This window comes from Cibotium barometz, chromosome 11 (assembly GCF_041138505.1).
Source record: "Cibotium barometz isolate CiBa-2024 chromosome 11, ASM4113850v1, whole genome shotgun sequence".
NCBI lineage: Eukaryota > Viridiplantae > Streptophyta > Polypodiopsida > Cyatheales > Cibotiaceae > Cibotium > Cibotium barometz.
Genome location: NC_141056.1, coordinates 51,111,304 through 51,183,392, shown reverse-complemented (window position 1 = coordinate 51,183,392; position 72,089 = coordinate 51,111,304). Strand labels below are relative to the sequence as shown.

Below are 72,089 nucleotides of genomic sequence, written 5' to 3'. Positions count from 1 at the left end.
CAGAGAACCCAGCGCATATCTTTGGCAGCAGCCAAGTGCAAGGGAGCTGCTAGATCAAGACAGAGATAGCGGTGGAAGAGCAGCACAACAGCGAGAAAAGGCTATAGGGAGGAGAAATAGCAACAATGCCGCCGTAGCGTCAGAGTGGCTACCAGGCAGGATCTCTCTCTCTCTCTCTCTTTTTGTCTCTCTCTCTCTCCTCTCTCTCTCTCTCTTTGTCTCTTGCCTCCTCACACCCATTTCTCTCTCTCTCTCTCTCTCACACACACACACTATTCTCTCCACACCCCTCTCTCTCTCTCTCTCTCTCTCACACACACACACACAAAAAAATCTCTCTCTCTCTCTCTCTCTAATTACACTAATTAGTTTAAAATCTAATTAGTGTTTAGATTTTGATTTGTTTCTAATTACTATTTATAACCTAATTAGTGTTGATTATTTTAATTTAATTTGTGCTTAATTAGTCTAGTTTAGAGCGATGGACTCGTACATACATACATAAAAAACCAAACTACAAGAAAGTGCACCTTTGATTATAGCTTCACTATTGTTGATTGCGCAAACACACTCATCTTTACATGCCCAAAATTATGAAAATATCGGGAGAGAATTTTTTGGGATATTAGATAGGCAATGCTCGAATTTCAAAGGGAAATTTTGAAACTAGGGTTTTGGAATCCAAGAGGGGAAATTCAAAATTCAATGGATAAAAATTGGTGCCATACTCATATCTAAAACAAGGAGGGAGATTGAGGATAGTAGGGGTTAAAATTCAAATTCAAAATCACATTCAAAATTGGTGCCATACTCATATTCGAAAATGGGGGAGAATGGCACTACTACCATTCTCCATAATGCCATGGGGGAGAGTGGCAGTGGTGCCATTCTCCCCATGAAGGTGATGAGAGGCCTTGAGAATGGCACCACAGCCATTCTTCCTGTAAGGGAGAATGGCAGTGGTGCTGTTCTCCCCTTCAAGGTGATGGGAGGCCTTGAGAATGGCACCACTGCCATTCTTCCTTGAGAATGGTAGCAGTGGCATTCTTTCCTTCAAGGTGATGGGAGTTCTTAAGATTGGCACCACTACCATTATTCCTTGAATGTAAGGGAGAATGGCAGTGGTGCCATTCTCCCCTTCAAGGTGGCTACACCTTGAATGTAAGGGAGAATGGCAGTGGTGCCATTCTCCCCTTCAAGGTGGCTACACCTCTCTCTCTCTCTCTCTCTCTCTCTCTCTCTCTCTCACACACACACACACACACACACGCGCGCGAATAATTCTCTCTCTCTCACTCTCTCTAATTAGTTTAAAATCCAATTAGTGTTTAGATTATAGTTTGTATTTAATTAGTATTTACAATCTAATTATTATTTGATTAGTTTAGCTTAATTATTCTAGATTAAAGTTATCTAGTTTAAAATTAGTATATGGATACCAATTAATCCTAATCTTATCGAACTTTATTTATGTTTATGTGTATGTACATACATACATACATTTAAAACATAATCCACAAGAAAGTGCACATGTGAGTGGGAATTGCATATGCACACTCAACTTTACAGGCCCAAAATGATAAAAATACTAAGTGGAAATTGTTTGGGATATTGGATAGGCAATGTTTGAATCTGGGAGGGAAATTTTGAAACTAGGGTTTTTGAATCCAAGGAGGGAAATTCAAAATTTAGTGCTCGTGCCATACTCATATTCAAAACAAGGAGGGAGAGTGAGGATAATGGGGATGAGAATTCAAATTCAAAGTCACAGTCAAAAATTGTGAATCTAAAATGGGGGATTCCCCCCCTTCAAGGTGATGGGATGCCTTGAGAATGGCACTAGTGCCATTCTTTCTTGAATGAAAGGGGAGAATGGCAGTGCTGCCATTATTCCCTTCAAGGTAATGCGGGAGCCTTGAGAATGGCACCTCTGCCATTCTTCCATGAATGTAAAGGAGAATGGTAGTGGTAACATTCTACCTTTTTAAGATGACATCAAGGTGATGGAAGGCCTTGAGAATGGCAATGGTGCCATTCTCCCCTTTAATCAAGGTGATGGGGACCTTGACAAACGACATCATTGCTATTCTTCCTTGAATGCAAGGGAGAATGACAGTGGTGCCATTCCCCCACTGCCATTAAAGGGGGAATGGCAGTGGTGCCATTCTACCCCCCTCAAGAGGATGGGATGTGAGGCCTTAAAAATGGCAGTGGTGCCATTCTCCCCTTTCAGGTGATGGAAGACCCAGAGAATGGCACTAGTGCCATTCCCCCCTTCAATAATGTTGATGGGAGGCTTTGAGAATGACAACACTCCCATTCTTCCTTGAATGTAAGGGGGAATGGGCCATCTAGCCTTGAATGTAAGGGGAACGGTAGTGGTGCATTCTCCCCTTCAAGGTGACGAGAGACCTTGAGAATGGCATTACTGCCATTCTTCCTTTAATGTAAGGCTGAATGGCAGTGGTGCCATTCTCCCCTTCAAGGTGATGGGATGGGAGGCCTTGAGAATGGTACCACTTCCATTCCTTGAATGTAAGGGATAATGGCAGTGGTGCCATTCTCCCCATGAAGTGATGGGAGGCCTTGATAATGGCACCACTGTCATTCTTCCTAGAATTCAAGTGGGAATGGCAATGGTGCCATTCTCCCCATGAAGTGATGGGAGGCCTTAATAATGGCACCACTACCATTCTTCCTAGAATGTAAGGGAGAATGGCACCACTACCATTCTTCCTTGAGTGTAAGGGAGAATGGAAGTGGTGCCATTCTCCGCTTCAAGGTCATGGCCCATGGGAGGCCTTGAGAATGGCACCACTGCCATTCCTTGAATGTAAGGGAGAATGGCTGCGGTGCCATTCTCCCCATGAAGTGATGGGAGGCCTTGAGAATGGCACCACTACTATTCTTCTTAGAATGTAATGGAGAATGACATCACTGCCATTCTTCCTTGAATGTATTTTCCCTTCAAGGTGATGGGAGGACTTGAGAATGGCAGCCACTGCCATTCTTCCCTGAAAGAAAGGGGAATGGCAGTGGTACCATTAGACCCCTCAAGATGATGGGATGTGAGGCCTTGAGAATGGCAGTGGTGTCATTCTCCCCTTTTAGGTGATGGAAGGCCCAGAGAATGGCACTGGTACCATTTGTTGAGAAATGTGGTGCCAAAGAGCACAAGGAAAATATGGAGTAAGTGTGAGAAGCCACATCACCAAGTGAGAATTATCCCACATGCAAGAGAAAGGCCAAGTTGTACTCTCCTCATATAAAAGGAGGACATTTCAAGCATTGGAATATAAGCACAACATCTCAAGTCTTTTTATGAGTACAAGTTTCCATCTTATAACTTAACTGAACTTAAGTCTAAACTCAATTAGCACACACTCATCACAATGAGTCTCTTTCATTTTTATCCACCTTAGATTAGTAATGTCATTAGAGCAAATTGGTGTTGTGATTAGTGTAGGATTAGTTTATCACTAGGTTGATATCTTGTCATTAGGAGAGCTCGATCCATACTTTCAACATGGTATCAAAGCTTAGGTCTAACTCTCTTAGCTTAGTTCTTTAGTATTAGCAAGTAAGTAGTGTAAGTAGTGTGTGATTAGAATATAATTAGGGCATAGTTTCCTTCTTCTTCTTGTTTTGTTAAGGTTTATCATTATCCATCTCCTTTATTTCTATTTTTATTATTCATCTAGCTTCTTCATTTCCTTGGTGTAATCTTTCTCTATCTGTCTAGTTATTAAGGCAATCTCTTGTGGATGAGTGGCCAAAACCCTCCTTGCAAAGAACTAGTGGCCAAAGCACTGCCACACAAACAACAGCATAACAACTAAGAGAGCAATTAAGGTGCCAAGTACGAAAACTAGCATCAAACAAGAGCTTGTTCCACTATAAAGAACCTACAGCAGCAGGAGTAGCCCACAAAGAGCAAGCCTGAGTCCACAAGAAGTAAATCTCATGTTGGGAATAAAGGGCCACCGTGCCACCTAGTGTCTGGGCACCCTTCGGGGTTGTACCATTATTCATATACCTATCTAAAAAACCTTAGTGGTACATCATCATTGTACCCACATAATACTCTCTCTCTCTCTCTCTCTCTCTCTCTCTCTCTCTCTCTCTCTCTCTCTCTCTCTACCTCTCTCTCTCTCTCTCTCTCTCTCTCTCTCTCTCTCTCTCTACCTGCATTGCTGCATCCATTGAAGCTCCGCACTCCATGGTCAGTGCACTTCAAACTAGTATCAGAGCATGGATTCTTGAGATCTTGAGCAAGGTCAGGCACTCCTTCAGCATCCCTTCGAATCCCTACACCATTGGTTCACTCTCTTGGCAGCCACCATAGCCGAGCTACTCGAGCTCCGATCGGTCTCCGTCTTCTCAAGCGTCCTCCGAGCCTACTTGGGCACCTTCAGGGCCATCACTCAGAGGTATTTGAAGTCTTTTTTCATGTATTCAGTGAGCACACAGGGTATACACAGCAGGGACAGCCATAGCTTCAACCTATTAGAGCTTGTTTATACTTTATCGTGCTTGGAGCCTCTATAGGCTTGATTGGGCTTGTGATAGGCCTTCATTGGCACTTTATATAGCCCCTCCCCACCCTGGTTCCAGCTAGCAAGGCCTGCTACTACTGCCCCCATGCTAGTTGCGCATGTTTCCCCCAGCAGGCCTGGGCAGCACCATTCTAGCCCTCTATTGACATTGCCTATCTACCTTGGCACTCTTGAGCACTTGGCACTCATGTATGAAGGCTATAGATGCTTGCTACTTGGCTTGAGGCATTGGACTGAGCTTCCCTTTGCTGCAATATGCAGCAGACTTGCCGCTATAGGTCTGAGACAGAGTTTTATAGGTACATTAAAGCTCATCTACACACTCATTGCCTATGTATGCATGTCAAATGTTTGGGGGATGTATGCCTATTGGCTGGCAATCACTTGGAGCTGATCTAGTGGCCTGAAGTACTCAGTCTTACACAGTAAATCACTGCTATACACTTCAAGGCTGAAGTGGTTTTGTCAAAGGTTTCATATGCCTAATGCATTCCCGTCTTATGGATGCTACACATGATGTATTGTACATGCATATCAATCATCTGGAGATGACTTTGGGGATGTTTTGAGCCTAATTTGGAGCTCGGGAAAATTGTCTTGGCTGTTGGAAAATTGCAGGCAGCAGGGTCATACCTGCAGGGGACTTTGGATGCAGTTGTATGCTTCTTAGTGAAACTTCCAAGCAAGTTTTGGTACTGACATAAGGTGCTATACCTGAGCAGTGGATTGACAACAAGTGTCATGCCTCATTTATGAGCTGAAAACAGGTCATTTTCTGTAGTAGACATTCATTGTTGTACACAGTAAACAGCAGGGTTCTCTAGCAGGCAGGCAGATTGATACCTACTCTCATCTTCTGATGCTATTTGGGGATGTCTGTAAGCATGTTTATGATCTGAAATGTCACTATCATGCTGAAAATGCTCAGTAACTAGAACTGGACATCTGAAAATACACTGCAAGTTTTGGTTTCTTGCAATTCTCTTGGTCAATTATTTTGACAGATTTGGCTTGTTTTTTTTTGTCACTTAAGCTCTAATCTCATGGTTGGTAGTAGTGATAGCAGCAATCTACTGCACATCAAGAAGCTTGAAGGGGCACATAACTTTGCAATTTGGCAAAAGCAGTGCTACAATGTCTTGGTGCAGAAGAAACGGGTGAAGCCTATCAAGATGAAGGGAGTACGACCGACATAGCACAAGACGATTGGGATGATCTGGATGAGCTTGCACGCTCTACCATATTGAACTGTCAGTTTTGCAGACTCTTTGTTGTTTAACATAGAGGGATTGGACACTGGTTATGCTATGTGGACGAGACTGGAAGATTTGTATGCTCAGAAGAGTGCTGCAAGTAAAGTCTATTAGCTCAAGAAACTCATGGATTTACGCATGAAAGAGGGCACTGCCATGTCTACTCACCTCAGTGAGTTTAATTCTATTTTCAGCCAGCTGGCTGCCTTGAAGTTCAATATCGATGATGAGTTCAAGGCTACCTTTCTATTATGCACTCTACCTGAAAGCTGGGATACTTTCAAGATAGCTATATGAGCAACTCGAATGCTATGCTGGCTGCCTTGAAGTTCAATATCAATGATGAGTTCAAGGCTACCTTTCTATTATCCACTCTACCTGAAAGCTGGGATACTTTCAGGATAGCTATATGAGCAACTCGAATGCTATGCTATTGTACTCTGATGTAGAGAGTTCTCTGCTCATGGAAGAAATGAATCGGCAGAACAATGCATCTAGTAAGTCTTCCAGTGCTTTGCATACTAGAGGCAGATCACAGTAGAAAGGGAAATCTGATAGCAAGGGACGCAGTAAATCTCGTGGTAAGGATGTTGAATGCCATCACTGTGGCAAGAAGGGTCACCTCAAACGTGACTACTATAGATTGAAGAAAGAGAAAGGAAAGGGCAAGAAGACGGATGACAGCAAAGGAAGAGAAGAAAGAGAGTCAGCCTGCTAAGAAGAGCAGTGTAAAGATCGAAGAAGTGAATGCAGTCAGCCATGAGAGCGACAGTGGGAATGATGTACTCTTTGTCTCTTCTTGCTTCAGTGCACATGCCTTGATTGCAGATACGGATGATGACATGCACACTTGGATTTTAGATTCAGGTGCCTCTTTTCACATTACCCCTTATCGCGAGTGGTTTTCAGACTTGGTGTTGTCCATTTTGGGGACAATTATGCATGTGACATTGCAGGCATTGGCAGTGTGCAGCTGCAGTTTCAGCATGGATCTGTCTTCACTCTTCAGCATGTAAGGCATGTACCACAGCTCAAGAAGAGCTTGATTAGTACTGGGCAGCTAAATGATGATGGTTTTCATACCACCTTTGGCGATGGGAAATGGAAAATCTATAAGGGATCTAGGGTTATTGCCAGAGGTTGCAAGAGTGATACCTTGTATCCACTTATCTAGTGTGCGTGACCATGTTGTTGTCATGATCGAGCAGCCAAGTGTTTCCTTGCGGCATGGCCGGTTGGGACACATGAGTCAGACAGGAATGAAAGTCTCTTTCTCATTTGGGTTACTTGCCTTGTCTTCGTTATGCGGATTTTGAGCATGTACAGACGTCTCATAAAAAGTCTCTTCATTGAAATCTTTGCCTCTAGAGTTAGTACATTCAGATGTATGTCAGATGCCAGGGTTATCTCTAGGGGAAAAGAAATACTTTGTCACCTTTGTCAATGATGCTACATGAAAGGTATGGGTTTACCCTATTCATAGCAAGATTGAAGTGCTTGACAAGTTTCAAAAATTGCTGGCATTGATGAGACTGATAAGACACTTAAGTGTCTTTGCTCTGACAATGGTGGGGAGTATGTGTCCAAAGCCTTTCAGGCATTTTGTGACAGTAAGGGGATAACGAGGGAGCTCACTGCCCCTCATAATCCACCCCAAAACGGAGTTGCAGAGAGCGCATGAATCGGACCATACAGGATAAGGTCCATACGATGTTGTCTCATGCTGCATTACCCCATTGATTTTGGGCAGAGGCTATTATGAGGACAGCCGTTCATCTGATCAATAGGTCACCAAACAGGTCTTTGGGGGGGAGAGTCCCTCACGAAGAGTGGTCGGGCAAGCCACCTTCTTATGCTCATTTGAGAGTTTTTGGCTACGAGGCTTTTGTGCTTTTGTGCACATACGGAAAGAAGAACACAGCAAACTGGAACCAAAGTCTTGTAAATGCATATTCCTAGGATACGGTGACGAGGGTGAGATGGGGTACAGACTATGGGATCCCAAGAAAAGAAAGATAGTACTACGTAGCAATGATGTCATCTTCCGTGAAGATCGCATGCATAAGCAGCCCGAGAAGACTGAGGAGGTCAGAAGGGTTGTTTTTAGGGAGGATGTACCTGTTAGACAGCAGTTAGTACCTAGCAGTCAGTGTAAATGACCCTGAAAATGCAGGGAATGGTGTTGGAAATGACCAGTAAGGTATTTCCCATGATGCTCCATAGTTGCAGCAAGAAAATATGTAGTTAGGACAGGTCTAGCAAGGGCTGGACAGCATGCTAAAATTTCAGGACAGCAAGCTGAAAATGCAGGATTGCAAGTTCCACAGCCTGCAAATGCTGATATTGAGCATTCGCTCCATAGGTCGACCTGGCCATCAAGGCCACCTAACAGGTTTGTTCCTGGTGCGCAGTATGCTGCTGTGATTATGTCATGGTTACTAACTGTGGTGAGCCGTCATGCTTCCAGGAAGCAATGACTAGACCGGACAGCAAGAAGTGGTTTAAAGCCATGCTGTGATTTCAAGGATGAAATCATTGTAGGAGGGGATGGTTTGTAATGTATGAAATTATGTGCTTTATTGTACTACACGTGCACATGTGGGATGAGGGTCTAAGCACATGATATAGGGCATAGGACTTGGGTTTATGGGTAGCCCATGTGTGAAAGGTCTTAGGAGTAAGTGACTATATAAAACACTTATGGGATAGTTTATACATCTTTGATATCTTTTGATGTATGAACATTTGGTTATCTCCTTGCCTAGAGCAAGCTTTCATGATGACCTAGACCCTTTTTGTCTACTCCAAGTATTTAGTGGGCCTCAATCTTGTAGTCAGCTTGCACTCCTCTTTGGTATGGCCTTTGTTGGAGCACTTGGCACACTAGACACTAGGACAAAACTGGATCCAGTCCCTCCTACACTTCCTCTGGTGAACTTTGCCAATACTGCCAATAGTCATTCTTCGAATTTCTTATCCAGCTTCTAGCTCCGTGTCTTTTGTTCTGGTACTTTGAGTCTGAATCCGAATCCACATCCGAAGTGTCCTCCACTTCCTAGTCCAAATCTAAGGAATATGAATCTTGCTTATGCTTTTCCTTTTGAGAAGTTTGACTTGTCAACAACAAGCTACGCTTAGCACACGGGTGGCTTCCACCAATGCATCAAAGCCCCAAACAATGGTTAAAATTTAAGGGACAAAGAAAAGTGAGCCATTCATAACTAGAATAAACTTGATTGCTTTATATCAAATGACCTTGTACATAGTTCTTATATAGCCATGAGAGGTACAATCAATATGACTAGATACATTGCTTCCGGCATCACTACTTATGGCATTTAGTGGTGGATTACATCTTAAATGATCTTAGGCTAAAAGATATCCTATGTAACATAATAAATAAAAAGGCTAAGGACTACAAGTTGGGCTTATTGCTAATAAACCCCCCCTTAAGCCAAACTTGAGAAAGACACTACAATACATAGACTTAGCCTACAATTATCCTTCTTGAAACAATGAGACGGAGGCCCCCCTTTTTATAACAATAGGGTGTGTACTCTTCTCTTACAATAATCAAGGGAATGGATAAAAACAAAGGCTTATAATCCAAAAAGGGAGTGTACAAAAGAGTTAAAATGCATAAGAATCTTCAAAGTCTTCAAAGTGGCTTTCCTCTGCCTCGACTATGTGAGCCTTCTCCTTTTTCTTCTCTTGCTTTTCCTTGAGGTAACAGTTGCTAGATGAGTGGTTGTTTTTCTCACAAATGAGAGCATGGATTGTTGATGAAGCAGTCTTTGGATGAGTGATTGGCCTTTCCGCAATGAGCACATTTCTTCTTGTTGGAATAGGACACAGCATATGCGCCTTCTATAATGGGTGAAGCCTTCTGCTCTTCTTCCTACAAAGAGTTAATAATACTTTATAAATAAGGGATGGATTCCTTCTTCTTTAGAACGGTCACAATTTGAGCAAAAGTGGGAGACATGCTTTTGAGTTTTTGTGGGCTTTGGTTTAGAATAATTATCTTACAAGCCTACTGAAGAAGATAAAGCCCCAATTTTCAAGAATGCAAGGGTTGTAATTTAATGATTTTCACTAAATTTCAGAAAAGTTCAAAATCTTTGATGTTGTGGGAGCTTCAATTACTCAATTTTGACCAAAATTTTAAAAGACCATCAAATTTCTGAAGAGCTTTAATTGAAGGCTTTTACCATTAATTTGGAGAAGCTCCAAATCTATTTTTTTAAAGAGGTAAGTCGAGCTGCTGATTGTGTGGAGTGGAGATCCTCAGTGGGGAATAGGTAGCTCGAATCGATGGCTAGGGGTATATTACACAACCATGGCTAGCGGTGGAAAATAGCAAGGCACGACTCAAGGCATCGTGGCCTTGACACGGACAGCTCAAGGCATAGCGCGGACAGTGAAGAAATGTGCGCTTTTGCAAAAATCGCCCAAGAACATCCAACAAGATGCAGCAATGTGGGTAGTGCGGTAGCTAGAAAGCTTCCAAATAGAAGTATTAAGGTGGAAATCGGTTGACGGTAGCTAGAAAGCTTCAAAATAGAAGTCTAAAGGTTTAAATAAAGATCTATTCTCTTGATACCATCCTAAAATTTAAGGGGGAAAGAAATATGAGCAATTCATAATTCATAATGAGAATTGTGATTCCTCCCCCCCATCTTTTGAGATGTAAAGGTGTAAGAACCGCCCCTTCAGTCTCTTGTAATCACCCCCCCCTCAGAAATAGAAAAAGATCTTGTTTTACCCTGTTATGGCTTTGAGAGAGAAAACGTCTAGAGAGAGGTAATTTAAAATTGAGATATTTTTGGATGCAAAAATTCTCCTAATGTCTAAGATGAATTTCCCTGAAACAGAAGTTCAAAATGAACTTTCCAATGTGCATTAGGAATTAATTGAATATGTGTATAAGAGACCTTAGCCTAAGGGTCCACATTTTCAAAAAAATTTGAATTAAGGTCCAAATAAGGTTCCAAGGGGCCAATATGATTAATCCAAATGTTGGGATGAGATAAATACAATGAATGAAAGAAAATAGCCCAAAAATGAGTAAATGCTCACATAAGATGAAGAGTTGACTGAGTACAAGGTTTATTAGTTAAAAACTAAGATATATTAGTAAAAAAATGAGATATTTAGGTGAAATGATACATTTTTGACACGTCAGTAAGGTAAGAAATCCACTTGAGCTAGGCGCCTTCATCATCATCATTGCTTGGGTTTTTTAATTCAAAAAAATGTGATATTCTTATCTCTCCTCTCTCTTGGATCAAATTGGATCAAAACTGGATCAAACTGGATCAAAAAAGGAGCCAAACAGATCCAAATCTTGTCCAAATTGGGTCAAACTGAAGCTGGAAGACTCAGAACCCAGTTGGACTTGGTTAGTGGCCTCCCTCACCTATAAATAGACCCTCATTCCTTTGTATTTTCATATTGGACCATTACCATGCTAGTATTATCCTCAAAATTAGTATATTTCTATTATCCCTTTATTTTGCCTCTTCTCTTGGGAGCTTTGGAGCTCCTCTCTCCTCTAACCTCTCTTGGAGATTGCTCTCTCTCTCTCTTGGTGGCCAAGGACTTACTTGGAGGCTTCACTTCTAGCCAAAGAATCAAGCCTAATTCAAAGGTAATTCTATTTTAATGGTTTTTTTCAATTATCTCAATGATTTTCTTCTTCTCAACCCCTCTCCAACTTGAGAAGCTTTTAACGTAATGGTTCTTTCTTTAAATCAAGCTTTCCAAAGATTCATAACTAATTAGAATTATGTTAATCTTTATGCTTAATTGTAATATTTTCTTTAAGAAATTTCTCTTTTGAAAAGAGTAATCATCTTTATGGCTAGATCCTTCGTAAAAAGATGATTTTCAATGATAATCTCTTGTTTCAATCTAAACTCTAGGCTTGATGAGCTAGAGAATGAGAATTGATATTTTCATGATTTTAATTTAGTAAAAATGATGGTTAAGTCTTTTTAGCTTGATTATGAGTAGGAAAAATCACATTAACTCATTCTCAATTGAAAAAGGATTATACTAATAATTTTAGAAATGAGGAATGGTTATTTTAGTTTAAGTAAGAGAAATAATCATAATTATGCTTATATATATGACTATAATTATGCTAAGTATGCATAATTCAATATTAAGTCTAAAAGAGGAGTTTCTATCATATTTTCATTACAAGTTTTTAATTCAAATAGAAAATTGAATATTATCAATAATTGCTTCGAAGCTATGGTAAAATTTTCCAGAAAAAAAAGATAAATCTTAAATTTATGCATATTTTGATTAAAGCAAAAAGGGGAATTCCTATCATATTCTAGGTTTAGATATTTTATGCAAAAAGAATCATTTTTATCATATTCATGGAAAAATACTTTTTAGTATTTATGCATAATTATTTAATTAAGAGAAAAGAGAAATTTTTTATAAATTTATTTTTAAGTATAAGAATTTTGATGTAAAAAGAGGAATTCCCATGATATTTGAGATCCAAACAATTAAATTTTAAAAGAAGAATTTTTGGCATAATTTAAAATATGAGTATTTATCAAAAGTGGAATTCTGAGTATTTTCATTTTTATTAAGAAATATGGGTAGAATTGATTTTGTAAATCCCATGAATCTTTTATTCAAAAAGAAGAATATTGAATATATCTTATTTTGAGAAATTTGAGAAAGAATGTGAAAATTATCTATCGAGAAAACTTGGATAATTCTTAATCAAAAAAGAGAATCTGGAATCCTGAGAGAATGAAGGATCCAATAAGTAAACGGAAGTTTAGATTTAGTCCTCTCATTAATGAAGCTTAAGGAATGAAAACACAATATGTAAATGCTCTTTCTGAGTTTTTACTATAAATTTATGATAAAGTTTATTTTTTATTTTTAAACCTTCAACAACACTCTGATACTTAGATTTAATGGGATCAAGAAAAAGTTGCCTTTAACTAAGCCAAGCAATTGGTAGAAACTTAAAAAAGTTCTATCACAGTATATCGAAAGTAGAGTAATCGTACTAAATGGATGTGATGTGGATCTGAATAGATGTAAATGGATGTGATAAGATGTGATGTGGATGGATATGAATGGATGTGATGAGATATGGATGGATATGAATGGATGTGATGTGATAGGGATGGATATGATGAGATGTGGATGGATGTGAATGGATGTGATGTGATATGGATGGATATGAATGGATGTGAATGGATGTGATGTGATATGGATGGATATGATGAGATGTGGATGGATGTGATGAGATGTGGATGGATGTGAATGGATGTGATGTGGATCTGAATAGATGTAAATGGATGTGATGTGATGTGGATCTGGATAGATGTAAATGGATGTGATGTGATGTGATGTGGATGGATGTGAATGGAAGTGATGTGATGTGGATGGGTGTGAATGGATGTGATGAGATGTGGATGGATCTCAATGGATGTGAATAGATGTAATGTGAGATGAATGGATCTGAATGGATGTCATGAATGGATCTGAATGGATGTCATGTTGAGAGTAGATGTAGATGTATGAGAATGGAGGTGTAGATGTATGAGAATAGATGTAGGATGATGGGAATGGATATGAATGGATGTGGAATGTGCGATGTGAATTAATGTAGAAGAATGTAGAATAATGAGAAATGACGTGGACAGATGGGAGTTGTTAGAAACTGTAATTGTATATGGGACGTGTTTTTAAAAGACTGTTTTATGTCAAGAATGCTGGGAAGCATTTTGACTATCTTGTAGATTAAGGTCATGAGTGATGACCTAAGTGATAACGTTGCAACCAGCTGACGAAGACTCAATAAAGGATGTCTCGTGTGGTAAGGTCGGTCGAGGTCTTGACTAGCCTCAGTTTGATTAAAATGGTGAGCTTTCGGTATGGTGGATGAGGGACCAAGGAAGCAGCCTATGAGTGAAGCGCTAGGTGACATGCGAAGGACCCTAGAGGGTGCTGACCATATGGTGCTCGGGCTCTGGGTCGCCGAACATACCCACGCATGCGTCGGGGAAGATAAATGAGTTGGAGTTGTTTTCTGATCACGGGCATGGATCTGGTTGATTGACCTTGCTGGTCTTCAACGGATGAGTTCATGACCCTTTTATATGGATCTTGTTGATTGATCTAGCTGATCTTCAACAGAGAGCCCATCTGGATTTTTATATGATTATATTCCCAGGTACTATGAGCTAGGAACTATTGAAAAGGCTACTGAGTGAGCAGGTGGTGAGCGTTCTGGTTGCCAATGATGCCATAGGTACACCGATGAAGGAATGATTGGAAATTGGAATTCAAGCTAGATATTTTGAAGGATTATGATCAGTGATACTATGGTTTCATTAAAAGATTATTTTAAAGCTGAATCTGTGATGAAAAGGGCAATTTCATATTGGGTGTGTAAATGGTGTGACTATCTTGAATTTTGCTTGAAGCGCCGGGTAGGGGGCTGGGAACTCTTTTTCCTAGTACCCAGGGCAAAACATAACCAAATTTCTAAATGGATCCCATTAATACAGTGGTTGGGCGGTTGGCTAACCCATAGGATTGGATGGGGTTGGGCTAGATTGATGGATCCCTAAAATAAGATTCAATTCTGTTAAGTTACGATAGTTGAAGTAAATCACGAATAAACCTTGTTCTATGGAAAAGAATCAATGGCTGTGCCTCTTAACGGGGAAAAAAGCATTGGTCTCTATGATCCAAGTGCAAGTTCCTCCCTTGACCCGACCATGTGACTTGCGGGTTCGGTTGGAATGAAAAAGGGTAATTTAAGGCTCTTGACTACGTTAGAATAATTTTTCTTGGAGGAATCGCCTATGCTTTCTGGGCGAGGGAAGTTTTTTCGGGTTCGGTTTTGGAAGAATCGAGAGATTAGTCTCTTGTCTAGATATTCGTGGTTGAGGCTCCGAGTTGGAGACTCTGTCCTATGCAAGAAGTGCTACTTTTGCTCTGCTAGCATCCCTGAATTTGTTGCACGGAGGGGGCAGGGATCTTTTAAGAATAGACTTGATTGCATTATATTAAATGACCTTGTACATAGTGCTTATATAGCCATGAGAGGTACACTCAATATGATTGGATACATTACTTCTATGACATCACTGCTTATGGCATTTGGTGGTGGGTGGATTACATCTTTGATCTTAGCCTAAAAGATATCCTATGCAACACAATAAATAAAAAGGCCAGGGACTATAAGTTGGGCTTATTGCCAACAACAGTGAGATCCACTGAAGTAACAACTAGTTTCAGTTTCTTGCACAATCCATGAACAAACCACTCCCCCATGAAGGCTTCAGTTGGCCGATCTGCAAGATCCACCTGACTCCAAAGAGTTTGGAAACGTGATGTATAATCCTCCTGTATAATCCTCCACTGGCAAGTTCTTCTATTCCCAAAACTGACGGAGCTTGTCTAGCACTTGGGAAGAGGTCTTGTCTTTCTTCCAAAAATGGTAAAGGGAAGCATCCCACAGGATCTCATGGCTCAAGTTTCTTCTATATTTCCGATGTTTAAAAACCTTTCCGAGCTTGACAGAGCTAATTACCCTATATATCAAAGTCTTGTTTTGACTTTTTACTTTCTACATTCCCCTATGTGCTGTGAGCAACTTTGGCTCCCTTAATGCTACTTTGGCTCTAGGTGAGATGAATTTCTAGCTTGGATACATCATTGGTCACAGAGGCTAGATACAAGCACTTTTTGTAGGAAGTAGGATTTTCTTACAAGAAATTTTTTGTTTTAAAAAATGGGTAGTGGTCTTTGTTTCTTCGTTGACGCTTGAACATGTTTACTTTGATGTAAATGCACTCTTGCTTTGTTTATCCACACATGCACTCACATACTCATTTGGTTGTGCAAGATTTTTACAAGAAATTTGCTCTTCATTTTCAAACTCACTCTCGCGTGCTCATATTGGCCGCTTTTACAATGGTTTACACAATTTTTGATGAACATTAATGATGATGATGATTATTATCTTGCGGAAATCCATTTTGGTAATAAATGCATGAGATGATGTAGACGTGCATGGTGGTGATTTTTGAGAAACCCATGAGGTTAGGCCAATTATACTTGCTTGAAAAACACCTTTAGTGTGAACACACCCTTAAGAGATGGCTATTTTCAAAAAAAAATATTATTTTAAATTCACCTTATCTCTTCTACGTGGCCACCTGTGTATGTCAGCTGCTCTCACCGCCTTCCACTGCTGGGTGCATTTCTCTCTTTCTATGCTTTGCTTAGCTGCGCCTTTTTCCCTGGTACTGCTGAGCTGACAACTTTTTCTATTGCTGCAAATGGTGGGGCCTTTCTCTTCTGTGCAATGCTACTGAGATGTGTAGTGAGGGCCTTTCTTATGCTCCCTTCAGTGCCTTGTTTTCCCACTGGCATGCATCCATGTGAAACTTCTTGTAGGTGGAGACGAAGGGGGCGTCTTGCCAGTTGATCTTGTCCAGTCCTCCCTGGTTACTCACCCGCCTCTTTTACTTTTCGAATCTCCACACGAGCAGCAAAGTGAGGATGGCTTTCTACTGCTGAGATGAAGTGCACTGACCACGGAGTGCGGAGCTTCAATGGATGCAGCAATGCAAGTAGAGAGAGAGAGAGAGAGAGAGAGACAAAGACACAGTATGTGGGTACAATGATGATGTACCACTAAGGTTTTTCAGATATGTATATGAATAATGGTACAACCCCGAAGGGTGCCCAGACACTAGGCGGGCACGATGGTCCTTTATTCCCAACAACCTAAAGGCAACGTGCCTAAAGGTAGAGGGAAAGAATCAGCTAAGTCTAAGTATGTATAGAGCTGAAAATCTATACCTATCCAACTCCCATCATCTGTCGGCAATGGGCAAACCGCTCTGCTAGAAGACCCTTCGTGAGAAGGTCTGCAGGGTTATCCATCAGTATGTACCTTGACTAGCTCAATGCTCTTGCTGTTGTCAAGTACTTCCCTGATGAAATGATACTTCACCTGTATGTGTTTTATCTTTGCATGAAAGACAGGGTTCCGTGCTAACATGATAGCTTTCTAACTATCACAGTGGAGGACAGGAACCTCAGTGTGATACCAAGCTCAGCAACCAAACGTGACAACCATAAGGCCTCTTTGCATGCCTCAGTGGTGGCAACCACATACTCTGCCTCTGTAGTAGACAGTGCAGCACACTTTTGTAGCCTAGATATCCAAGAGACAAATCCCCCTGTGAAGGTAAACACATACCCTGAAGTGGACTTCTTGCAGTCTGCATGTCCAACATAGTCTGCATCCGTAAAGCCAACGACAAATGCCTTCTGCTTACCAAAGCAGATGCACAAATCCCTTGTGCCCTTGAGGTATCTCATAATACCTTTCACTACTTCCTAATGCTTCTTGCCAGGGCACAAATCCCTTGTGCCCTTGAGGTATCTCATAATACCTTTCACTACTTCCCAATGCTTCTTGCCAGGGTTTGCCATGTACCTGCTAACCACTCCCACTGCAAAGGCAATATCAGGACGTGTAGCAACCATGGCATACATCAAACTACCAAACAGCTGAAGCATATAGAATCTTGGCCATTTTAGCCTTCTCATCATCAGATGTAGGGATGTCCTCTCTGCACTGAGTTTCACATATGGAGGCAATGGAACTCCGATTGCTTTCCCCCCCTCCATATTGAAACGCTGCAAAATCTTGGATACATACTCTTGCTGAGATAAATAGAGTAACCCCTTCAACAACCTATCTCTAAGTATCCGCATTCCAAGAATGTGATTTGCATCACCAAGATCCTTCATGTCAAAGCTGCCATGTAGATTCTGTTTCAATGAATCCAAGGCATGAGTATCCCTGCCAGCAATCAGCATGTCATCAACATACAAAAGCAAGATAATCAGGCTACCATCTGCTGCCTTCTTGGTGTACAAGCAGTGATCAACTTGACTCCTCTGATAGCCCTGAGACTGCATGAAAGTATCAAACTTATGATACCATTCCCGCAGTGCTTGTTTCAGCCCATACAAACTCTGTTTGAGTTTACAGACCATCTTCTCTTTGCCTTTAGCAATAAAACCCTCAGGCTGCTGCATATATATGTCCTCATGCAGATCACCATGTAAGAATGCAGTCTTTACATCCATCTGTATAAGCTCCATATCTTCAGATGCAACCAAGCCCAAAATGGTTCTTAGAGTAGTCATCTTGACTACAGGAGAGAAGATCTCATCAAAGTCAACTCCATGTTCCTGCTTGTACCCCTTTGCAACCAATCGTGCTTTGTACTTTGGAAAGGAACCATAAGTGACCTTCATCTTGTAAACCCACTTGCATGGAAGGGTTTTTTGCCCTTTAGGCAGCTGCACCAAGACAAGCTTTAGTGGGGCATGGGTTAGGGCTAACCTTAAGGGTTGAGGTTAGGGTCAGGCATCCAAGGGTCACACATGAGAATTGGAGAGTCAAGAGTCATTTGAGGACCCTCCTATATAATAGGGGCATGGGGCATACTCAAGGGATGTTGTCTTGAGTAGAGCATGGTATCTACTCTCTTGCCAATTCACACTAGAGCTATGTGCTGCTAGAATGATATCATATCTCTTGGTGGTATGGGACACCAAGGTAAGGTATGTGGTACTTCATTGTATTTATGCATGACAATTATATAGAGAGATCTTTGGGTTTTAACATTCTCATAGAGCTCACAATCATAAACTTTCTAATATAAACTCAAAAAAGCATCATAAGTTGGGTTCACAAATATAGTCCATGGACCACCTATCAATGCATGACCAACACTATCCCATAGGCGAATCCAAGGCATGACTGTCCACACCAAACAATGCATGAGTAATAGTAGTCAATGCATGAGCATCACATATTTCCACACCATGAGCATCACACACAGTAGATGCACAACTATCCAATCTCTCGTGAGGCATCCATCTCTTCCACAAAGTCATTATACCCATGGATACATGCATCAATAGAAGGTGTAGTGACCAAAGAAAAATCATCCACCTTCCATAACACACATGGACTCCATCATCTCATGCACATCAATATCTCTTGAAGACGACTCCAAGTCAATCTCAAGAAAAAATGAGTCATTCCAAGAAACTCGGCACCCATCCACATGTGCTTGTTGCCCACAACAATTGTCAATCAATGCATCATAAAGCCAAGTATGAAGAGTCCGTGAGAAAGGTGAAGGAAGCTCATCCACACAACTATCAATGTGCTGAAATTTTCCAGCCATCATAAAGTTCATCTCACTGGCTCACAATGGGCCGCTACATCAACACATATGGATGTTTCCAACATAGGAAAAAGATCTATGGCATGCTGGAACACAATTAGCACTGGAGATAGTGTCCAAAACTTCTTGCACTTGAGTGTATGGCTTCACAATCACTTGCTTTTTAGAAATTTCAGCAAGTGTATTATCTCTAAGGATACCTCAACGAACTCACAAAGGTAAATATAATCATATTCCATGCAATGAAAAAAATGTTGAGTGAGTGGGTAGCCTCTTTTATCCCTTTTAATATCCAAATATTTCAACATGAGTTAAAGCATTCCATCCTCTCTCAAGCATGACGTGTAACCAAGAATTGGTACCACCAACTCATTCATTTCAATCTTGCTTGTCTCAACAAACTTGCCCTTGTGATTAACCCCTTGGGTATGCATGAGGACAAGTCCCACCAACACCAAGATCTCATCAAGACTAATGTCCTCATCAATTTGCACAAAACCCTTTATATTTTTCTTCTCTTTGATGTTGGGGACGAAAAAGGAAAGGTACCAATATCTCTCCATATAACTAGATAGAGAGTCTTCATGTGAGAATACCATGCATCAATCTCTAAAGCACTTTTGCTCTTGGGTGGTCACAAATTGTTGCACAACATCATATGCTAAATTCAGCCAATCGCAATCATACATGTGCATCTTCTTCAACCACCAAGATCTAGCTCTTCCCTTGAAATCAGAAGTCACTTTCTTCACTTTGTCAAGCTGGGCATCGCAAGGAAAGGAATGAAAATAGGCATTCCAATTAAGAATCCAATCCTTGAGTCCTTCACCATCAAATGCAAGATCTAGCTTTTCCCTTGAAATGAGAAGTCACTTTCTTCACTTTGTCAAGCTCATACCACAAGGAAAGGCATGAAAACATGCATTATTCCAATTACGAATGCAATCCTTGCATCCCAACAATAAAGTGTTTCCTTCACCACATCAAATGCAAACAATCTTTGTGCAAATGGCTCTCCTTTTTTCAACCATAGACTACCCACTTAAGTAGACACCATATAAAGCTTGCACTTTCATTAGTTTCACAACAACCTTGTATGCATAAGTCCATACATCATGGAAAAATCCATGAGTCGAGATTCAACTCCACTTTCTTGGTTCCAATCACCATTGCTATAAGTGACCTCAGAGGAAGAATCATAGCCACCTTGATTGAGTTGAGATTAACTTGACTTTCATGGATCCAATCACCATTGCTTTTCCTATGAATGACCTCATAGGAAGAATCATAGCCAACTTGACTCTCGTAGTAGTCATAAGTATCTTCCATGCCTTCTGAATGCCCTTGAAGATCATACTCATAGTCTTCATCACATTGATCATTATCCATGCATGTTGAATCTTCACACGATTGTCATTATTCCCATCAGAATTATAATCTTTAATGCAATCTTCCTCATCTGTGGTATAACTTCCACTATAATTACTATCATCGGTATTATAATCATCTTCATTCCCATAATAGCTTTCATCATTCTCACTATCATAGTCACCCAATGACTCCCGAATAGTGTATTGAATCCAAACTGCTCAACTATGCCCCCGGTACAAAGTTTGATCCAACTAGTAACTCCGAAATCCAATTGACAAAAATGAAAGCTTGTGTGAAGCTTATGAGATGAGGATTGAAGCCCAATGATTGTTTTCGAAACAGCCCTAGACCCTCTTGACATTTAGCACTCTGCTCTATGCCAGTAAAAAACTGGCAAAACTTCAAAGAGGCCGTATTTTGCCCAAACAACGGACTCCAAATTTGATGAGATTTAGTTTGCCACATTTTCAATGGAGAGAAGAATGCATATATTACCTTGGATCCCACTTTGGATGTGTGCTCTACCTCTCTATTTTGAGATTTGTAACACACGTCTGTTTTCTACTATACCACTCAAATGAACCCTGACTCTTGCATGATCTTCGGGTCATTGAAATGTTCTTGATGAATAGATTAAGGATGTGTAAAAATAGATTTGAAAAATGAACTGCCCCTGTTGATCAAAGTTGACCAATAGAAAAGTCAACCGCTTTGAGTTCACCGGTCAAACGGTCTCCGAACTGGGCATGCTTAGGCTTGATGAAAAGCTCTTGATATTTAATTTCTTACTATATGATCACTTTCCCATCAGCTCGAGGCATTTATGTGACTGGGCCAAGGTTTTGTACAATCTGCCCGAAAAATAATGCGGTGGAAAATACTAAATTTCACCACCTTTGCAAATTCGGATTCAGGTGTTCTAATGCTTTCTTGAAAGCTATTTAGTAGTGCTATCTAGCACTCTAAACCCCTTTAAAATATCCTATATTATTTGTGTCTGAATTATGCTTTTCTACACCTGTGCATAGCCAAAATTGTCCCACTAGTCTCCAACGCATCAAGCTTGACCACAAATGATCTTACCAATGTCAAATAGCATGTATTGACTCAAGATAAACATTTGGCATTGAATTTTTTAGAATTTTTGGCATGACCTTTGGGTAATTGCTATTGGATCTCAATCCGAAATTGACCACAATTAATGCCCAAGCACGAGCAATATGCCTATAAAGATCGTATTAGGTAATTTGGAAAAATTTTAATTCCTAGAATGGTAATGTTTAGGGATTTTATGATCAATTTTCCTCAAAACATAGGTTTTATGGCATAAATAACTACATGTTTGGACATTAAAGCATGCAAATTAGTTAATTTGTGATGTAAAACCTAATCAAATTCTCCCAATATTAAGAAAGAAAGCTACATGCACACACATTACAGTACTCCTCCCATGGGGAATGAAAATATTATACTTGTCATATTGAGATTTATAGTCCCAAAATGACACCATTGGCATTTATCAAGGGAATTAAAAAAATAAAATGGTTTTTTACAACAACTGTTTTTTGAATTAAGGAGAATGGTAGTTGTGCCATTCTTCCTTAAAATTGGTAAAGGACTTAGAAAATACAAAATGGTTTCTAGAAACTATTCTTGAACCTATGTACAATCCTTATTAGAAAATTGGTTTAGGTACACAAACTATGAAATGCAATTTTGGCAGCATGAGCCGTCATCATCTCAAGAGTCTTTGTGGTGTTCATAAAACACCATCAAAATATTAGATCTAAGAAGTGTTGTTCTACAATTATCATTTAAATAGTTTAATAAATGTTCATGGTCTCATTGGATGACCTTATTGTTAAGGGTTATATAACATTATATAAAACATACAAATTTAAAATGTATAGACTGGTCTGTCCACTATCATACTAGGGAAGACTGGTAGGGTGGTGTTGTTCTCCCATCCTTAACTTGATTTTGAGAGAGATTGTCATTATTCACTTTTCCCCACTAGAATGGAAGGGTTTAGGACCCTCTATCATTGACATGGTGCTATTCTCCAATCTGCTTGGAAAAATTGATTTTAGTGGTCGATAATGGATTTAGTACCATTCTCACCTCATTATTGAGAGAGATGATTGAGAGAGATGGTAGCCCCATTATTTAGGGAAAAATGGCTGCATTCTCTCCTTGAAAATTTTGGTTTGAGATGAGAAAATTAAAGGGAGAATGGTAGTGTTGCCATTATCCCCTCCTCCCTAATCTAATCCAAATTTTATGGGAGAATTGCACCACTACGATTCTCCCTCTTCTATAAAATGGAGGAAGAATGGCAATGGTGCCATCCTCGTTTAATAATTAAACTTTCCAAGGGAGAATGACAGTTCTGCCATTCTCCCTACTCTGATTACAATGAAATCATGGTTTTGTTTGGTTTGGTGCATTATCATTTTGGCAAGAATAGTAGTGTTAACATTCTACCCCCAATCACAATGTCATCTTAGCTAGACTTTTCCAAACTCATTCCTCATTAAAGGATCCGTTCCCCATTGAATATTTGGTTTGAGATGAGAAAGTAGTGGTGCCATTCTCCCTCTTATTAGATTTGGCTTGGTTTGGTGCATTATCATTGGGGAGAATGGTAGTGGTGCCATTCTCCCCCGAAACAAAATGCCAAACCACCACCATCCCCTTCTTGGAAAATTAGATGTAGAAGATGGTAATGGAGGAGGAAAGAGTGGTACTATTTAAGAATAAAAATGGGGAGGAATGATTCACTATCACATTCATATAGATTTTCTTGTCCATTGGTAAAACGTTGGTAAAATAATCATGTCTTTCGCGATACACAACTAAAAAGGACACAAAGTAGAAACAAACTAGATATTTCTTACTTACATATCTCAATTTTAAAAAGACATTTATGAATGGAGTCTTATTACTTCACTGTCTCAAATTAAGCATAACAGAGATTCACATGTCTTCAATCATAACATTAGAAGACATCAAAGGATTTATACATAGATATGAATGTGCAAAATTCAAAGTTCTATTAACAAAAAATATAATTTATAACTTCTAAATTACAACTTTAAGGATAAAAAATGAACTATTCATCATGAGCACCTTCAATGTTTGCAATGAACAAAGTATTCCTCACACAATTAAACATTTTGTTGAAAAGACACAAAAGCATTTATATTTAAAGTGTAAGATTGCATTGGCACACAACACACAAAAAATGACATCTGCTAGTGAATGAAAAGTATTCATAGTGTTATGTAATTAATCAAACTCGTAGTCTGCGAATAGCTCCTCACCTATACAAATAACATCTATGGTTTCAACACAAATATAACCATATTTTGAAATGTCTACATTATCCATAAAGATGGACCAAGGTGATAACTCAGGAGAAAATACATAACATACATTGGGATTGATACTTGAACTTCTACTACTGTTGATATACCCTGCCACATTGCCATTTCTAACATCACCAAAAATGTACACCATCTCCTTCTTCGATGAGACTTTAGGGTCTTTTAAGATGGAATACTTCTTTATCCTTGGATTGACTTTACACATCTTTTTCCAATATTTATATGAGTATTTGTCCTCTCCATAATGAAGGATGATTGTCCCTCTCTTGATAAAACTATGTGAAAAAAAACCAAGTCCTATTATGGTTGACTCTCGGACCTCAAAATTGATGCTCCGGCGGATTTGAATCACTTGCACGACTAGAATAGGAAATGTTGTTATTCGAAGTGAATCACGTGCCAGTATGTATCTAATCAAACACGTAGATCTCCACCCCTTTTACATATGTATCATCCCAAAAGTAGCGCCAAGAATAAGATCTCATAAACATCATCAAATAAACATATGATATGCAAATAGATAAAAGAATACAATATGAGATGCAAATAGATAAAAGAATACAATATTTATACCATGAGAAACCATGTGCAATCCTTAAGGACTTTATGTAATCCTTAGCAGTGTGTGGCTTGATGAATTTTCCTTTGAATCCTAGTTGCTAAGCCAAATGAATACCTTGAATATCTTTCATCTTGGATATTGGAGGTGAATCCCTTAAAAGTCTTAGCTGTGATGAATTGAGTGGAGGACCAAATGTTGCACAACCTAAATCTCTCCTATTGGTTAGAGGCTTTCTTAGTTGGGATGTAATAGGAATGTTTTTTGTTCTACACTCTGATGTTGACCATTGATGATTATTCTCAACACATTCCCCAACATTTTCTTTGACACTATCCCAATCAACATGGCTTTCAGACACAGGTAATTGTCCATACCAGTTAGTCTCTATCAAATTGCACACATCACTAGCTTCATTAAGATGTAGCAAGTAAGGTAGCAACTCCCCTAGAAGTAGGGTATCATCCCTATAGTGAACATTAAAAATACGGGGAAATATGCAATTTGATTGGTGGATAGAGACAAGCCTTTTAAGGAGAGTCATGAATAAGTATGGTCCTTCTAGCATCACATCCAAATACTTTTGAGATTTTTGCCAAGGGTTTGAGCTGTGCCTCAACACCAGGCTTATCAGGTTGGATGATTCTCTTCTTACTGTACGTGTAGCAACCTTCTTGACTCCATATCACAAAGAATGGGAGGCTCTCCTTTGCATATAGTTTCAAGTTTTCTATCATCTCAAGAACATTGTTCTCTTCTGTTGTTGACCAAATACCGACATTAAATCTTTCAAGAAATGCTTTTAGAAATTCAATGCATCCAAGTCGAAGAACCATACATCTTTTGTTGCGACACATTATGGAGGGGTGTATATGTGACTTAAACCAACAACGTGTCAATAGTAAGCCATTTAGTTCCAATATTACAGACATCCTTATTGTATCAGAATGCAATGGAATTGGAGGTGGATCTTGATTGTCGTCAAAATTGCTATCTCTCGACTCCTCTAAAGATCTTTCTTCATCTATCCTTATAGTGGTAGTACTCTCCAAATTACATGCATCATGTAAGCCCCTTGCTCTACTACATCATCTCTTATACTTGTAGCTCCCATTTCATCTCCGTTGTTTATTGTATCAATAGCATTCCTCGCGCCCTTCATTTCTGTGAAGTCGAATATTAAAAATAGTTAGTTAAATACACTTATAAAAATACTCACCAACTTTCTATTATCATAACTATCTACACTAAATTTTGGTTTAATGGAAGTATAGCACCACTTCATTATCTACCTTGATTTTCATCGGTTTGGTCCATTATCATAGGAGAGAATGGCATGGTGTTGTTCTCCCATCCTTAACTTGGTTTTGGGAGAGATCGTCATTCTCAACTTTTTCCCACTAGAATGGAAGGGTTTAGGATCCTCTATCATTGTGGAGAATGAAACTGGTGCTATTCTCCAATCCTCTTGGGAAATTTGATTTTAGGGGTCAATGATGGATTTGGTACAATTCTCATCTCATTAAGGGAGATGGTAGCCCAATTACTTCGGGAAAAATGGCATTGTGTCATGTTAATCCCATTTTGGATTAACAAGTATGGTCCTCCAATTGAGGACATTAATAAGTGTCATGAAAAGGCACTATAAAAGTTGTACATTATGAGATATTGGCCACCCAAGGCCTCAGTTAAGTAAGTTTTGGTCGCCCAAGTGTGAATAAGGGCCAATTGAATATAAGGCATTTTCTCATAATGAAAAGACACAATCTCTCTTTGTGCTATTGAGAGCTCTTCTTTGTGTCTTGAGAGAGATTGAGAGAGAGCATTCTAGCATTTGTGCCTCTTCTATGCTTGTATGATTCGTGCTTGTGTGGGAGAGTGAGATAGAGTGATTGCCTTATGCAACGGTGTGAGCGACTCTATGGTGACAGCGTGGAGGTGGAGCTTGGAGGTTTGGAGCTTGACAAGTGAGCTTGGAGGCCTCAAGGGACTCAAGTTTGAAGCATTGGTAAGTGCCCCATGACAGTTGTGATCTATTGCTCTTCCCTTAGGTGAATGCATTGAGTTCCCTCTTGGAGGTGTGGTAACCCATAACATTTTTGGCGCCGCTGGAAGAAACACCTTTGTTTCTTCCTTCCTTTTAAAAAAATGATACAATTGTAAAAAGAATCTATTTTCTAAACGTATAGCTTATGGCATAGTTAAGCCTCCTCATAATCATTGCTACACCATCACTAGTTGATGTTCTTGATATTTAAATAATTAGCATTTTATTGAACCCTTCTGCACTTTCAATTTTGGGGCTTTTTATGATTTTGACAAAATAGAGCTTCTCTCCTTGTAAAAATTGGGGGTTTTGCACCCATATCAATTAATAGGTGAATTTGGCAATTAAATCGTGCTTCTATGAGCTTATCGTTCATCTCAACACACTCAATGTGCATTCAAAACACATGCTTAACATTGAGGGTTAGCTTTCCTTGTGGTACTTTGGCATGAGCAATGAACATTATTCAGCAGTCTTGCTTCATGCATTCAGCCTACTTGTCTTGGCCATTTACTTCAATCTCCTATCAGAGGCAATGGGAAGAATATGGTCTAGTCTTGTTGGTTTGATTATTGTTTATGGTTTCAACTAGTAGCCTCTACTAGTTAGTGGCTCTTGTTCCCTTGCTGCTCCTATACACTTGTCTCGTGCAACTCAACTAAAGATCACTCACATTAATTTTGAGTTGTACATCAAGGTACATCGAAAAAGTCTTGTTCTATTCAAATCCTTGCATGATTGGCATTTTGACATCTAGTTCTCCAGTGTTAGGCGTACACCCTATCTCGGTCATCTCGCGCATCTCATATATTTCAAAGAAGAGTAGATCACACTCCAATTTCCCAAAGCATCCACTTCATCCTCTCCATCCCTCACCACTCTTCTATGAAGTTCCGGTTTTGGGGGGGTTATGTTCATAGTCTCATTCTCACCTATGGCACATTCAAAGGCTAGTGCAGAGGTGCTAAAGACTATTCATGTGACTTGACATCTTGAAGGCTTCTCATCATCCCTTGGAGCATGAGTTTGTGGGCTCTTACTAGCCATCTCGGATTATCATCGAATCTTTTGGTTAGCTCATGCCTCCTCTCCATTGGGGGAGGGTTTGTTGTGGAAATCAATGTAAAAAGGAGTCATTTATGTGTGCATGGTAACTATCTCTAAGTGATATTAATAATCCAACACTTATTATAGGCATAAATAAAGAGGTTCCAATGCTTGTATGGACAACCACTAGAGTGTAAGTCCTATATGTGTGCATGGGTACTATCCCTAAGTGGAAATAATAATCTAGCACTTAGAATAAGCATAAATAAAGCAGTTCCAATGTATGAACAATCACTGGACTATAAGTTCTTTTGTGTGGGAACAACCTCTTAATGATATATAAAGGTGATACCTATTAGGGACACTTGGCATCGTGTATTGACATGTGTCATGTGTGGTGGCATGAACCTTGTAAAGAAGGGTCTTTCCTATAAAAGGAACTTGTACTAATGTTTATATATAACTTAAGAAAGATGTAGCCCCCCAAACCATCTCATGTTATTAGTGTAGGTGTGTGCTAATCCCATTTTAATCATGTCTTGATCTTGTTGTTAAATCTCCTCTCTCTTTACCTGCACCACGAATCTCCTCCTTCATGCTAACATGCACGCATGCACACACATAAATAGAGGTGGAGTAGGAAGCAACATTGGAGTGGTTGAAAACAAAATAGGTTGTATACCATTTGCCACATGGGCCAACTAGTGTAGCTAAAAACCAAACAAACTCAACAAACTTTCATAGGCCCATTTTTATGTAAATGTTATGTCTTGATTATAAGATATATATGATTTCATAATGATAAAAGTCTTATTCTATCTATCACTCTTATATATTCTCTCTCATGGATTACGGATTTCCACCTACAGATTTCTTCATGAAGATTTGAGGTTTGAAAGTTTTGTAGACCTTCAAGATTTTTCTATGGATTGTGATGATATTTTTCAACTTTTCATTATGTATACTTTATCTAGTTTTACAAATGTCAATCCAAACCATAACCCTTTTATGTTTTTTTTAAAATAGGATAGAGAGTGTTACCACTACCATGCCCAAGAATAACAGTGTCCCTTATTAAGCCTAAAATTAATTAATAAGTTGGATTACTATTTTTAAAATCCATTAATAAGTTAAATTATGATTTTTAAAGAGGTTCAGTCTATAATCAGTGAGATAAATCCCATAGGTAAGCCTTGAATAATCATGTTCATGTCCTTCCACATGAACATGATTATTCAAGGCTTACCTATGGGATTTATCTCACTGATTATAGACTGAACCTCTTTAAAAATCATAATTTAACTTATTAATGGATTTTAAATGTTTGTGCGTGCAACCATAAAAGTGACTTTTATAGAGTAGTATAATTGTTTTGTATGATACTAGTAAAGAATTAAAAGGTCATCGATTTTGGATGTGAATGTTCATGCATGTAACCATCAAAGTGACTTTTATAGACTAATAAAATTATTTCATATAATACTAGTAACGTATGGAAACTCAATGCCAATGAAACCTTTTTAATAGAATATGTGGTAGTAGGTTGAAGTTTTTCATCCCATATTTCTATGGAGCACATGAGACAATGAGGACCCTATGTACTTTGTTGTTTGCAAAATTCCCCTCATGATTTTAATTATAGGCATATTGACATGATAACATCCATGGAAAAATGAGATATCCATGTTATCCAAGATGTATGTTTCCCATTTTCACATCATAAACTTTAGAGTGTGCCCAAGAAAAGTGACATAGTTGATAATGTGTATAATTACTTGATAAAACAACAAAATATATGTGTTGGGGACACCTCTTTCAAAACTATAATTATGATATAATATACTATGATCTACATGAGGTTGAATGACATAAACTAAAATGAGACTTTAAAATGGATAGAATCTCACAAGCTAAATGTCATAACAAATCTACATATCACAGTACCCCTTTATATCACCAATGTTTTTTTTCTATTATCCATCTTATGCCATGGCCTCAAATTTTCATTGTGAAAATCCCTTGGATGTATGACTTGGATCTTATCTACATAGATTTATATGCAACAAAGACTGAAAATGTGGATAAAGGAGGTTATATTTATGTTTTGAGGTTGTAGCTATGATATTCATGTCTAGAGTGCCTAGTTTTCATGATTGTAACTAAAAAAGAAGACTCAAAAAGCTACAAGGAACCAACCATATCTAGATAAATTTATTATGTTAAGGCAATCTACCAATGAGGGAGAGATTATGTGTGAGATAACCTCGATCATTAATCTCAATACAATACAAAATAGTTCATAATCCATAATACACTTTAAAGATATGACCTTGATTATCTTAGGAAACTATTCAAGGTATTAAATCATATAGCCTCTCAAAAAAATCTCTTACCCTAATGAAAAACATAGGGTATACTATGATTATACAACTTCTCTACTATGATATTGTTAGGATTCATAAAGGTTAGTGCTTTTTTGAATTTACTTGCATATATATAAAAACCTTAATAGCAATAGTTCTTTCCACCTAATAGTACACATCACTCACAACCATGTTACCATGTCTAATTCATGCCTGACACATGGTGCCTTATGAACCCAAGATTCAATGTGGACACAAAGAGAGACCATGCATTGTCACATGGATTTTGTTTTTCCTTAGTAGTATTAGATATTCTTATAATCATTACACTATTATCTAAACTACTTTTAGCTTTTAGGATCTATCGTGGAGTAGAGTCTTTTTTTTCTCTTGTTTAATGTAAGACATTGCATTACTTAGGGGGATTGGGTTAGTTAAACTTTATTTATCAAATGTGCCAACCGTCAAGGGCTTATATTGGATGAGTTTTGTTTAAATAAACATATTTTTATATTTTCTTGATGTCACATTTAATATTGCATGTGCTTTGTTAATGATGGCTTTATGCAGATGCCACCACGAGTGAAGAAAAGTTATATTTTTATTACATAATCAAAACCTCTCTCTCTCTCTCTCTCTCTCTCTCTCTCTCTCTCTCTATGTGTTGCCACAATATAATCTTCTTGTTGAGAATCCTTATATTTCATCAACATTGGTGGAAAAATACCGTTTTCAAATTAGTGATAATTCCTAACATTTGTTCGTAACTTGTCTGTGATAATACAATTTTATAAAATAACTTTAAATTGTGTCTATTTGATTCTAGTTTCGCTGGCCCACCTTTGTCACAATAGAAGATAGAGGTTTCTACAAACTGTGCTACATTTACTTGTTGCCCACCTTATAGGCACACATCAACAAGACTCTCTCTCTCTCTCTCTCTCTCTCTCTCTCTCTCTCTCTCTCTCTCTCTCTCTCTCTCTCTCTCTCTCTCTCTCTCTCTCTCTCTCTCAAATGCATACACACACGCACTCAAAACATTGTACATATTTGAACCAATATCTAGGTCCTTTAACGTTTGGCAAGTTTGGATGAGATATGGCCAGGTTGTCATACTACTCATCATTGATTATCTTGTGTAACACCACCTTGGGTTCTCTATATTTAGATTCTAAATGCTTTATTAAACTTGGTGTTACTCTCTTAAGAAATCATTATCTTCACTCTTGCATTTGGAAATATGATACAAAAAATTGGGTTGTACATTTACACCTTTACAAAGATATGCCCCTCTCATTTTGAGGGCATCATTTTTATCTTGGGTTGTACATTTACACCTTTACATAGATATTCCCCTTTCATTTTGAGGGCAACATTTACACCTTGGGTTGTACATTTACACCTTTACATAGATATGTCCCTCTGATTTTGAGGGCAACATCTCGGCTACATTTACCTTTAATCCATTATGATGTACTACACACTACTTGCCTAGTCCTTCATGATTTTATATTAATTCTTAACCCTTTCAAGTTAAGACAATTATATGTATTTTACATACACCATCTTATCACAACTATTATGATATTGAGAAAATCTTAGTGAGGACTTTTGGACTATCAAGGCTATGCTACGCATTGTTGTGTATCATTGATAATATTCAAAAACCAAATTACATCTTTACAAAGAATCAAATTCATCGTACTGATGTAAGATTTTCTTTGCTATAGGACCATTTATCATAATGAGAATATTGTGAACATGATATGAAAATAAGATAACTGCAATAAACATTAAAGTTCTTTTATCAGCTAAAATCAAGTGAGTCACTTCTACCATCCAAGTATGAGAGTTCACAATATTCTCATTTACCATATTGATAATATTGTGAACATGATATGACAGTAAGATAACTACAATAAACAACAAAGTTCTTTTATCAACGAAAATCAAGTGAATCACTTTTAGCATTTAAGTATGAGAATTCTTTCACCTCAAGAGCTCTTCACAAAAATGAGATGCTAAGTTGATTTAGATCTAAATGTGTATATAATCCTAATATGGGACCCATTTTCCTTATATGCCATGTCAAGGGCCTGCAATGATCAGGTTTGTAGTATGCCTTATACGATGAAAGGCCTCAATTAGTGTAAGGGTCAAAAGTCTTTAATTAAAATGGGTTTAGTAGCCTAAGTGGAGATCACCTAAAAAATCATTCCCATCCTATTAGGATTTGGCACATGTCCAATATAAAAACATTAACCTCATATGAAGTAGGCCTTTACTTATGTTTTTGTTGAAGGTAGATATACAACTCTACTAATGCCCTCAGTTGTAGCATTTTACCACAATCTACATTGGTAGCAATCAAGGGGGTGGAGAATAGCACAAGAAGTTTATTTAAAACATGCAGAAAAAAAAACTCATGTTGTTGATTATTTATAATTTATTTAAATATCTTTATGAAACTAAGGAGCTTATGGTTGTGGTAAAACAATTTTATTGTATTATGTTTTTTCAGAATTTCGATTCTCATCCAACCTTAAGTTATAAAAGATGCACACATAGATTTTACTCTTAACCAACTGACATTCAAACCTTCATAAACTACAACATCAAAATAGTGTTATTTGTGATGATGTGATCTCTTTTTAGTCAGAATGATTGATTTTTGGTAGGGATTTGTAAATTTCAATCCATATCAACCAATGCAAAAATATATATCTACTAAGACCATGGAGCTACCTAAGTGCGAAAAACTAAGAGGGTGTTCTCATAAGGGGCTTCATTTAACAAAGTCCCCAATGCATTAAATGCCTTAGGTAGTAATGAACCCTAGGTATCTCAACTCTGCCAAAATTGGAAGAGTTATTTTTCTCAATTCAAAACGATGGCAACTTGATTGTTTGATTTGATTTCTTCAAGGTGAGTATAACATAAAGATAAAAGTACATACTATACGAGAAAGTACTCTACTACTAAAACATACAAGGTCCAAAGTGTGAGCCTGACTATATGAGATGGCACTATAACTATGTCATAGCTTTAGTAAACCAAAATGGTTGTCATATAGCCTATAAAACCATGGGTAGCATATCAATCATAATCTCATCAACCATGCTAGTGACGTAAGTGCAAATATATCATCCATATTCATGCTAGTTGAGCTCAATATCTCAACATACTTGTACACCTTCCTAGGCCAAAATTAATAATTTGCAACCAATAATAACTGATGCAAAAATCATTACCTTGTTCATTTTCCACATAAGTATATGGTAGTTCTTTTTTTTGTTTTTGTTTTACTATCCCACGATACTATACTTGCCTATAATGCTATTACCCTTTCACTCTCACCTTAAGAAGACTTTTTGCATGTTATTAATTTTTGTTGTGTTTTTTTTTTTGTACTAGGCCATGTCACTATATTTTTCCATCATGCTATCACCCTTTCACTCTCACCTTAAGAAGCCGTTTTTATATGTTCTTAATTTCCTCTTGAGGTTACCATTGTGTGCCCTGTGCCTTGTTTATTCCCTTTGGAATTCCTTCATGAGATAGTTACATTATATTAGCTAGTATTACCTATTAAGAATCATTTAGATAGCTCAAATTATCTTTAGCTAGTATTACACTAGCTAATATTCCCTATTAAGAATCATTTAGATAGCTCAAATCATCTTTAGTTGGTATACACATCCAAGTCATAAGACACCATTTTTAATGCCACTACAAATCAAATCAACAAGTCAAATTAACACTTGAGAATGAGTTCTCTTAATGGTGGAATATAAATTGATATTTCCTATAACCATGAAATCCAATGAAAATTTGCAGCATAAGGGATCGTCATTTTCTATCCCAGCCTATCATGGGAGGACTATTGAGAGTGAATAAGGCACACACATTAGCAAAGCTTTAAGCAAAAATACCTAGTGTATTTCTAGGCCATCTATGTGAGAAAAAGGTGGGGAATCGTTGCCCAAATACAAATTTTAGGTGTCCAATTATGGGAACTCGAGAGACATCAAATTTATCATTGTAGTTTTATGGATCAATGGATCGCATTGCTCTATTCCTATTTAACACACATGTGTGCGCATGCACACACACGCACACACACACACACACACATAGGTATTGCAAAATGAAGGGACCTAGGGGTTGCACATGTTAGCATGGAGTACACACATATCCCACTCATCATCACCTAGGCATGGAAAGACTGCCATGGTATAACCATGAAAGCTTGGGCATAAGCTCAAAGAAATGACATAACAGTCAAAAGTCTTAATGGTCATAAAAAGGTATCAAAAGGTGTTATAGCCTAAACCAAGGTCACTTATATAGTGCTTGGCCATTTCACACTGGCTAACAATATGCCCATGCCCCAAATCTATGCCTAAGGGACCCAAGGTCCATGTGCTTAGGCCCAAACCTATACATGACATGTGCATATAAAATTGCTTCAAATTAGAAACCATCCCCTCCTACAATGATTTTGTTCTCTAAATTGAAGAGTGGTCATGCACAGAAGACACATTCAAAGGCTATATACAAAAGCTAAAAATCACATCCAAAACTGAATATCAATGTCGTGGAAGATCAACACATGAGTTGTATGAGCCTCGAGGTCAAATGGAAAGGATAAGAGACTCTCATCAATGATAAAGCTAATGATATAGGCGCCTACGTCAAATGGAATTCTAAGACATGTGAAATCCAAGATAACGGCTCTCCAACTGCCTGGGTCAAATGGAAAATATAGAGAACCAATGTCGATGGTGGTGAAGCTAGCTATGCCCTCACCTAGATCTCAAAAGGGAATCGGAAGCATGTAAACTCCAAGATAATGGTTGTGTGGCAATCTTGATCAAATAGAAAAGATAAGGAACCACCATTGAGAGATGACAAAGCTAGCTGTGTATCCTCCATGATCAAATGGATGTGCATGGTACACACCTAGGGCCTCCAAAGTCCATGTAAAAGTAGCTCCTAGGTCAAAAGGAAAGCTCAAATATGAGGGGAAGCTATCAAGCCCATCCCCATAATTAGAGTGTGAATCTGGCACACTGAAAAGATCCCCACAATTGGAGTGTGAATCTTTCACGGAAGAGATCCACTAAATGAGCTCGAAACTCTTGGTCGAAATGTCAAATAGCCATTGTACAAAAGAATCATCATGCAAACCGAGACTATAATGTGTCGTAGGTGCATCTGAATGTCAAACCACATAATCATCCACCATACCTCTCAAGTGGCATAGAATGCACCCAAAGAGAAATGTCATGGCCCCAAAGAACATGAGATCATGTCAACACCCATGGAGGCCAAATGAACACAACTCGAGGTCGGCATCATGCAAGATCAAAGGTGAACCAATACCCTCGTCCCATTTAGTGTCACACTCGAATAATCGATGGCATGATCCACTACATCGCGATCTGTGTATGAACATGATCCAAACTATGCAACATACCCTCTACTAGGTCAATCTCTCTAATAACTGGATCTAGAAAAAACATGAGTCAAATGAAAAACTCTCTAGATCCGTATGCATCAATCTACCTCTCCTACGAGACACGTTTAGGAAAAAACATGAGTCAAATGAAAAAACCTAAGTCAAATGAAAAAACTTGAGTCAAATGAAAAACTCTCTAATAACTGGATCTAGAAAAAACATGAGTCAAATGAAAAACTCTCTAGATCCGTATGCATCAATCTACCTCTCCTACGAGACAGGTTTAGGAAAAAACGTGAGTCAAATGAAAAAACCTAAGTCAAATGAAAAAACTTGAGTCAAATGAAAAACTCTCTAGGAAAAAACTAGATCTAGAAAAAAACCTGAGTCAAATGAAAAACTCTCTAGGGCAACAAAACCCGAGTCAAATGAAAAAATCTAAGTCAAATGAAAAACTCTCTAGATCCATATGCATCAACTTGCCTCTCCTACGAGGCCTCACCTCAATAAAGTCCACACTACTCTCATACACAATGCCTGACTACTCTAATATATATCCTACATCCACGTTGAATGTCCCCACATGTGAAAATCCTAGAAGAATAGCCTATCCTATCTAACACAAGGAACTCAGGCCTATGCCCATAAGTATCCTGAGAACCCACATATGAAGTATCACTAAACTCATGTGCTATAATGGATGTATCACTAATCGAATACACACTATCCTCTAGAATCCCCCATGAGCAACTAATGTATCTACATAATCCGTAGAGGAAGGAAGATAAGCATAGAAGTATCAATGCTCGGTGGCACTGCCACCCAAATCGATCGATCTGTGCTACACATGAACGTTCACTAGCAAAATACCCTTGGCTTCAACATTGTCAGAGGGACCACACTGAGTCTCTGAGTGTCCCATCACAAACCAACCAATCACCCAAGCTACATCTTCTAGCATGCCACTTGCAATCTTTAATATTGTAGCATAGATCATTGGATTGAATATTGCCCAATAAAAGTGGTAGTTGCAAATCAGCAGAATGGTCTTGCCATCCCTCTGAACACGATTGAAGTAGGTGGTCAAACTCCCATCCACAAAAGATTGACAATAACCTCTACAGTATTTCTCTTAAACTTCTCAACCTCAATCCCCTCACAAGAGATGCTAATCCGACTTGCTTGAACATGATTTTTATACGGTTAGTGGTATTGAGGAAGGGAAGCGTGCCTACTCCAACGGTGAACCACTATCATTGAGAGCCTTGAACCAACAAGGCCATGAAGTGCTGCAGTGTGATGTGTTCACTGAGCCTTCATAACTGGAAATATCAAACCATCAACATAACTTTGGTGTGCATAAGAGCGAGTTATAGTCTCCACTAAGGCTTGCTTATCAACACCGAGTTATAGTCTCCACTAAGGCTTGCCTATCAACACCAAGCTCATTTAGAGCAACTATATCACTGAGATGGACTCCATCCATGTGTTGCAAAACAAGGACCTTTTCTGTAGACTAGATGGCTTCAAGGAGACCAAAACATCAACTCAGCTTATTGGCCCCTACTGTAGGTGACCTTTGCATTTTGTGCCCACTTGCCCCTAATTGTAGCAACACTTTGCATGGATCAGCCAAGAACCATCGCCATAGGACTTGAGATTTGTGACATACTGTAGCAACACTTTGCATGGATCACCCACAAACCATTGCCATAGGACTTGAGATTTGTGACATGTTGCCACTCTGCTATAGTTATGTAGCAACCTTTACATTTTGACGTGTGTAGGTTGCTGTGATGTGCCCGCTTGCCCCTAACTGTAGCAACACTTTGCATGGATTACCCACGAACAATTGCCATAGGATTTGAGATTTGTGACATGTTGCCACTCTACTACTACAGTTACATAGAGGAGCTCCTCTCTTTTTTGTGCTTTGCTTTAGCTCAAGCCCTGTTTATAAATGTTGCCCTGAACTTCATACTGCATGAGGGTAGCTCTCTCATAAATGTTTATAACCATAAAATTACAAGTTTTATAGCCTCAGGAGGTGCACTACTGAGAAACCCTATATATCACGTGCGTTTGAGGGGTATTTAAAAAACCCCTTACCAGTGAAGTATTCATGAATAAAATGACCCCTTTTTCTTTATTAAGTTACGGGTTTTTTTTCAAAATCGATTAAAAAACCCCTTTTGTAAATGTATTTTTGTAAATTTACCTTAAATTGTTGAATTTAAAAATCCCTTCATTTAAACTCACGTGGTATACTTACATATTTTTAGGTGAACCCCCTGAGTTTGCAGCACACTGCTTTTGGTTATGAGGAGTGATGTTGCAATGTACCGACTTAAAACATTAGCTACTGCTAGTATTTCAATCTTGCTCTTCTTGTATTATTTAATGGTACCATAGGGATGCTTGCTAACTTGCACTGTTGCTTGCTGAGAGCATTCGCAAAGCTCAGGGATGCTTCAGAAGGACAAATCAATTCTTGTGAGAGACCTTCCCACTCAAGACGTCTTATATGCAGCTTCGAAGACCCTATGGTATATGGAGCACACTGCCTTACACTAGTGGACTAGGTTCAACTCCCAGCAGGGTTGTACACTAAAAATGGTTGCTAAAAGCTTTGTAAACAGTTTGTATTTTATTATCCCTTCAATCTTTTATAACTTTTCATTGAGGCTTTTCAATATTTATCCTTAATCGCATTCTAGATTAATAAACTGTCCAAACTACTTTTGATTTGTTAAGTTCCACCAAGATTAGTACTAATCTTTATTTTTAATCATGTTCTTAATCTAAAAATTATCTCAATGGCACTTAATCAACAAAATGTTAAGTACTAATCTTTATTGTTAGTCATATTCTTAATCTAAAAATTATCTCAATGGCACTTAATCAACAAATTGTTAGCATAAACTTGCACTACTATCATTAAGATTCAATAAATTTGCTTTCTTGCATAAACTTTCAACAATATCCACTATTTTCTTGAAGTTTGTAACAATTTTCTCTTAAAGGAACCAAAATCTTACAAGAAATAACCAATATTAATGAAAGGTTGAATCAAGAATCACTCACTATCACCAAGGTTTGATTCTGCATAATAATTTTCCAAACTTAAAAAATTTATACCAAGATACTTGAAATTTGGTTCTGCACACTAAGCTTTGTATAAAACTACAACCGAACTACCAACAGCATAGTAATCTGTATAAAATCATCAATATTATTACAATCTACACAGTGGCTACTCAAATCTACTACAAAATTGTAAACTACACTGAAATTTGCATAGAATCTTCAATCTACACACTTCTTTAATGAAAACCGCACCAATATTCGCAAACCTTTAGTATTCTCCAAACTGCCAAGATCCCCAAGAAAATAGGCAAATATAGAAGGAAACTAAGGTTTATGAATAGATTTGATGAAATGGAACACTAATCAAGAGGATTTAGCAAGAAAGTTACAAGAAAATCACTTTAAAAATGACTATAAACCGTAATCCAAAAATCAAGAAAATCAAGATTCTCTCAAATCTGTGCAAGAATAAGGGCTTCTAAAATCTATGATTAGCATATACCTAAATAGAGTACCATTAATCCCATTGCTAATCCACTCAAAACAAGATCAAAACAAAATCTATAAACTGTGTAAAAGTACTAATTTAAAAATTAATTAAGCACTAATCATCTCCTAATCCAAGCATCAAGATCTAAGGCAAGAGCTCTGATACCAATGCAATGAAGGGACCTAGAGATTGCATGGAGTACACATGTCTCCCACTCATCATAGGGAGCAGCACCTAGGCATGGAAAGACTACCATAAATCAATCCCAGGAAAGATTGGGCATAAGCTCCAAGAAATGACGTAATAGTCAAAAGTCATAATGGTCATAAAAGAGTGTCAAAAGGTGAAATAGCCTAAGCCAAGGTCACTTATATAGTGCATGGCCATTTCACACTAGCTAACAATATGCCCATGCCCCAAATCTATGCCCAAGGGACCCAAGGTCCATGTGCCTAGGCTCAAACCTATACATGTGCATGTGTATATAAAATTGCTTCATTATGCCCCAGGGACCCAAGGTCCATGTGCCTAGGCTCAAACCTATACATGTGCATGTGTATATAAAATTGCTTCATTACACACGCACACACACACACACACACACACACACATAAAGAGAGAGAGAGAGAGAGAGCGAGAGAGAGAGAGAGAGAGAGAGAGTTCATCTCTAAAATTAATCTCTCTTGAGTTGTCATCATTTGGACACCTAAAATTTACATTTGGGTAATTGTTCCCTGTTTACTAAGTATTTTCATTGAGCCTTTTGCTTGCATCAGGCAGATGGCTTAAAAATACACTAGGTATTTTTACTTAAATCTTTGCTAGTGTGTATGCCTTGTTCACTCTCAATAGTCCCTCCCAGGCTTGACTAAAAAGTTACGATCCTCTATGTTGTTGTAGATTTGCATTGGATTCCATGGTTGTAGGAAATATCACTCCATACTCCACCATTAAGAGAGGGAGTATAGGATAGTATTTGTTCAAACTCCATGGCTCATTATCAAGTGTTAATTTTACTTAGTGTTGATTTGATTTGTAGTGGCATTAAAGATGGAGTCTTTTGAGTTAGCCTTGTGTATTGTATGATTTACCAACTAAAGATGATTTAAACTAGATAATACTAGCTAGTGTAATTTAACTATCTGATGAAGGAATTTTTTAGGGAATAAACAAGGCACTAGGCACATAATGGTAAACCTCAAGAGGAAATTAAGAATAGGCAAAAAGGCTTCTTAAGGTGAGAGTGAAAGGGTGATAGCATGAAAGGCAAATGTAGTAATGTGGGCTAGTATAACAAAAAAAAAAAAGCACAACAAAATTTAAGAACATGCAAAAAAGGCTTCTTAAGGTGAGAGTGAAAGGGTGATAGCATTATAGGCAAATATAGTTGTGTGGGCTAGTTTTTAAAATAATCACTACCATTAGGTGGAAAATCCACAAGGTGATGATTTTTACATTGATTATTACTGGTTGCAAATCATATTTTTAATACTCATCATTAATTTCGGCCTAGGAAGGTATGTTGAGATATCGAGCTCAACTAGTGTGAATATGGAGGACACCTCCACACTTATTCCACTAGCATGGTTGGTGAGATTGTGATTGATATGCTACTTGTGGTTTATATGTTGTATGATAGCCACTTTAGTTTACTAGAATTATGACAAAGTTATAGCACCAGCTCATATAATCAGGCTCACACTCTAGACCTTGTATGTTTTAATAGTAGAGTACTTTCCCTTACAGTATGTACCTTTATCTTTATGTTATGGTTGTATAAAAGTCAGAAGAAAGAAGGAAATTCAGCCATCCACCATCTCCCTTGTATGCTTTTCTCTCTCTCTCTCTCTCTCTCTCTCTCTCTCTCTCTCTCTCGTGTGTGTGTGTGTGTGTGTGTGTGTAGAAGTTTGTTTTAACAAGGAGCTCAATCTCACCCTCTGCCCTACATTCTTCTCAAGCTGTGATTAGGGGAAGGGGAAGCCCTATACACAAGATATTAAATATAGAGTACTCACTTGAAGAAACCAAATCAAGCAATCAATTTTCCACCGTTTTGAACTAGAAAAAACAACTCCACCAATTTTGGCATAGTTAAAATACCCAATGTTCATTAGCTGAGGCATTTAATGTAGAGGGGATTTGTTAAATGAAGCCCCTTGTGATGAGAACTCCCTCTTAGTTCTCCACACTTAGGTAGCTCCATGGTCCCAGGAATATATTTTTGCATTGGCTAATATAGCTTAAAATTTGCAAATCGATGCCAAAAATCAATCATTCTAGCTTAAAAAAGAGGTGTACGTTGTCTAGAGCCAATAACACTATTTTAAATTTGCAATTAATGAAGGCTCAAATATTTAAACTTTGCAATTGGTTAGGAGTAAAATCTACATGTGCATCTTTTCTAACTTGAGGTTGGACGAGAATTAAAATTCTGGAGAAACATGATACAATTAAATAGTTTAACCACATAAACTATAAATAATTCACAGCATGAGTTTTCAAATACAAGAAATTCTTGTGCTAATCTACACCCCCTTGATTACTACCCATGTATAATGTAGCAAGATGCTACAACTGAGGGCATTAGTATAATTAGCATAGTTGCATAATTGCCTTCAAAAATATGAGTAAAGACGTACTTTACTTGAGATTATTGCTTTATATTTCACATGTGCCAAATCCTCATAGGATGGGAACAACTTAATGTTAAGGGGTCTGTTTTTTGTCCATTTAGGCTACTAAACCCATTTTAATCAAAGACTTTTGACCCTTATGCCAATTGATTCCTTCTATCATACAAGGCATATTACAAGGTTGGTCATTGTGCAAGCCAAAGCCCTTGACATGGATATATCTTCCATTAGGCCTATTTCACATGAGGTTAATGATTTATATTTAAGAGTGCCAAGTCCTCATAGAATGGGAACGATTTAACGTTAGGGGTCTATTTTTTATCCAGCTAGACTACTAAACCCATTTTATCAGAGACTTTTAAACCTTATAAAACCATATTAGGGAGAGGGAAAATCTCCATACTTTCAGAATCCCAAATGGTGGCACTTTTGAATCTACTTATTAGAGTATCTTGAGCATAACAACTCTAAATTTGTTGGAGCTTGTATGTTTAGAGCCTACACATCAAGGGCTTTCCAATGATATGTCACATGAGGGGGTGTTGACATAAAAGATTAACAGGGCTCATTGTGCTTCCCATTTGTGAATCTTTACAATTTGGAATTTCCCAAACTCCCTAATATTGTCTTTTATGCCAACACATCAAGGGCTTTCCAATGATATGTCACATGAGGGGGTTTTGACATAAAAGATTAACAGGGCTCACTGTGCTTCCCACTTGTGAATCTTTACAATTGGGAATTTCCCAAACTCCCTAATATTGTCTTTTATGCCAATTGAGTTGTTCCATCACACAAGGCATAGTACATGCTTAGTCATTGCAAGACAAATCCCAATATCTTCCATTAGGGGAATCTAAGGAAAATGGGTCCATATTAGGAGTATATGCATGAGTGAAGATAACAATTTCATGAGAGAGCAACAACAAGTTTAATATAGCATTTGGAATTTGAATATAAAGACCCCAAGGTGGTATTGTGCACAACATAATCAATGAGTAGTATAATACCTTGGCCACATCTCATCTAAAGTTTTCAAACATTAAAGGACCTAAATGTTGGCTCAAATGTGTGCAATGTTTTGTGTGTGTGTGTGTGTGTGTGGGTGTGTGTGTGTGTGTGTGTGTGTGTGTGTGTGTGCACGCACATTTGGAAGAGAGAGAGATTTTTGTTGATGTGTGGCAATAAGGTGGGCAACAAATGAAAGTAGCACCATTTGTAGAAACCTCTATCTTCTAGTGTGACAAAGGTGGGTCAACAACTAGCATCAAATAAACACATTTTAATTGCACTATCACAAACAAGTTATGAATAATCATTAATTTGCAAATGGTGTTCTTCCGCCAATGTTGACGAAAATAACGATTCTCAACAATATGGTTATATTATGGCAACATCAATAGAGAGAGAGAGAGAGAGAGAGAGAGAGAGAGAGAGAGAGAGAGAGAGAGAGAGAGAGAGAGAGAGAGAGAGAGAGACTTTAATCATTTAATGAAACCATAACTCTTCTACACTCATGGCAACTGCATAAAGCCATCATTAACAAAGCACATGCAATCTTTAAAATGACATCAAGAAAATATAAAAATATGTTTATTTAAACAAAAAACATCCAATCTTAGCCCTTGATGGCTAGCACATTTGACAAATCAAGTTTAACTAACCCAATCACCCCAAGCACTACATTGTCTTGCATTAAGCAATATTTTTATTAATACTACTAAGGAAAAACAAAATACATGTGATAATGCATGGCCTCTCTTTGTGTCCACATTGATTCTTAAATTCATAAGGTACCATGTGTTAGGCATGAATTAGATATGGTAACATGGCTGTGAGTGGTGTAATATTAGGTGGAAATAACTATTTCTATTAATGTTTTTTTACATATACAAGTAAAGTTCAAAATAACACTAACCCAGTTCTTCTTATAAATCCTAACAATATCATAGTAGAGAATTCGTATAATCGTAATATACCCTATGCTTTCCATTAGGGTAAAAGATTTTTTTGAGAGGTTGTATGATTTAATACCTTGAATAGTTTCCTAAGGTAATCAAGGTCATAGCTTTAAAGTGTATTGTTAATGTAGGGTTATGAATTAATTTGTAGTGTACTGAGATTAATGGTTGAGATCATCTCACTCATAATCTCTCTTGTATTGGTGGATTTCATTAACATAATCCATTTATCTAGATATGGTTGGTGCTCGTAGCTTCTTTTTAGTTACAATCATGAAAACTAGGCACTTCAGACACAATGCTATAAATATCATAGATACACTCTCAAATACCATAGTTACACTCTCAAAACATAAATACAATCTTTGTTGCATATAAACCTATGTAGATAAGATCCAATCCATAGATTTAAAGGCTTTTCACAATGAGAGTTTGAGGCCTTGGCATATGATGAATAATAATAAAAAAATTATTGGTGATATAAGGTTTACTCGAATATGTAAACTTGTTATGACATTTAGCTTGTGATATTCTATCCATTTTGAAGTCTCATTATAGTATATATCATTCAACCTCATGTGGATCATAATATAGAGGCGACTTTTGTGTTGTATCAAGTAATTATACACATTATCAACTATGTCACTCTTCTTGGGCACACTCTAGAATTTAGGATGTGAAAATGGGCCACATACATCTTGGATAACATGCATATATCATTTTTCCATGGATATTATCATGTCAATATGGCTATAATTAAAATCATGAGGAGACTTTCCCAAACAACAAACTACACGGGGTCCTCATTGTCTCATGTGCTCCATAGAAATATGTAATGGAAAACTTCAACCTACTACGAGGTATTCTAGTAAAAGGGTTTCATCAGCATTGAGTTTCTATACCATATGAAATAATTTTATTAGTCTATAAAAGTCACTTTGATGGTTACATGCACGAACATTCACATCCAAAGTTGATGATCTTTCAATGCTTTACTAGTATCATATGAAACAATTATACTACTCTATGAAAGTCACTTTTATGGTTGCACGCACAAACATTGAAATAAAAAATTGATGTCCTTTCACATGAACATGATTATTCAAAGGCTTACATATGGGATTTATCATTGATTGTAAGTTGAGCCTCTTTAAAGTTCATAATTCAAGTTATTATTAGATTTTAAAAATAGTCATCCAACTTATTAATTGCTTTTTGCCTTAATAGTCACGCTTATTCTTGGGCATGATAGTGGTAAAGCTTTGTCTTATAAACAAAATACTTAAAAGGGTTATGGTTTGTAAAACTTGAAAAAAATATACATAATGAAAAGTTTAAAAATATCATCATAATCCATTGACATAACAAAATATCTTGAAATTTATCACAACTTTCAAGCCTCAAATCTTCACAACATAGAAATCTATAGGAGGAAATCCATAACCCATGAGAGAGAATATATGAGTGATATATAGAATGAAACTTTTATCATTGTGAAAGCTTATCTACCTTATGATCAAGACATAACATTTACATAAAAATGAGCCCATAAAAGACTTTTTTTTAGCTACACTAGTTGGCCCATGGTGGCATATGGTATATAACCCATTTTGTTTTCAACCACTCCAATGTTGCTTCCCTCTCCATCTCTATGTGTGTGTGTGTGTGTGTGTGTGCATGCACGTGTGCATACGGGTGTGCATGCGTACACATATATGTGTGTATATATGTACACATAAGAGAGAGAGAGAGAGAGAGTATATTTAGAGAGTATGAGTATAAATATATATAAATACACATAGAGAGAGTATATTTATACTCTGTGTGTGTGTGAGTGTGTGTGTGTGTGTGTGTGTGTGTGTGTGTGTGTGTGTGTAAATACACACACGCACACGAGAGGAAGAGAGAGAGATAGAGTGTATGTATGCACACACACACACACACACACAAACACATAGAGTAAATATATGTAAATAAGCACACACAAGAGGAAGAGAGCGAGAGAGAGAGAGAGAGAGAGAGAGAGAGAGAGTGTGTGTATATACATATATATATGTATATGTATGTATGTATGTATATAGAGAGAGAGAAGCTTTTTTTAACGCCATAGGAACAATCCCAAGAGACCAACTATGATCTATCCGCCACCGACAAGAGTGAGATTTGAACATGGGACGCGTTGAATAACAACTCCATGAGCTAACCAATCTACCACAATTGGGGGAGAGAGAGAGAGAGAGAGAGAGAGAGAGAGAGAGAGAGAGAGAGAGAGGGAGGGAGGGAGGGAGGGAGGGAAGTTTTAACATAACGTATTACAATACATTTGTAGTTAAAAAGAGTTTTTTTAAAAGGAAGTTTAATAAGCATATATGCAGTTTTCCACTTGGTGAGAAGGAATATAGGTGGATAGCTAGAGTTGAGAATAGTCATACATTTCAAGGAAGCCAAGAAATATGAGAAACAAAGAATGAAGGAGTAAAATTTTCATGAAGTGATCTTCAAAGTAACAAAATATGTATAATGGCAATCATTGTCATAAATGTGACATATACATACACACACACACACACACACACACACACACACACACATATATGTATGTATATATGTGTATATATACATACAAGCTTATACATGTGTTCAAGTCAAGAGCTTATATTAGCCTTGCCGAATCCTGTGTTGTTGGTCCTTATCTTTGAGCCACAAAGAGGTAGAAAGGGATGGGCAATGGTTCTCTCTCACAAGAGTGTTCAAATATCAAGCTCAACTACTACTACACGGACACACCAGCCTGCGTGATAGCTTCTGCACTTATGCCATTAGCTAGATTGGTGAGATTATGGGTGGTATAGTGTATTATACTAGGAGGCTAGGAGGTTCTCTCTCACAAGAATGTTCAAATATCAAGCTCAACTACTACTACACGGACACACCAGCCTGCGTGATAGCTTCTACACTTATGCCATTAGCTAGATTGGTGAGATTATGGGTGGTATAGTATATGCACATTATATGTGCATATACTAGGAGGCTAACCCCCACATTAGGCTTGTGAGCATGGGAGCATGGGAACAAACTCTAGTGGAGCATGGGTTAGGGCACCTTAAGGGTTGAGGTAAGGGCATACATCCAAGGGTCACACATGGGAAATGGAGAGTCAAGAGTCACTTGAGGGCTCTCCTATATAATAGGGGCATGGGGCACACTCAAGGGAGGTTCTCTAGTGTAGGGGATTGTATCTACTCACCTAACATTTCGCACTAGAGCTATATGCTGCTGTTGATGTCATATCTCTTGATGGTATGGGACATCAAGGTTAAGGTATGAGGTACTTCATTGTATTTATGTGTGCACCCTTGGGCTCGGGGGTGATTGGATGAGTTTATGCCTGGTTTATGCATGTTTATGCATGACAATTATCTAGAGAGATCTTAGCGTTTTAACATTGGTATCATAGCAATCTCTAGTTAATTGTTGTTGTTTTTTCTTTTTTATTCCAATTTTTAGCATTTTTTAAATTAAATTTTAATATTTACTAAATAAAAATGTTATTTTGTTAATATGTTTTGGTGATTACCCATATGGATCATCGATATGGTGGTTGGAATGCGTGTTTCTTCTATTCAATGAACGAATCGACATTGCGCGGGGGAATTCCGTGAGTTCAATGCTATTCTTTCTTTAAAAAAATTATTTGAAATAAACATTTATGGAATTTTTACCAAAATACTACACACTTTATTGAGGACATTTTTGGTAGAATGAATTCCCTGGATTTCTATAATTTTTTATAATTTTTCCTAATTATTAAGAAATTTTTAGAGCATTTTTATGAAAAAAATATAATTTTTACGCATTTTGGCAGGTTTTCCGCGGAGATGCTATCAATTTTCTGCCAAAATTTCTGTTGAAATGCATTGTGGGGCAGCCAATGGATGCATTGAGTGCTCTCCCGTGTGCGTGGGATTCTTTTATCCTCTCAAAACTGAAATTTCCTTCTATTTCTCTCTCCCACGTGTGTGAACGCCCTTAAAAGGCACAGTTTGATTAAATATTAATCATGATTAAGTTATAATTATGATTAAGCTTGTTTAATTAAATCTGAATCAGCCTCCTCGGGAGGGGGTGGAGAGAGAAAGAGAGAAGGAATGGAGAAGAAGGAGAGGAAAGAGGAGAGAGGAGCTCTCCTCCTCTCTCACTCATAATTCGCAACGCGCGGGGGGGGGGAGGGGGGGTGCAGGCTGCTAGGCGGAAAAAAGCCTTCCCCCTAAAAAAACGATTTATAAGCTTTTAATTAAAGCTTACAAAAGCTTTAAAATATAAAACAAGAGTTTTTTTTCAATACTTTTCAAAAAAAAAGCTTGAAAAAAAAAGAGAAAAAGAGATTTAAACTTTTTTTCTTTGAATTTTTTTTCTTGGAGCCTTTTGGCTTTTCGTTTTTCTGGTAAACTAATTGACTTTCCGAATTCCAGGATCTTTTGACCTTTCAGATTCCAGAAACTTTTGACCTGTCACATTCTGATTTTTTTTGTCTTTTCATTTTCCTGAAACTGTTGGCTTTTCATATTCTGGGAAGACCATTGGGATTCTGAAATTTTTGGACCATTCGTATTCTAATGCGTTCGGGGTAAATTAAAATTTTTGAAAAATTCATGAAAATTAGTGGAAAATTAGACAAAGGTTATTTTAAAATTTTTGAAAAATATGGGATTGGTGATTGGCATGCGGTGTGTGCATTCACGGCCGTGACCATTTAAATTCCTTTAAAAATCTATTTTTTGCCCAAAATTTTAGAAAATCCATTAAAATTGTAAATTTTTATTGGATTTAAGAATTGTCGGGCGGAATTGAAAATTTCGTAAATGATGGGATTCTCAAGAGAATTTTGGAATATTTTAGAAATTATTTTTAGAAATCCTAGAAATTGGTATTTTTAAAATATCAATGGTATTTTGGCAAATCTAATTGCTAATTTTTTTTAAAATATAGGTTTGGAATGCCATAAGATAGGTTTGGTGGAATGTTTAAGTGTGGTCTATGCTTAATTTCCTAAGCCTAAGACAAATTCTATCATGGGTTAGTTGATCTAGTTGTTTTGGTGGATTTTATTGGATGGTTTTGCAAGTTTTATATGGACTCATCAGGTTCTGCCTAGATCACTTGTGTCTAGGGGTTTTTAATGGTACTACACACGTGTTTACTACTTTGGAGTTTTGCTTCAACAACACCACGTTCATATACTCCGAATTGATGAATTGGCCACCAATTTTAATGCTTCTTTTGGCATGATTAATGACCATTAGATATCATGCATTTATGATCAGCCATGGTTTTCATGGATTCGAGGTGCTCCTATGCTTCTATCCATGGTTTTATGAGGATCTTTTGGATAATATCATGTGCTTTGAAGGTATTGTTTACCTTCGTTTTTGCACATAATTTTGGACTATGTTCCTTGTACTCTTGTACATATTCCAACTTAGATACCTAGTTGCTTATATTCTAGGTGAGTTATTTTTCTACCCCAGCTTTATTGTGTTTATTGGGTAATTATCATTAGAAAAGGTGCTAATAATTCAAATTTTTTTCTAATAATGTACTCAGAAAGAGTTATTCCTTGATGAGGTCTCAGGTATATAGAGACATGTTTTAGTATGTGAGTCTAGGATAAGGCCATCTCATTCCTTTTATGCAGGATTTTATTCATATTTCCTAGACAGCATACTAGGGAGTTCCAAATTGGTAGGGAATATATGGGTGGTATCACGGTGGTATGGGACGCTAGCGATTCCTCGCATATAAAATTTTATCAGATAATTTGGGCTCAAGATTGTTGCCTTGTTAACACTACTTGGCATGTTGAACATTCAAAGACAATCTCATTTTTTTTACCTTCACTTGAAGTTGTAGTGTAGGCATTCTCTAAATAAACTTCTTTTATCTATAGCCTGCATGTTTTGATGGGTGTAATCTTGTCGGCATTTTCACTTGTTGAAATCTCTTTCTTTAGAGTTCAGCGAGTTTATCTTGTTGTGTTCGGATTAAGGAATTTTGGATTCTTACTTTGTTGGCATTTATTTCTCTAGTTCTGTCCTTTAGGTGATTTATACAATCCACCTGATGGTTTACGGATGTACATATGTGACTCATCGGTCGAGACATTGATGACTCCCTATGTTGATATGGGTAACTCGGGATGCCGATAAATCCCTGTGCAGATGTGGGTACGTCAAGCCGCCGATGGATCCTTGGTTCTTGCCGTTATAATGCCATGTATTCCTACTTTATTCCGAATGGTTTATAACGAGGAAACTACTTTGAGTATGAGTTCCTCTAATCATCCGTAGTCTGATGGGAAAACAGAGCGTGTGAATCATATTATAGAGGATATGCTTCGTGCATATGTCTTTGGAAAATCATCAAATTGGGAAAAATATCTTCCAATGATGGAATTTGTCTATACAGTTCTAAACATACGGTTACTGGTTTTAGTCCGTTCATGCTTATGTATGGGTATCAACCTAGGGCACCTATTGATGTTGGTCTTAAGGACATTGAGCTTGATGCATCGAGGGATTTCTTGTGTGATATGCATGAAATGCTGACCCAAGCTCAGGATTCTATCAGGAAAGCTCAAGAATAGAGCATGGTTTTATGCTGATAGGGGACGCTCACCTTGGTCTTTTGAGCCACGAGCATTGGTTTATTTGAAAGTTCCTAAAGATTCTCAGACTTTGTCAATAGGAAAGTGCTCGAAATTATCTCCGAGATATTTTGGTCCATTTCGAGTTATACGTCGGATTGGCACGGTGCGTATGAACTAAAATTGCCTCCACATGTTAGAGTTCATGCAGTCTTTCATGTCAGTAGATTGAAAGAGAAACTGGGAGGTGAGGATAACAAAGTTACTCCTCAAGAACTCGTTGAAGTCGAAGATTTATCCTATGTTCCACATGAACCTTAAAAGGTACTTGAATTTAGGGAAAGGAAACTTCTTAGTCGACTAATCCCTGAGGCTAAAATTAGGTGGAAAGATACAGAAATAGAGGATTCGACTTGGGAGTCAGTTGAGAATGTTCAGCGCATATTTCCTTCTTTTCATTGTAAGAGTGAAATTTTTTGAGAGAGGGGAATTATGTTATGTGCACATTATATGTGCATATACTAGGAGGCTAGCCCACATTAGGCTTGTGAGCATGGGAGCATGGGAACAAGCTCTAGTGGAGCATGGGTTAGGGCTAACCTTAAGGGTTGAGGTTAGGGTCAGGCATCCAAGGGTCACACATGGGAAATGGAGAGTCAAGAGTCACTTGAGGGCCCTCCTATATAATAGGGGCATGGAGCACACTCAAGGGAGGTTCTCTAGTGTAGAGGACTGTATCTACTCACCTACCATTTCACACTAGCGCTATATGCTGCTGGAATGATGTTATATCTCTCGATGGTATCGGACATCAAGGTTAAGGCATGAGGTACTTCATTGTATTTATGTGTGCACCCTTGGGCTCGGGGGTGATCGGGTGGATGAGTTTATGCCTGGTTTATGCATGTTTATGCATGAAAATTATCTGGAGAGATCTTAGGGTTTTAACATATAGGCTATGTGATGACACTTTGGTGTACAAGAGTTATGACATAGTTATATCACTGACTCATGTAGTCCGGTTCACACTATGGACCACAACCTTTGTATGTTATAGTAGGAGAGTACTTTCCCTTTTAGTATGCACTCTTATCTCTTTATGTTATAGTAGGAGAGTACTTTTCCTTATAGTATGAACTCTTATCTCTTTATGTTATGGTTATAGAGAGGATAAGAGAATAGAGGAAAATTCAGTTATCCATCTCTCTTGTGTGCTTGTCTACTCTTGTGTGTGTGTGTGTGTGTGTTTTCTTGCAAGGATCTCTAGCTCATCCTCGCCCCCATGTTCTTCTCATGGGTATATCCAAGTGCCACTTCGTGTGTGAACAAGCAAAGGCATGCGCGCACGTGCACACACACACACAACTTCCAAGCCCATCATCCCCTTTCTCCTTCTCTTACCTCTACTTGGATGCACACAAATTTATGGCCCCTATGCACATAGCTTATTAATCTACACTCTCCATGTGTATCTTTCATCTTCTTCGTCAAAGTGCGAGTAGTTACAGTCCCTAACTTTTCCTCTAGGCTCACCAAGTCACTCATGCTTTGACTGCTCTTCTCCTTTGATTAGAGTGCTTGCATAGAGAAAGATGAAGGCAAGGGAGGTCCCATGGTCGTAGAGCTACATGGGGGGCATAAAAGGGGCTAGTGAAGTTGTTAAAATATGTGCATCTCTAGTGTGGGAATAGGTCTTTTATAAAGGTCGTGGCCTATTTTATTGTGGTCGTGTGCCTTCATGTGCTGATTATGGTCATGTGCCTTCATGAGAGTAGGGAAATTCTCCCGCCCTCCTATATAAATACCTCCTCCCCCTTGTTGTCTATTAGCTATCCCAGTACATATGTACTAATGCCCATTTGCTGGTTGTTATACCCCCTTTGTAAAACCTCATGCTAATATAAGAACTTGATCATTGCGTGTTGTCTCTCTCTCTCTCTCTCTCTCTCTCTCTCTCTCTCTCTCTCTCTCTCTCTCTCTCTCTCTTTAAAATGGTATCATCACTCTAGTTTCCTTGGATTCCTACTTCATCTGTGATCTCTTCCCTTCCCTCTTCTGTGTTTTGGAGGAAGAAGACATTGCTATGTTTCCATTAGTTGCGTTTTCTTCTCCTTCACTCTCGTCTACATCAGCATTTTACTTCTAGGCATGCTTCTGACCCCTATTCTACCTACTATTGGGTGTTAAGGTGACATTCTTGTGGGCTATATTTTGTACTTCTCCAAGCTTTTTTCAGTAGGCTACAGGGGAGTGGGTTGTTTTTATAGTCCAAATAACAGTGGAAGGTGTTTTCTTTGCGTGTGGTATAGCCCGACTCACAGCTTCAATGATCCTTTCTCTTCCCTGGCTACCCTCCCTTCCTATTGGGTGTTTTCTGGTGCTTTTTTACTGCAATCCAACCCCTTATCTACCTCAGTTTCTAGAGGAGGCTGATTGGTCCTTGAGTTTGTGCTATTGGAGAGTGGTGGAGAGCAGTCTTGGAGTGTTCATATTCAAGGTTTTCAAGCATTTTTCTTACAGCACGGTGGTGTTTCTTTTGCCGTGGGTATAGCTCTCCCATGTACAACAAAGGAGGACAAGCTTGATGGGACAAATACGGTCACCAATGCCAAGTCACTATCAATATTTTAGATTTTGACGACCTAATCTTCCTCCTATTGGAATGAGGAATCCGTCCTCATGACATGGGGTAAGTTAAAGGTTTTGTCTCTTGATCCGGATCATGCCTTAGCATCAGTGCAAAAGAAGATTTGGAGTCATTGCTACTTGTATGGGAAGAAATGACATTTTGTCTAAGGATTACTTTTCCAAGAAGAAGGACAAGGGCAAGGGAAATTCTTCATCCCAAAAGAACAACAAAGATAGGACACTTGACAATGATTTAGATCCTTCTAGTGACTCATCTAGGGCTCCTAGGGTGCTTTCGTCTTGGGAGGAATAGGATTGTCTTCTGTAGCCATAAGGATAGGTTCTCCCTAGCCAGAGGAGGCTTGTGGGTGGGAGAGGGGGCTATCAACAGCTCCTCATTTTTGGTGCATGGGACAAAGTAAAGGTCAATTTTGATAGCCATAGATCGGTGGTGTTCTAGATTCATTGCTTGGTGTAGAAAAAGCTATGGACTAGATGTGTTCCAAGTTCATTGGTTCGAGGTTTTGGGACTTGATGTGTTCACAGTCCACTGTTGGGGATAATGAAGTTCACTGCACACTGGTGTGGGAATTCAAAGCCAAGCAGATTTCTTTGCTATTTAGGGTGGCATTGTGTTTTGAAGAGACAAGTTGGCAGGTGCATCTTCCATGGTGTATCTAGTAATCCGGATGCTGGAGTGAGTGTCGATGGTCGCATCTTCATCAGCTTTTCTTCTTTCGACATTTGCACACTATGAGCTGCAGAGGGGGTGTTAAAATATGTGCATCTCTAGTGTGGGAATAGGTCTTGTATAAAGGGTGTGGGCTATTTTATTAAGGTCGTGGCTTGATTTATGATCATGTGTCTTCATGTGAGTAGGGTAATTCTCCTGGCCTCCTATATAAAGACATCCTCCCCCTTATCTATCCCAGTGCATATGTACTGATGCCCATTTGCTAGCTGTTGTAGCCCCTTTGTAAAACCTCATATTAATATAAGAACTTGATCATTGCCTGCTCTCTCTCTCTCTCTCTCTCATTCTCTCTCTCCCTCTCTCTTTCATGCTTCCTCTTGTGCACACTTTAATAGAGGTTAAATGGGGTGGGGTAGGTTAGATGGACGCAGAATGTTGAGGTGGACACAGAGAGAAGGAGGAGTGGAGCCATAGGAGAAGAGAGGGGAGTTGGCACTTGGAAAGAGGGGATATTGGAGGTGAGGGGAAGGCTCAAGCCATGCTAGACTTACCATTTGGCTAGAGGTCCCAACATTATTACTTGTATACTAGAGTATCTCTAGTAAAAAGTAGACTTGCTAACTTACTAAGCATTGTAATTAATACATATGATCAAGTGAGAGTGGATGTCTCACCATGTTTTGCATGCTTTACTTGTACAACTCACCATTGCAAAATCTTGGTGGACAAATGCACCTGTAATGGTTCTACATCATAAATCAAATAAGATAAAGCTTTTAAAAAAAAAGCCTATGTTTTGTAAAAAAGTGGTTTCGAAGGTTAAAAATGACCTCTTGTAGTGCGTGAGCTAACTTATGGAAGGTTTCATCCTCCAACTGAGTTCCCATTGCCATTATGGATCACTTTCTCTTATGAGGCGAACAAGTTGTAATTTGAACAAGTCTTGGTGGACAAAAATTCCTTGTGATGAAATCATGCATGGAGATGCCCTAAGCTTTACTACATACACTACTTTGCCATGGTTTGAAGGGCAAGAAATGCCTCTTGTTGAAGCATGATGTAAGAAGAAGAAGTGAGGAGGTCGTGATCACCTATGCGTGCAAAAGATCTGTTTGGGAGGAGGTTTGAAAGCTTATCGGAAGCATGGGTAGAGATGGTTAAAGCATAGCTAGAGATTGTTGGGGGAATGGTGAGACTCTATCCGTTTGAGGGGACATGCTAGCGACGCATAACTTTATACCAAAAATCAGGGCCATGTAGTCCTCATTAAAACACAGGCACACCAGGACTAGGAGAACCGTCCGATGCAAAGATGGATCGGACGGTATGCGAGTGCATTAGGCGCACCGAGATTTCCGGCAAACAACATAATAAATAATGCCATATCATTTTCTGAAGATCGGCCACGTGGAAGGATGGTGCTATTCACACTGGCACCGAGCGTTACTGGTTCAGGCCCGCTGGATTTCGCTCACGCTTTTGCCAGGTCTCTCTCGTGTGTCTGGTTACTGCTGGTTCCCCGAGAGAAAAAGGCCTCTTTTCACTATGAATCTCAACCAAGGCGATTTTCCGGAGGCTTTCTTTAATTAAATGGAAGATTTTTTAGCTTAGCGTAGAGGTCTGTTTGTTAATTGCCTTTTTTTTCTTGGGTGACTTTGGTTGGAGAGAGAGAGATTCGGTAGAATGGAACAGAAATCTCGCGAGAAATTCTCTCTTCCAAACAGAAAGGGAAAGAGGAGGGTGTAGGTAAAGGAGCTCCGCGCGGTGGAGCGTATTCGACGTGGGCTCGTCTGCACTTTGGGGGGGAAAATACCCTCGTTTGTTATCTGGATTTAGGCGCATTTGGGCATTCTGGCTTCAATCCGTGCTCTTTTAGGCTTTCCGATCGAAACCTCGTTGTCAAAGGGCGGTTTTGGAGGTGGGTTTGGTTGCACCTCGTGGGAAAACCCCTCTTCTTCATGGTGGGTCTGATTGCAATTTGACGCCAAGTGGGCACTTGGGCTGTAACCCATTTGTAAAAGAGAGTTCTTTTCCACGTTTGAGCTGAAACCCATTAGCAAGAGCAGTGTTCTGAGAGGTGGGTTTGCCTGCGTTGGAGCTGAAAACCTCGCTTAAGCAGGTGAGTTTGTGTGCAGGTAGGCAAACGTGCACAGTTTTTTGAGTGAGAAGGCGTTTCAAAGGTGGGATTAGGGCTCAAATCAGAGTTTGGATAGGTGGGTTTGCTTAACTTTGGGTTTAGCAAGGTGGGTTCATAAACACTCTATGCTAGCAGAAAGGGCGCATGCAGGCGTGGGCTCTGCTCATCATTTCCTTCATCATTATCTTTTCTAATCGGCGCGCGCACTGTCAAGAGCTGTGTGCCCCTCGGGCATAGTGCTCATCGAGAGTGAGAGAGAGAGAGGGAGAGATTTTTTTAAAAACTGGAGATCGTGAGCGTGTGGCACCTCGAAATTTTCTCCCAACGCACATACCCATATACACACACAGACAAAGCAGAAACGAGGGCTCTTTTTGTCCACTAAAATTTCTCTACTTTCTTACCGTCCTTCACCCACCCCCTTTCCGACCCTCTGCTCTCCTTTTGCTTCAGAATCAGCCAGCCTAAACGGTGCTCCAAATAGATCTCGGGCAGACAAGGCCTGACTCGGTCTGCATCTTGGGCAGACAACGCTTGACCTGTTCAGACTAAGCTCCCCAAAAAAGGCCCATAGCTGAGGTCCAGACTCCACTTTCTCACATGAAGATCTGCTGCTTAGTGAATAGTCACCGATAATCACTCCGGACCTTTTGCTGGAGGAAGACCCTTGTGGGTTATTTCAAAAGAAGACATTAAACGGAAAGTTCTGCAGGAGGCCCTAATTGGAGGATCTGCAAGGCCTGTCTGTGTGCTCGAATGCAGTTGGGGTTTTTGACGTTGTTGTAAAGCACTGGTTCCTCTCTTTTATGCTGCAAGGTTCGTCTGTGTTTTCTATCAGGAGAGAAGGGAGCAGCAGGACCCCCTGATTCAAGTCTTCGGGAAGGAGGACCTTATGCTCACAATCATGTCACCCTGAGAAGAAAAATTGTCCTCTTAGACAGGGATCCTTGTGACTCACACAGCTGCCTCTTATTAGATCGAAAACGGAGCAGTTCTCATTTGAGAGAAGGGGAAATCTTACTTGGGTACTGTGAAGACACCTCCCATGCCTCTCAAAAGCCTCGTCCGTGACCTCAAAGACATCAAGGAGAACATCGGCAGCATCTCTCGGAGGACTTTTGATGTGAAATTCTCTCACAGCAGAAGAGTTCGCTCTCAGAGCGTGGTTTTGGATGCATCCCCTGTCATAGCAGATGACTTACCAGAGCAAAGCTGTTGGGCTAATCTGCCTCCTGAGCTTCTCAGAGACGTTCTCCAAAGGGTTGAATCTGCTGAAGGCTCTTGGCCTGCAAGAAAGGATGTTGTTGCTTCCTCTGCAGTCTGCAAAACATGGAGAGAGATCACCAAAGAGCTTGTCAAAACTCCAGAGGAGTCTGGCAAGCTCACCTTTCCCATATCCCTCAAGCAGGTAAGAAACATCTTTTTCTCTCATGTTGTGTATGATCAATAATCATCAAGGTTTAAACCTAAACAAATGACTGACCACATGGGGCTGGCTGGTTCAATGCAAATGTGTTCCTAACCCCTTGAACTAGTGTGTTTGATTTGCATTTGTGAAAACAATTGGAAAGCGAGCAGGTAAAATAAATCAACTAGCTCCCATTCCTTTCCAATTAAACTTGGGGTCGTGTGTGCATGTGTCACGTGTGCATGTGTGTGTGGCTGTTGAGAACGAATGGAATGCAAAGCTGGGTTTGTCAAGGATCTGACAAATCATTCTGATTTTTTTAATTGATCTTCGACATGGATGCAGCCTGGCCCCCGGGAAGGCCCAATGCAGTGCTTCATCAAACGGGACAGGGCAAGTTCTACTTATTATCTATATCTTGGCCTCTCACCATGTAAGCTCTCATGGCAGACACATCTTACCATAAATTTGGCTTCCATAGTCTAAATGTTCTAGCAGTTTGATTATTTTGGTGTCGTGAAGTCCATTTCTTTATGTATTTTACATCATCCTATGTCGTTCACTCTTGTGCTCGGAAGTAAGCTGGTCTTTTATTGTTGCCAAAGTTGATGATGATAGCATTTCTCTTTTTTTTGCAGCATTGCTAGTGGAGAACAGTAAGTTTCTTTTGGCAGCTCGCAAGGTCAGGCGAGCTACAAGCACAGATTACATCATCTCCTTGAATGCAGATGACATGTCTAGAGGAAGCAACAGCTATGTTGGAAAACTGAGGTCTGTGGTCATCTGCTGATAGCAGCTTTTTTTTTCCTTCGCAGTTTTTAATTCCATGGTAGTTCATTGAGCTACTCAGGCTATATGTTGAAGAGTTTGTTTGACTCTCTCCTTATTATTGTCATGCATCATTGTTTTAGAGACTTACAGCAGATGGTGGGGTCAGGGTTAGACAGGAGAGATCTCCTGTCCATGAGGTTTGAGTAGGCATGATCTTTCCTTTTGTTGGGCCAGCTTCATGTCTGTAAAACCCCTTAGGTTGTTTCATACTGCCCCTTGTCAGCACACTTTACTGATTTGTTGTTCTACGATCTCATCTTAGCCCTTTACTTCTAGTTGATTATGTTGAACTTAGTTGAAGCTGACCATTGGGATGCCATGAGGGTGCTGATGCCATCAGGGTGCTAAGTGTCAATGGTCTATTTTGTGTGTGTGTGCATGTATAATATATATATATATCTATACATATACATCATCTACTGTAAGTAAACAGAGTTGCAAGATGAGCACTAAAAGTCAAAGATATCAGAAGCTTATAAACATAACCTCTCCCATGAATGTAAGATTCTAAGCACAAAAGCTTCTTTTGTGCACAAAAGTGAGATTATACTGCCCCTCCTCTCCCCTTCTCCCGCATCTCAAGTTGGACCATTGATAATGTTTTAGTGTGAGTGTTCTTGCCCATAGTGCAAAATTTAATGAGAAAAAATACTCTTATTAACTGGCTCATTTGAGTGTTTTGAGTGCAGAATTTTAGTTGGGGACTTTGATCTTATTGTGGTGGTCTTTTTGCAGGTCTAATTTTTTGGGTACCAAATTTACAATTTATGACAGCCAACCTCCACACAATGGCGCCATTGTATCAACCAGCCGAGCATGTAGGCGCATAGGGGCCAAGCAAGTGTCTCCAAAAGTCCCAGCAGGCAGCTATAACGTGGCACACATTGCATATGAGTTGAATGTGCTGGGTACAAGAGGGCCAAGACGCATGCAATGCACCCTACATTCAATCCCGGCATCATGTATGGAGGTCGGTGGTAGTGCCCCGACACCCACAGAGCTTCCAAGCTGCGTTGATGACTCTTTTTCTTCAGTATCATTTTCCAAACCATTATCAGATCTCAGCTCTATTAATTTAGATTTTGCAAGCAAGGCCGAGATCAAAGCCAGTCCATTGGTATTGAAGAACAAGGCCCCCCGGTGGCATGAACAGCTGCAATGCTGGTGCTTGAATTTCAGAGGGCGTGTAACCGTAGCCTCTGTGAAGAACTTTCAGCTAGTTGCAGCAATTGAACCTAACCAAGCTGTGCCTCAAGGTGAACAGGACAAGGTCTTGTTGCAGTTTGGCAAGATTGGCAAAGACATCTTTACCATGGACTACCGATACCCTCTCTCTGCTTTCCAAGCTTTCACGATTTGTTTAAGTAGTTTTGACACGAAGCTGGCATGCGAATAGGAACTGATGGGGCCTGACAAAGGACATTGTATGCCATGATGGGGCCCCGATATCCTATCAACTCTCTCCTTTCGAAGAACTTGCCATATGTGTGAGCATGCTCAACATATGTGAATAGGAGCTAATGTTGGATCTTCAGTCTTTCAACCCACAAAAGATCTTTCTTGTCCACAATTATTGTATGACTTCTGAGGATAGTAGATGACCGGCATTTGTTCCAAATCATACTGCAATGCAAGGTACAAATTGGAGTAGCTTTGCTGGATTCTGGGACATGAAAGCACAATCATGGGATGTGTTGTGTTCTATGGGCAGTTTATACTCTTCTATTATCCATGAGATCTGCTGAAATATACGCAGTATAGCTGCTTGTTTTGTTGTTTTTGTTGAATTGTTTCACAAGGAGCATTTGTTGTCTTAAGAGGGGAGGGGGCCTTAGGCTTCGAGATTGTCTCTATCGATTACAACCCAGCAATCCTCAGACGGAGATTACAACTGCGACAGTCTAAGTTCAATTCAAATGATAAAAACGAGTAAACAAATGATGTCACCCTTTCATGCTCTACTGCTTCCTCCACACAATCCAACACAGCAATTCTCAACGGAGGTTCTAAAAACGAAAACAATAAAAATTGCAAGGTCTATTTACGGCGATTTATCAATTATATTTAAAGTGATTTTTATCATTTTCATAATTCTCTAAACTTTTTTCCCTTCAAAAATACATGCCTTAGAAAAAAAAATGCTAAAATATCACTCCCATTCACAAGATTTTTTTTATAGCAACCCTCTAAAAAGACATATTTATCTCTTTGTTGAGCAAACTATTGTTATAAGGGTGAGAATAATAGCTCATCAATACAGCTCTTACTAAGGTGTGGACAATAACTAAACAATAGAGCTCTAAGCTATTGTCCATGGAATGAGAGTGTGAATCTTGATTCGTCATTGGTATATCTAGCATTATAATCCATATAGATTATGAATTTACAAAGTAGGTTCTTATATGCAAGAAAAAAATAATATGGACTTACTATAAAATTTTTAAACTTTATGTAGTATTTAAGAGATGATAGATAGATTTTTTATGATTAAAAAAATTATTATATTAATAATTAATTCAATTAAATTTACTTTTTAGAATCTTTTTTTTAGTTGTTTTTTTGGAGAAAAGATACTTTAGTATTAATAAGATTTAGTTATAGAAAAGATGAAGATGCATGTCGCTTGTGTTAAATAGGCTAGGATTTTAGGAGTTGCAGCTTGGCGCTATCTAACAGCTCAGAGTTGAAAGGACCAGTTAACATCTTTAACTTTGCTACAAAAGCTTCCACCTTCTATTCAGGGTGCTGCATATGCGAGCATCAGCGGAACACTAGCTAACTTGCAACACAGAATGGCCAAATTCACACTAGGGTCGGGTTGAGGAGCTTGGTGTTACCCAGCAATGCATGTTTCCAAGTAAACTGATGTTGTGTGCTACGACTTTTCAACCATCTTCGTGTTCCTCTCCATAGCGTCTGGGCGTAGGGGCAAGCCCGAAAAATACGAAAGGCATTTTCCCTGTGTGTACAGTAGAAGGGGCATGATGGAGACATTGGGGCCCAATTAGTAAGTCTGTCCCTTGTAGGGAGTTTCCAGTGGAGCAGCCGCTAGAGAAAAACATTGATGCACTGAAGGAAGGAGTTGCTGTCTTCATTGCCACCGTGCGTAATCATCACTTGGAACATCTCGGGGATGTGTTCCAACAGAAAAAAAAGAGAGGTTTTAAATCTCTTTGATGCATGGCAACCTAATTTTTTGTGTCTGTAGGAACTAAAAATCGGAGGCGACCACCCCCTCAATCTCGAGAGGGGCGGAACTTCTTTTTGCACTAACAGGCCTCGCCACCGAGCGGGAGGAACTGCCATCTTGCTCAAACCAAGGTGGACGTACACGAAAAAATACAGGGAGGATAAGGGACATGCGTTGGTGCTGAAGGTAAAGAACCCCTCTGTTCAGTTTGCTCTTTGCATTGTGTATGCTCCTAATGACTCTGTGGAGAGGGCAACCCTTTGGGAGCGATTAGGAACAGTTCTTGAGGGAGAAGATGCAATAATGATTGGTGACTTCAACATGGTTGAGGCAGCAAAATTGATTGCTTCCATCCTCGGGTGAACACCTATTGGGTTGAGAGAAAAGCATGGCAGATATGTATACAAAAATGTAACTAGGTGGATGTAAAGCAAGTCTGCAGGTAAACTGATGAATGGAGTTATAGGTGGATAAATAAACAAGGCGGGCAAGATTGGCGAGCAGCCCGCGTGGATAGATGCTTTGCGTCCCAACAGAGGCTGGTGGGGGGTTCTAGGACCTTCGCACTCTTGCCGATCGTGCCTGTTTAGATCACACTCCTCTGATGGTTTCCTTTGACCTCTCGCCGACCTCTGCCTTGCGCAAAGCCCCCCCCCCCCCCGCGGGCTTAACATTTCTCACTTGGGGAAGAGCAATTTTGACTTGGGAGTTGAGACAGCATGGGAGACAACAAGAGCCAAAGGTGGGCCCCCATTGGAGAGCTAGGACAGATGCATTCGGTATACAACGAATTTATGCAAGAAGTATGGCGACAGAGTAAATGCAAGAGTAGGGAGAGCCAGACTCACCATAGCTGAAAAACTGAGGGAGAACCGCATGCAAGCAATGCAACAAGAGGGCCTTGACCAGGTCAGCACCATGCTAATTAGTAACCTGGACTCCTACCTCCAAACGCAAGCAAATGCTAGAGATGAAGCAATCAGGATCCGTTCCCGCACACAATGGCTAGCCAAGGGTGATGCTCCAACCAATTTCTTTTTCTGAGAGAAACACAAGCAATAAAGAATAAGCAAGGTGATGAAGACGGATCGCTCAATTACGAAAAACGAGGGCGAGATATCGGCACTTTTCACCACACATCTATTTGCTATCAGTGGCTCGGTCCCATCCATACAGGCTGGATACCCAAAGAGGTTGGAAATTTTTTTGTCAATGATAACCTCTACAGTGGATTTCTCCTCCCTTCCAATTTTAAGCAAGGTTTTCACAGAGGATGAGCTCAAATTCGCTACTAGCAAGATGGGTAAAGAAAAGAACCCAAGCCCAAACAGGCTACCAATAGAATTTTATTGGCATTTTTGGCCATGATGCATGCACATGAAGAATTATTTCAGGAGGTAAACTGGGGGCACATTAAACTCATTCCAAAGCTAGCTCACAGACTGGCAGTAGGAGACTGGCATCCTCTAACCATGCTCAACACCTCGGTTCCTGCTAAGGCGTTTGCACTCCGAATCAAGTTCATTCTGTCCCAGGTGGTTGACTCAAACCAATTTGGGTTTGTTCATGGCCGGCAAATCAACAAAGCGATCCTCAACATTTAGTGTGGGATTGATAGACAAAATGACGAACTTAGAGGTCATTATCAATGGGATGGCAGTTGGAGAGTATGTATTGCAGAGGTCTATTAGGCAAGGATGCATGCCTGCCCCTCTTCTCTTTATGGCAGTCACACTGAGCCGTTGTTGGCTAATGTTCACTACTTCCAAGAGAGGGGACTTATCAAAGGGCTCCCCCTCCCGGAAGGAGATAAAGAGATGACTACCCAATTCTTGGCAGATGATAATAGCTTGATTTTGGCTTATGATGAGACTAATATTGACACATTCCTACATGTAGTAGATGAGTTTTGTCAAGTCTTTGGCTCGGTGAACAATACTGCCAAAGCTGAGGCCATGTGCTGCTCGACAGAGATGATAGACAATCATGGGATCACGAGTATGGCTTCAAATGGATCCCTCATGGGACTCCACTCAGGCTGTTGGGCTACCCTATTAGAATGGACATCAGCGCAGCAAACAAGATTCAACTGGTTCTTTCTCGGCTACTGCAAGGAAAAATGACTCACTGGAGCGAAGCGCAGCCGTCCTTCTCAGGAAGGCTGGTTGTGCTTAAGCATATTATGTTGTCCTACATGACTTACTTTGCCTCCTACTGCGCCCTTAACAAATTCGACTAGGCCAAAGTGAACAAACTCTTTAGGGATTTCTTGTGGAGCACTACTGAGGGCAAGAGCTGGCACACAATCTCATGGGCACAAGTCTATTCCCCCAAACAAAAAGGTGGTTTGGGCGTAACTAACTTGAAGATGAGAACCAAGATGCTCACACTTGAGTGGTTTGCAGAACATTGAAACAGCGCGACCGTGGGGAGTAATTACTAGGCATTTCATTCAGAACGCAACAAGATTACCAAGGCAATGGCCGAACCTTTCCTAGAGGCATAGGATTGCAATATTGGGCAAGTGCACAGTCAAGCAATGTACTTTAGTGCATGGGCTGGTAGCAGGGTGGCAAGAGCTTTTCGCCAGTCTAAGATGGAATGGTCAACACTCCCTCACGGTCGATGGAGCCTTGGGTGAGAGTATATGGTGGTCACTATGTAATATGGAAGATGACCAACCACCACAGGCACTACGGAACGATATGGAACGATCTTTGGGATAGGAGAACAGCCGAATGGTTGGACTGGGATGTCATTGCACAAAACTATGGTCTCTTCAACCCTGCACTCGCTGTTCTCCAAGCTGCTGCCTGCAGATGTGCTCCCCTCACGTTGGCCAACTGCCTTGTGCCTGAAAAGTGATAACTGGCTCGCGAATTGGGCCTCAAGGAAAGGAAAAACACTCATGACCGCAAAAGCATCATACTTGTTACCCAAGATAAGGACTTTACCTTTGGCATGGGCTTCCTTCTTGAGAGATCATTTGCTTTTCCCCTGTAGTGGGACATTAGTATCTTTAGGTTGCAGTGGGGGGGCGTAATGGCGTGCTCTTACCTGCCACTCCAGAACCCTGATCTTTAGGTAGTTCCCTCTCTCTTTTCCGCGAGGTTGCAGCGGGGGGGTGTAATGGCGTGCTCTTACCTGCCACTCCAGAACCCTGATCTTTAGGTAGTTCCCTCTCTCTTTCCGTGAGGACTCAGCACGTGGCATTTGGGCCACATGTACAGGGGAGGCATCTGAAGGGGATGTGTCCGCACTCTTCATATAATATTCACTTGCATTGGAGCTAGCTCCTCGACTGGGCTAAGGACAATCCTTAGCGAAATGTCCTGCATGATTGCATTTGTAACACGAACCTGGAAATGTGCCAAAAGTGGACAGAGTTGTTGAATTCAATCCCTTCCGGGATCGAGAGTGACTATCCCACAGGATACAACACCGGCACGGTACTCGGCCTTCGTTATGTTTTAGTGGAGGCATATACAACACCTTGCCGAGCACTCTAGCCACGATGGGGCCCTCGGCCCATAGGTAATAAGTTAAATCAGGGAAGCTGACCCATACTGGGCACTCGTTTTGTAGAACATGATCTAGTTTGAGTGCAGGGTACGAGGGGATGATATGCACCAAGATGCCTTTGTGTAGTAGGGAGCCACAGAGCATATGTTGTCTCTTTGCACCATTGACTCAACTAGCACACCTGGAAGAAGCCTTTGCCACGCTTGAGACAAGGACACATGTACATATTAAAGCTATTTGTAGATTCAACTGTGATTTCTTAGTAAAAACCAATAATCTAAATAACCCAGGCTATCTTGTGCTCTTATATAGATTTGCACCAGATTGAGATAAGGAAACATGAACTATTCAACTTACTCTATGGACTTCCTTATTTTTTATATGCAAAGGATGGGCTTATATTCATAAAATAGATGAAGCATGTTATACAAGGTAGTTAGGAGATGCAATCTCGCCATGTTAGTAGTGACCAAGACGTTGGCATCCATGAGGATGCAATTTCATGAGTCACAAGCAGGGGCTTTCTAACACATAGATGGGACTTCATCTTAAGCTTTTATTCACCAATTCGAGAATACTTGAGCCTTGCATGGGAGAGAAGAAATGTTAAGGTTGGAATGCATGAGGATGTAGTTTCCTATGAGATAGTTCTAGCATATAGAAGGGACTTCATGCTAAGATTGTGTGATTCAAGAATACTTGATCCTTGCATGGGAGAGAGGAAATGAAGAATGCACGGGTCTATGGAAAGATTAGGGCTTGGGTAGTGGGGCACGAAGCTACTTAGCATGGTGGTCCATGAAATTGCTTGGTGGTCTATGAAAAGATGAGTAGGGCTTAGGTAGTGGCATGTAGTTGCTTAGCTTGGTGGTCCATGAAATTTCTTAGGTTGCATTTTTTGCACAAGGGCTATGAATCTAGCTACAAGAAATTTGGTAGGGCTCCCCGTGCTCTAGAGGGCAGCTATAAATTGTTCTTATTGTTGAGAGCGTAAATGCCCTTATGGCTACAAAGTTCTCGATGAAGAAACTGTGGTGCATATGAAATGGTGGGTGGTATCCTCACAAATGGGCATGGTGTTGGGGATAGTGGGTGCTGCTCTACAAGGTTGGGTTAGGAGGAGGTTCTCTTCACTTAGTCAACTAGTTTGAGGCCGAGAGGAAGGGGTGTCCCATGATTGGGTACCCACCATCTATTTCCTATGGGTTTGTGGTTGAGGCCAGTGTAGGGATTGTTGCTAAGGCCTTGGGGAGATACAGTAGAGTGTTACCCAGATACAACTATGAGCCTCATAATATCCTTGTGCCTTGAGGAGTCGTTTGGGTACCCATCTATTTCATGTGGGTTTGTGGTCGAGGGCAGTGTAGGTACCATGCTGAGGCCTTGGGGAGTCGGAGTAGAGGGTTACCTTCATAATAGCCTTGTCCATGAAACAAGTTCTCTTTAACACACCAAGTTTATTGGGTGGGGGGGGGGGGGGGGGGGGGGAGGGTTTGAGCTCATGCTATGGGATGGTCCCTTCTTGTATTTTTTGCGGTGTTGGGTATGATGGTGGGTTTGAGTCCTTACCTGAGCAACCACAAATTATTTTTCCCTTTATGCTATCCTTGTGCTTGAAATATACCCTTGGGCACCCATAATCTGTTTCCTTCTTCCTGATGATAGATCCTATCATGGCGAGGGCTATGGGGAGGAATATTTCTTATGGTGTTGATTGTGTTAGCAAAGGTGGTGTTAGTGGTATCAACATGTGGCGAGGGAGATTTTTCTTGGGGGAAAGAGGAGGAGAAGCAACATCTTGCTTTGGAGAGGGGGCTTTTGTTGATGGAACTCTTTAACTTACCTTTGTCGTCGTAAGTTGAAGAAAAGGCCTCTTTTTGAGAGGCATGGTTGTTTTTGTGGTTCTTGAGTCTTTAGAGTTTTGAAATCTCCACCTATCATGAGCATCGTCACTTTCTGAGAGAGGTAAGTTAGATTGAGGCCATCTGTGAATCCTAATCGATTTGGCATTTATTGTTCCCCATCCATCCCGTTATAAATGAGGACTTGTTCATGGATGGTTCCTACATGCAATACATAAAACTTTGCTTCCAAGGGATTATTTCCAATGTGAAACACTACAGAGAAAAATCCCAAAAAAGCAACTTTATGGAAATCTACAATTTTAACCTTTGCTTGACTAGGGGTGATGAGTGTCAGTCTACCTAGTGAAACCCATGTCGTATGAGACATAAGGTTATGGCTAGCACCTATGTCCACCAAGTCCAGCTTCTATATAGATACACTCTTTATGGTCATTTCCTAGCACCTAGCTAGATTTACTTCGCATTCTTCTTCTGCTATGCCAATGACCTAGGCCATATTAACAGAGATGCGATGATGATTGTGTAGCTTCTCTTCCCTTTCTTTGCCTTCTCGTCGTGGTGAGCTTCACTGTTTTTTATCTCAACTTCCCATTTCTTGTGTTTTTTATTTTCATGGATGGCCCTTAGGGCATTCTGATTCATTTGTGGTTTTGGTAAGGAATTCCTTCTCCCATAAAAGGTTTTCTTTCCCACCCCCTAATCCTAATGCATCGGGGATCATGGGTTTGACATGCAACTCCTCTTTGAGACATTACCTCACTTCTTGCAATTCACTAACTACAAGCAAGGGTTGGTAGGGTTCTAGGGGAACTCTTGTATGAAATCCTTGAGTTTTAACATGATTTAGGGACTCTTATAGAACAAGAATCCTTTTCCTAGAGTGTGTAGGGGATTCTGGTGTGGGGGCCTCTAAAGGGTCGTTGTCTTCTCCATGCAAGGTTGACTTGCACCTTTGGCCTCGGTCGGGGCCTCGGTCGTAAGATTCTCGTGAGAGCTAGCATCCTTGCTATTACTAGTGCCATATATTGTTAGAGCATTGTGCTCCCAAAAATCTATTGGCGCAACGAGATGTGTCTAGGTGCACTGACGGTGCTCTATATTCTATGCCATTCAAAGCCCTTTTCTCCAAGCATGGACTATGTCCTACTTATCTCCTGGTGGTGGATAGTGTATACATGAAAGAAGTCTTGGCCTGAGGCCAATTTGATTTGGGTTGGTTCCTCATTGTAACGACGATAAGAATTTGGGTACAACCTAATTCTGTGAAAATGTGGTCCTTGTTACACCTAACGTACACTCAAGATGTAGGAATGTGCATGGGTGAGCCTACGAGCATACATTACAGAGACTAGATTAAATGTGTGGGGATCCGTATGGAGGTGTGTGAACATATTTTGATATGTGGGTGAGGATGCATGTACATGCATCCAAAGGTCCATGAGTGGAGAGAACATGTGTTCACAAGTCAAGGAACATGTGTCCCCTAAGAGTATGTGGGAATGTGCTTTTAGTGAAGGGAACATTTGTTCGTTGGTACTGATTCTTGTGCGAATGTAACTTTGCACGAAGGAACATGCATGGCTATCTTTATCTACAAACGTATGTTTGTCAGGTTGAAAGCTTTATCAACATCCCTCGTGGGTACTGAGTCAAGAAATGACCATTTTGGGATCGATGCTGATTATGGAAGAAATAATTTCGCTAGTACTCAATTTCAATGGTACTCCTTAGTGACCAGATTTTATATTATTCTCTGTTACACATAGAAACATGCATTCCTACATGTGAACATACATTCATAAGCTTGATCATGCACACGTACCACAACTTGACAAGAGAACCATTTTTAGTGTTTTGCCAAAAAAAGCTAGGTTATGCTTCTACTTAATGGTCCATGTTTTTAAAATTTTAATTTAACAAGGTGGTTTCACTATTCCTAATGATATCCTCAATGTAATCTAATTATGGTTACATAAAGATTAATGGCTTTAAATTTGAAATGCGTAAGAAAGCAAAAAATGCAAACGTGTAAGAAAAAGAAGCATGAACCAAAGAGAAGTCATAACATCTACTTACACACTGAGTCTCAATCTTGAAGGAATTATTCTCCACGCTCCATAGCTCCATCAAAGCATAAAAATAACAAAAACAAAAAAATTAGATTAAAACTAGTGGATTTACATTCCAAGCAATGACAAAACATTAAATACTAAGTATAACTATGGAGTCCTAAGCTAAGGCACCTTCCAAGCAAAATGGCGTCAAAGATGTTCACCGATTTAGCATCAATTGATCATTACATGGGAGAGAAGAAATTAGGAATGTAAGGATCTATGTTGGTTTGCACCCTTAACTGTTCATGGTAGAACAACCCTCTCTTATGGAGAAGCTAGGGTTCTCAACCTTGTCTCCCTTAGTGTTACTACAAGGGAGCTTGCACGGGTAAAGAGAAAAGAGGGAGAGAGCTATGGAAAGCTCAATCTCAACCTCAATACCTATGTGAATGTGAGAATGGGGAAGAGATGGAGATGGAGAGGGTGAGGGAGAGGGAGAAGAGGAAGAGAGTAAGAAACATCACTCAACACACTCACCAGACAATCTAAAGGAGCAAGCATGCATCAAGAGAAAGCAAACATCAAGCAAGAATAAACACAAGAGCATAAAAGCTAGACTCAATTGTGATAATGGTATTATGTGCATTTTCATGAGTCAAAATGATACAAGCCTTATATTTACAATATCCAGCCCATCTATGTAATGCTTTGGGCCAAAATATAGAACTAGGCTTATTACCTAGGCTAACTAATGACTACCAATGTTACACAAGTCGTAAGCTCCGGTAAATGACTATCATCTGGCATTACATGTCATAAGCTTAGAGATATCCCAAAATTTGTTACATGAAGTGCATTGCATGGTACATAATTATATGGAGAAAAAGAGTGTAGTCATGTTTGAGTAATGTTAATCATTGTGGTTAACAACTTGGGTATAAAGTTCCCCTCTCTGATGGCTTCACTAAGATGGGCTTCTAGATGCAGTTACCTCATAGAGATGTCTTGGTACTTCTTGGCTTTGAGTTTAGCTAGAAAGAAGATTGATATGACTATGTAATTTATCTTTGCATACATACATATATGTGTGTGTGTATTGAGAGAGAGAGAAAAAGAGAGAGAGAGAGAGAGAGAGAGAGAGAGAGAGAGAGAGAGAGAGAGAGAGAGTTGTGACAATGAACATGCATGTTAGGAACAAGAATAGATGATGTGACAATGGAAAACAAAGCCCTTCAAACCTTATAGAGAAGTAAGTTGTTTTTTATTTTATTTTATTCGGCATTCCTATTGTAAAGACAAGCCAATAACCTTGGAGTCTAGACATTGGAGGTTGTTCATGTGTTGCATGTAATTATTAATTTTTTACAACCTCGAGGCCAAGGTTTTAGAGCTAGGTGTAGAATTTGGAAAAGTGTGATGATGCATTTTTTTAAAAGAATAATTGGGTTAATTTATGCATTTTTATGAAAAGTGGGTGCATGTCCAAGTGCCCACTACCAAAGTCTCCTTCCCTCGGTCCATGCCATGCATCCTGTGATGATTGGTTCCTAGACTCTTTGACCTGTGCGAGACATTAGCTTTGTGCTCATCCTTGATTTTTGTGCTTCACTCTCCATTTCTTTCATTCATGTCCTCCATGGGAACTCATGTGAGTTGTTGTCCATTAGTGGTGGTGCCCTCTTAGAGTCTTTGACCACCAATGACATAGAGTGGGCCAACCAAACTCATTGGGCCCACTCATATGAGGCAAAAATCCACCCAAAATGGCACATTTTGACAACTCATTTTACTAAAGTCAGGTTCTCCCCATTCCATGTCTCTCTTGGCCATTTGTGCCTTCCATCAACATCCGCTTTATTTAAGCCACATGAACATTTCTTGGACCATCAATCTTTCATTGGAAACACTAGCTAGCATGTGAACAACTATGAAAAGGATTCCATCTTTTGCTAGGGTAGTACCTTGCAAGTGAGTTATTTTCTTCTCTAGTCATCATCAAGAACTTGCATGAATTTCGATGATTTTGCAATATACCAGAGTTAAATTTTGAATAGATTTTTTACATCATAATGGAATGATGGTTTTGTCTAGAAACCATTTGATGTTGATAGGTTCTTTTCTTTGAATGCATCCATATGGTCCACACTACTATATTGAATGATTGAAGAGTAAAATGAGACTATTTATCATTAAAGCAAGCACATGGTATCCCAATTTCCCATGTTGTTTGTTACACAACCCTCATTACAATAATGCACATTGTGCATAATTTTAACCGAGTCTAGGTAGCTTTTATCTAAAATGTAACCTTATATGCAAGATTGGCCATATATTTCTCTTGATGTCACACATAAACAAATCCTTGTGGTACTCCATTTGATGTCACTTATTTGTATGTTAAGTGTGCATACACTCATGTGAGCGCGTGCACACATACACACCACATACATACACATATACATATACATACACACACACATACAAATACACATATTACATATTACACATACAAATACAAATACACATATTACATATACACATACAAATACACATACACATACACATACACATACACATACACATACACATACACATATACATATACATATACATATACATATACATATACATATACATATATACACACATCTCACTCTCTCTCTCTCTCTCTCTCTCTCTCTCTCTCTACACACACGTACACACATATACATATACATATATACACACATCTCTCTCTCTCTCTCTCTCTCTCTCTACACACACACACACACACACACACACACACACACACACACACACACACATACGTATATATTTACATACATACAAACATATAGCTAGTGTGTATAAAAGTTATGAACCATTAATGTAAATTAAAGCATGAAGTTTGAAGCCTCTTTGAAGTTTGGAGTCTAAATTTAAAGGTTGGACCCTTTGATTAAGTTGTACTTTCTTTGACTTTAGAATAAAAGTATTGCTCTTTCACCCTAGGGTGAATAAATGTCTTGCCCTTTCCAAGTAGAAGGTGACAAGTCCAGATACGCACGGTATGGGCCCAACCAACTCATGTTTAAAAGCCCTTGGTAGCTTACCATGGTCCATGTAATTTCAAATGGTCCATGGAATTTCAAAGGATGACTCGAAAAGATGACCATCTACTAATGAAGTTGATTATATATATATATATATATATATATATATATATATATATGAGAAGTGTGAGAAAAATACCTAAGTTTAGTATACTTTCAACTTTAGAGTTTTAAATTGTGGAAAATATTTGTAAAGTTTACATTTCGCAAAGCCCCCCAAAATTTGAGAGATGTTAGTTACAAAAGGTTTTATATTTCTGGGGTTTAGATATGATCAAATATATTAAAATTGATCTACGGTTTTTTTGGGGAACAATAGTTATATATATATATATATATATAAAATTCCAAAAGCAACTTTAGATCGAGTGGGAGTTAGAAGCTGATCCACAAACTACATATTAAACTCCATCTATCAACTTCCAACACAAAAGTTCATCTTCCTATGGAGGATATGCAAGTGGAACGGTTTTTTAAGAGACAACAATAAATGTGAGTAGGGAATGCGTGCACGCGAGCAAACGAGTGCGTGTAGTC

At 39.2% G+C, this 72,089-nt stretch overlaps 1 protein-coding gene across 1 annotated transcript; it reads left to right on the top strand.

Moving 5' to 3' along the window:
* Positions 1–54,946: 54,946 nt before the first annotated feature.
* On the top strand, positions 54,947–59,601 carry LOC147634303 (tubby-like F-box protein 3). The gene is made up of 4 exons (XM_086805442.1): positions 54,947–56,998; positions 57,344–57,431; positions 57,637–57,769; positions 58,565–59,601. Exons 1-4 carry the CDS (start codon positions 56,636–56,638, stop codon positions 59,223–59,225), a joined length of 1,245 nt encoding a protein of 414 aa, XP_086661568.1. The 5' UTR covers positions 54,947–56,635; the 3' UTR covers positions 59,226–59,601.
* Positions 59,602–72,089: the final 12,488 nt, after the last annotated feature.

Bases quoted from the DNA above. Each gene is read 5' to 3' on its own strand.
- LOC147634303 (XM_086805442.1), top strand. From the start codon at position 56,636: ATGCCTCTCAAAAGCCTCGTCCGTGACCTCAAAGACATCAAGGAGAAC. The intron at 56,999-57,343 runs GTAAGAAACATC...ACATGGATGCAG, and splicing joins TTCCCATATCCCTCAAGCAG to CCTGGCCCCCGGGAAGGCCC. The intron at 57,432-57,636 runs GTAAGCTCTCAT...TTTTTTTTGCAG, and splicing joins ATATCTTGGCCTCTCACCAT to CATTGCTAGTGGAGAACAGT.